The following is a 72,089-nucleotide window of genomic DNA, read 5'->3' as shown; positions in this document are numbered from 1 at the left end:
CCCAAACATGAAGCTGTTGTTTGCAGTCCATAGTTGTGTTGTTACTCCATGTGTTGCTAAGTGTGGCTCATACCTTTGATGATGGTTGAGTTAGAGTACCTGAAATCTTGGGAAACTTGTGTCATGCTTGGTGTTGTCATCTTCTTTGCTATCGTGGCATGATAAATTGTGTGATATTTAAAGTAAGCAATGCGAAGTGCTTGTGCATGTTAACATAACCTTGTGCTTGTCTTACTTACTGCATGAGATGCATTGTCTATTGCACTTCCATGTATTCATACACATGCATCTTGCATCTCATTTAGGTACGCTAGATGAACCACGTGAAGGATGTGATGTGGAGTCAAACCCAAAGATGGTGTTTGGTGGATCCATCCCGAAGATGGAAGGACTAAGCAAGTGCTAGGACCGGATATGTCACCAAGTCGGTGCAAGCTAACTGAACTGACTTGTGTCGGATCCCAGGCAAGCCCCGGAGCATTATAAGTCTCCCAGTAATTTAAAAATGTTTACTACGTATTTATGATTGATGCATTAGGTTATAAGAGTTGAATGAAACCACTTGATGCATGTACATTCCTTGTCCAGATATTACACCTTTAACCGGTATAGGTCCAGGATCGAATATATGCTTAGCCATGCTTAGACCGGTAGAAGTCGGGTGATGTTCTGTCACCTGCGAGATATAGGTGGATACCGGAGCACGGTTGGCTATATCTGCTATCGTGGAAAAGAACCATGGGTTGAAAAGTAAATCAAGGCCGGGCGGAGTCGATGGTAGGTTGACTCATGTGATTCCGTCTATGCCGATTAAGGACCATACCGTTGTTGGCGCTTCTGACAAGATTGAACGCATGCCTATCACTTAGCTAGCCGGATAACTCGTTCCGACCGTGAAGCCGAGTAGCTCAACTCAGGCCGGGACCCGTTTTGTTGTGCGCTCCTTCCGGGGGGGCGATTAGACTGAGACCAAGGGCAGGCTAGGCCTGAACGTCCTAGCATTTGGTGTCCCAGATTGTGCGGCGCAGTACGGACCCACGAAATGTGTACCTGAGTTGTACCAAAGGTGACCTAAGGCTACCGTGGCTGGTAGACCTGGGTTTGTGTTAGGAATAAATTCCCAGCTGGTTGAAATCGATTCGAATCGCCGTCTCTCCCGGATAGTGAGAAACTTGGCTAGTCCCAACATCGTAGTAATTGTATTATGGAAGATGATGGTTCGGATAAATATGGAATTACTACACCTGCTATGGTTACTATTGTATGCTCTAAAAAGATATACCACATGTTTGGCACAGGATAGTTGCTAATCTAGAGATGGATAGTTCTAATTAACTTGATGACAGAATCATAATTGTATAATTGAGTTAATCGCTGTTTATGCAAAATGTTGTCAAGCTACCTCCACTTATAAAGCCTTGCATACTCCTTGGAGTCAATTTTATTTCTGGTTATGACGGGTAAGTCTAGCTGAGTACATTCGAGTACTCAGGGTTTATCCCACCATGTTGCAGGTGAGGTTTCGGCCTGTTGAAGATGGTGGCTAACCGCCGGTGGGCTCGGTGACTCTATATTTATTCTCATCTATATGCTTTTAACTGAGGATGTCACTTATGCTAGCCATATATTTGGAACTCATATTAATGAAATCCTTCGAAAGCAATGTTGTTTTCACTAATCGATTTTGAAATCCAAACTTGTTTTATTATTTATGAACCTATTTGTAATATTCTTTCCGCTGCAACTCTGCGTATGTGATGTGTATTTGCTTAATCACGCGATCTTGGTTGTGATGTTGATTTACCGAGGTCCTGCGTGACACTCGGCGGACTACCGGGTTTATATAAGTGAGAGTATGCGCGTGTCAACGTGTTAAGCGGGGACAACCATACTTGATCTTGTATAAATTGGACGGTTCTGTCACAGATCACTTTTATAGATTTTGAAACACACATGGTCAAAAGTGGAGATAAACCGAATCTGTTCTGGGTTCCAGACAGCGCAGGAACATCAACTTGTGCCAGCTAGATCTCACAAACCTGAACAGCTATCGATGTGATTCTAGAGATATTTGAAAGATACAGAAGTCTATTTATCTCCACAAAAATTTCAGAATTTTTGACAGCCCAGATTTCGAGATACCAGATAAAGAACACAGGCTGCTCCAGAAATCAGCACAGCAAAGATAAGATAAAGCGACACATCTGCATTAAGATTTCATTCTAAACTTAAGGTTCCAATCTAAGGAAGTTGTGGACATGCCCACAAACTTCCAGCAATCAAACAAATACCAAATCAACCAAGTTCACAAATTAAAACATCTAATCATCCAAGTTCACAAGACCAAACAAGACTAAATAAGAAACACGAACTAACGACATGGTATTCTAGATCAAGGCACCTAACACCTATGGAGTGGTGTCAATAATGGTGAAGGACCGGCGCTTCTTCTTGTAGATGGATGGCTGCCCAAGTTGAGCTCGAAGTTCATCCACTTGCTTTTGGAGGCGTCTCTCAGCCCTCTGGGATGCACGCAGTTCTCCTTTGACTTCCTCATCCACTCCCTGCATAGCGTGGACATGCTACACCGTTGCTTCTAGAGTTGGGTCACTCTCTGGTGGAGCCAAAACCTACCAAACACCCTCATGATCATTGCGAGGAAGGAACCTGAAGCGATCCTCCCTCATGGCCTCAAAGCGACGACCATGGTAGTGGATGTAGGCGTTCTGTGTTGCATCCTCCATGCCATCCAAGGCATGGGCTCTCCTGGCAGGGGCACGGTGGACAGTCTCCACCTCATGTCCATTCTTGACATCGTTCCAAGCGGTGACCACCAGCTCTACCTTCCAGAAGGTAGCCTCCAATGGATGCTGGTACTCTGCACAGTGGTAGCTGATGGAGGCGTGCAGGTCGGGGTAGTAGTCGTCCAACACGTGAGTGAGGAGGGTGTGGTAGTAGGCCATCTCTGGGGCTGGCTTGAAGTAGTACTTGTACTTCTAGCCTATCTCCTCATCCACCACGGGGACAGCTGGGGATGGTGTAGGTGTAGAGGAAGTAGCCATCAACTCCTCAGGTGTAGCTACAACAGGATAGACCGGCGCGACAACTGGAGTAGGAGCAGGTGTAGGCGTCGGGGTAGCCATCTCCTTGTCGTCGGAGATGATCACAATCTCCTTCTCTGCCTGTGGAGCACGTGGGGTGAACAGGGCACGATAGCCAGCAATGCTGAGGCGAGCAGTCTTCGGGTTATGAGACATCTATAGATTTAAAGTGAGATAGAATTAGAATCAACAATTTTATATAATAGATTAAGGTATGAAAAGCATAAATGTTTTAATAAAATAACAAGAATAAGACAATAAGCAAGAAACTAGAGGAGCAAAGATGCTAAAACGACCGTTTTCTAACTAGGCTTACGTCCTACAGTCAACCTGGCTCTAATACCAATTTGTCACACCTAATTTTAAGGATAAAATTGAATGCAGAAAACTCGTGTGTGCCCAAGAATCAATCACACACACAAGCTAACAAATTACATAAAGTATCATCATGGTGTCTCATACATCAGATTCGTAATATAACTTAGTCTTATACATCACAGCGGAAAATAAAAGGTAACTCTCTTGTGGGGCTTCATCACAGGGAAGGTCAACTGGTTGACCACAAGCCTAAAAATCCTTAGGGAATTCCTCATATCTGTTGTCATCTGTTACCCATCCGGGATTTTTATCCAAATAAAGATAATAAACAAGTGTAAGTACATCCCGTACTTAACAAGTTAACATGGGGTTATGAAGCTCAAAAAGGTTGACTCTGGTTTACTGCGGTTAGCATTTTTACTAAGTCAAGCTTTTATTCTCAGGTATTATCAAATTATGCTTAAGCTCCCATTTAATCCCATAAGAACATATATCAGGGGCAAATGTACCATATATAATCATAGAACAACTTAAATGATCAACAACAAGTAATCAGTTATTCTATGAGTTTTCTGGGCCGCTCATGACCGTGAGCACGGCTGTTATAACAGTTTGTTACCCTCTGCAGAGGTGGTGCACATTCACTGCGAGTCGTGATTCCCATATGCCCGGGTTAATTACTCCCATGTCACTGCCAAGGTGAGCGGGTAGGGTACACTATGAAGCCATTTCATAGGTTTCTCTAACAAGTTAGGGCCGCTAGGTTTCCTTGGCAGGCAGATGTAGGAACCCCCCTTTCCTATGGCACATATCCATCGTGACTATACACATAGGAATAGAGGCATCCCTATACCCAACGTGGCAAGCCCCATTTGCGCCAAAAAGGTAACTCTAACTAGCTAGAAAAGATCCTATTACTGAGCTAAAGTCAGAGCCATATGACTCCCGGTTGCACTATCAGTCCCAGCTTTTGCCGACAGATAAGTCCTTATGGAGGGCCGGGAGCAACATGATCAAAAGTCATTTGCACCTTCGCCCAATGGAACAGTTGTTATAAATCATGTTATACTTTTAGTTCCATAGAATCATTCATCATCATGTAGATCATGTTCAGTTAGAGCACTAGCAATCTACCCATATGCAATTACCCCATAGGAGTCAAGGGAACAAGGCATCAAATGTCTAGAATGTCCTTAGGGTTATCAAAATTAGACACATGCACATGAGTAATTGATTAAAGTGTAATAGGACATCAAGGTAGGCCCATGCTATACTTGCCTTGGTTCACAAACTCTTGCTGGTCCTGCTGGTCGTCGAAGAATTCTTGGTCTCCAACGTTCTCCTCACCATCTGAACACGACCAACACGGCAACATACAACATTCCGAAAGCATTCATGCAAAGCAAACATTCCTATCATTAGATTAGTACACCAACAGTATAAAAACAAGATAAAATGTTTGTGAAAATGATCTACGTCTCGCTACGATCACATCAACGTGAAGTTCACAAAAAACGGAGCTAAAACACGAAAGTTATGATTTTAAACGGGATTTTCTATAGCAATATATTTAATTAAATCTAACCATGAAATTTAAAAGTTCCAAACTTGACTAATAGTGGTTCTAACATGTAGATTATGAAATTACGAAGCTAACGCGATTTGAACGGATCAATTCGGAGCTACAACGACAATTTTATAAGCAAAACAGTTCAAATGGCATTTCTGTAAATACTGAAAACGTATTTTAGTCTAAAGCAGTGAACTTTACGCTTTCAAAACGAGAATGCGTACTTGGGGAAATGCGCTTTGGACTGCGGGTTAGGACTTAGAAAAGCTCAGGGTCTCTTTAGCAAATTTACCCGCAAAGGGGTATCGGCCACTCAGAGCCGTCAATCAAGAAACGTGTCGGGTACCTTAGAACAGGGTACCCCGAGCGAACAATCAAAAGGGTCGCTAAAGTCCCATCAAAAAATGAAGCTAGAAGGTAAGCCATGGGCCCCTCACCCGCAACGACCGAGCCCACTAGGCCCTCCGCCTCACCTCGAGCCTCGCGAAGAAGGTCTCGGCACCCTAACGCGAATTCTGCCTCGCGCGAGGCTCGCCATGGAAGGCCTCGGCAAGGAATTCGATCTCTGTCTCGCGTGAGGCCCCATTCTAGGTGTCGCTCGAGCCCGGCTCGTCCGCAGCCCGTCGCCCCTCGCCTCGACCAACCCTCCAGACAGCGCGTCATGTCTCATTAATGCTTCAACCACTCCCACAATCTCAGCCGGACGATGGCTCAACGCCACAGAATGTCCGACGGGACCCGAGGTTGCATCAGCGTCATACCGGTCGGGACAGGACACGGCAGGGATTACCAGCCACTATATCCTAACGTTGTGTCCACGATCAGCGCCATACCGGCTAGGACAAGGTACGGTGGGGATTATCGGCCACTGTGTCCTAACGCTGTGCCCACGATCAGCCGCCCACTCGAGGCCTCGGCACTATACACCAAGGTCTCGGCTATCTTGGGGTTCGTGCCAGCCGAGACCCCTCCACTATGGTGTAGCCTCGACACCGACCAAGTCTCGGCCTCGCACATAGTCCATCCACAGTGGCTTGCACGTTCACCACTGCACCCACTCCAAGGCAGTCCTAGGGCTCCCATGACGCACAGGATCGGATGGGACGACCACACTGCCCCAGTGCTCCAAGGACGGACCACTCCGACGACCATGCCGCCACAGGAACAGGCTACAGAGTCCGGACATGCCGCCTCTGTTCACATGACACTGTATAGTTAGCTCATGTACCGTCCTTGTCCTCCCTTCATTCTATAAAAGGAGAGGACTTGGGTCATTTTAAGGGAGACGAAGGAGGGCACCTGGTAATACACACACACGCGCACATCCCAGCCGCCTGAGAGTAATGTCTCAGACGGCCCTCACGACACCCTGCCGAGACCTAGGACTAGCTCCCTCTCTCCCTTAGCTTGTAACCCCCTACTACGAGCACTTCGGTGCAAGGAATACAAGATCGATCTCTCAGACTGGATGTAGGGCATCGATTGCCTGAACCAGTATAAACCTTATGTCTCTTTGCATCACCATCCAGAATCGGGAGCTCGCAGTTCAAATTCACTAGTTGGTTGAGGACCCCCCGGTCCGAAACACCGACAGTTGGCGTGCCAGGTAGGGGCCTCTGCATGTCAGTTTTGTCATCCTAGCAAGTTCCGGATGGCAGACCCCATACGACCATTGCGTCTCGGCACGGTGGTTTGGTTCGGGAGCCTAGAGTTCATGTCTCTAGGGCATGAGTATGACATGGTACTCCTCACTCCTCGAGCCCCACCAACCGACGATGAAGTCATGCACCGGTAGCCCAGGCGCAGGCGGCGCCCAGGCGGCCGCTCTCACTACGCTCGCCAGGCACAATGCGAGCATGACCACCCCAATGCTACGCAAATCCAGGGCGACACGCCGCTCACCGCCGACATCCTACGACCAGCTATTGGCACAGGGTCCTTGGCTGGGGACCTATCTAGCCTGAGCTTGGACAAAGGAAAATCGCTGGTGGCATACGGCGATGCCCAGTCATCAAGCTCCGCCCCACCACTCCCTGAGGAGCCGATCCCGATGGAGCAGAGTCTGGCGATGGCACCATCCCCATACCCCTTCGGGTTGAGAAATGCCGCCGCCTTTTACGCCTATGCTTACACTGCCGCTCACGAGGATCCCTCAGAGCACCGCCAGTGCTTCGGCCTCGACCTAAGCACCCACACTAACTCCTCGGATGAGGACGAGGCATGGCCTAGAGTGAATTTCTCCAGACTCCACGACCCTGGGGCTTTGCGCCAGTTCTTGGCCGCAAGCGACTACTGCTTTGGCTACTCCGACTCCGACGACGAAGACACTTACGACCCCACTCATGAGTGTTTTCACATCGGGCTTGAGATGCCGAGGGCAGGCGAAGAGGATGAGGGGGCAGGTAGCCATTCCCCGCTTCGCCTAGGTACGGGCACCGCCACGCCCCCACGCAATGTCCTACCGGCCGCACGAAATGAGAACGTCGCTCTTGCATGACCTCAGCACCCAGACCTAGAACAGCTCCGTGAGCTCTAGGCCAAGGTCAAACAAGACCAACTCCTTCTGCAGCAGCTTCGAGACTCTCTCGAACAAGAACAATGAGGTCATGGCGAAGGTGGGGGAGCCCGACGGAGGGCCCGCGATGTGCATCACCGCATCCATGATGACGAAGGGAGTGAGCAACCCCCAGTCTTCAATCATGCTAGCCAAAACGTTGCGGCTGCGGCAATGCTGGTCCGCGCAATGCCCGAGCCTTCTACCACGGAGGGGCGGCCAGTCCACGTCGAGCTCTAGGATCTCCTAGAGACCGCCGTGGTTTAGTAGGCCAAGAGTTCTGCCTCCCAACGGCACGGGGGTGCCTCGAACCTGCCCACGGCACCGCCTCGGCAGGATAGGGAGGCCCTGGCTCGTCCCAAGCCCGACCGGGCGCCGATAGCCCATAGGGTCCCTGTGCTTCTGGACCACCTCGGCAATCGACGCGAGGTACAGGGAGACCATGAGGTGGTCAGCAGGCGACGATGCCACGACAACGAGGGGCCCGCTTGGGGATACCACCCACACCGAGGCGGTCGCTACGACAGCGGGGAGGACCGCAGTCCTTCCCCTGAACCACTAGGCCCTCGAGTCTTCAGCAGGGCCATCCGTGCTACTCTTTTTCCTGCCCGGTTTCGGCAACCAGCCAATCTCGCGAAGTACAGCGGCGAGACCAACCCTAAACTCTAGCTTGCTGATTACCACCTGGCCTGCCAGCTAGGTGGCACAGACGATGACCTGCTCATCATCCGCAACCTCCCCTTGCTCTTCTCAGACCCGACGCGAGCCTGGCTCGAGCACCTTCCTCCCTCACAAATCCACGACTGGCGTGACTTGGTTAGGATCTTCGTCGAGAACTTCTAGGACACATACGTGCGCCCTGGGAACTCCTGGGATCTTAAGAGCTACCGCCAGAAGCCGGACGAGTCTCTCTGAGACTTCATTCGGCGCTTCTCCAAGCAGTGCACCGAGTTGCCTAGTGTTGGTGACTCGAAGATCATCCAGGCTTTCCTCTCTAGCACTACCTACCGAGACCTAGTTCGAGAGTTAGGGTGGAATGTGCCGCGCTCTGCTGCCGTGCTCCTCGACATCACCACCAGCTTCGCCTTGGGTGAAGAGGCTGTTGGAGCCATTTTCCTCGACAGCGACACCAAGGGTAAGCGGAGGGATGAGGCCCCGAGGCCTCAGCCTCCCACCTCTCCAAGAGAAAGAAAAAGGGGCACCTAGAGAAGCAGGAGGTCCTGGAGGCTGATCTGGTTGCGACCACAGAACGCAAGAACCCCCAAGGCTTCAAAGGCCCTAGGCCCTTCGATGACATGCTCAAGAAACCCTGCCCTTACCACCAGGGCCTAGTCAAGCACGCTCTCGAGGATTGCACCATGCTGCGGCGTTACTACGCCAGGCCCAGGCTCCCTGATGATGACGCCAAGCAGAAGGGTGCCGACAACCATGATGAAGACAAAGACGATGGGTTCCCTGAGGTACGCAATGCCTTCATGATCTTCGGTGGATCCTCGGTGTGCCTTACGGCGTGGCAGCGCAAGAGAGAATGCCGAGAAGTCTTCTCGATCAAGGTGGCCACCCCCCAGTACCTTGACTAGTCTTAGGAGGCGATCACCTTCGATCGAGATGACCACCCTAACCATGTTCCGAATCCAGGGCAGTACCCACTGGTCGTCGACCCGATCATCAGCAACACCCGACTCTCCAAGGTGTTGATGGACGGAGGCAGCGGCCTCAACATCCTCTACATCAATACCCTAGAGCTCTTGGAGATCGACCGGTCGAGGCTCCAAGGTGGCGTTGCCCCCTTCCATGGCATCGTACCAGGGAAGCACACATGACCCATTGGGCGCATTGACCTTCACGTCTGCTTCGGCACTCCCTCCAACTACCACAAGGAAATCCTTACCTTCGAGGTAGTCGGGTTTGGGGGAGCCTACCATGCCATCCTAGGGCAGCCATGCTACGCCAAGTTCATGGCAGTACCCAACTATACCTACCTCAAGCTTAAGATGCCAGGCCCTAGTGGTGTCATCACGATTGAGTCCACGTACGAACATGCATACGACTACGACGTTGAGTGCATCGAGTACGCCGAGGCTCTTGCGAAGGCCGAGACCCTCATTGCCCACCTCGACCAACTCAGTGGTGAGGCGCCTGACTCCAAGCGTCATACAGGGGCATTCAAGCCCATGGAAGCCATCAAACTCGTCCTGGTCGACCCCACCTGCCCCGATGACCGGGCGCTGAGGATCAACGCCACCCTCGATATCAAATAGGAAGCCATGCTCGTCAACTTTCTCCATGCAAATGCCGACATATTTGCATGGAGTCCCTCAGACATGCCAGGCATACCAAGGGAGGTCGCCGAGCACGCCCTGGACATCCGGGCCGGATCTAGACCGGCGAGGCAACGCCTGCGCCGCTTCGACGAGGAAAAGCGTAGGGCCATTGGTGAGGAGATACAGAAACTCTTGGTGGCCGGGTTCATCAGGGAAGTGTCCTACCCAGAGTGGTTAGCTAACCCCGTGTTAGTCAAGAAGAAAAATGGGAAATGGAGGATGTGCATAGACTACACCGGTTTGAACAAAGCCTGTCCAAAAGTGCCCTTTCCATTACCCTGAATCGATCAAATCGTTGATTCCACTGCAGGGTGCGAGACCCTATCTTTCCTTGATGTGTATTCTGGTTACCATCAAATTAAGATGAAAGAGTTCGACTAGCTCGCGACTTCTTTCATTACACCATTCGGCATGTACTGCTATGTGACTATGCCTTTTGGCCTCAGAAACATAGGTGCCACGTACCAGCGGTGCATGACCCAGGTCTTTGGCGACAACATCGGGTAGACCATCGAGGCCTACGTAGACGACATCATGGTTAAAACTAGAAAGGCCAAGGATCTCATTGATGACTTGAGGATAACCTTCAAATGCCTTAGAGAAAAGGGCATCAAACTCAATGCCGAGAAGTGTGTGTTCGGGGTCCCCCGAGGCATGCTCTTGGGATTCATAGTCTCGGAACACGACATTGAAGCCAACCCAGAGAAAGTCTCGGCCATAACTAGCATGGGACCAATCAGAGACCTCAAGGGAGTACAGAGAGTCATGGGATGCCTTGCGGCCCTGAGCCCCTTCATCTCACGCCTCGGCGAAAAAGGTTTGCCTCTGTACCGACTCTTGAGAAAATCCGAGCATTTTTCATGGACCCTCGAGGCCGAAGAAGCCCTCAACAGACTCAAGACGCTGCTCACAAATCCTCCCATCCTGGTACCCCTGGCCAGGGACGAGGCCCTCTTACTCTATGTTGCCGCAACGACCCAAGTGGTCAGCGCTGCCATAGTGGTGGAGAGGCAGGAAGAGGGGCATGCTCTACCCACCCAACGTCCTGTTTACTTCATCAGAGAGGTGCTCTCCAAGACCATAGCACGCTACCCCCACATCCAGAAGCTGGTCTACGCCGTAGTCCTACCCCAGCGCAAACAGCGTCACTACTTCGAGTCACACCCAGTGACTGTGGTATCATCTTTCCCCCTAGGCGAGATAGTTCATAATCGGGAGGCCTCAGGTAGGATAGCCAAGTGGGCTATCGAGCTTATGGGGGAAACCTTGACCTTTGCGCCTCGAAAAGCGATCAAGTCTCAGGTCTTGGCTGATTTCGTGGCTAAATGGACAGATACCCAACTGCCACCTGCTCAAATTCAGACGAAGTGCTAGACTATGTACTTTGATGGATCCCTGATGAAGACCGGGGTAGGCGCGGGTCTAATCTTCATCTCGCCCCTCGGAGTACACATGCACCACATGGTGCGACTCCACTTCACCGCCTCCAACACCGTGGCCGAGTACGAGGCCCTCATCAATGGCTTACAAGTCGCCATCGAACTTGGGGCATAGCGCCTCGACATCAGAGGCGACTCACGGCTCATCATAGATCAAGTAATGAAGGAGTCAAATTGCCTCGACCCCAAAATGGAGGCTTACTACAAGTTGGTACGATGCCTGGAAGACAAGTTCGATGGTCTCAAACTGAATCACGTCACACGGAAGTACAACGAGGCCACCGACGAGCTGGCAAAGATGGCCTCGGCACGGGCCCCGGTCCCCCTGAACATTTTCGCTAGAGATCTCTACAAACCTTCCATTGGCTACACCTCGACAACAGAGGAGGGTCCACCCGTGGAACCCACAGCAAAGCTCGACACCCCCTCTGCTGCCGAGACCCCCTCGACCGAGCCCGAAGTCATGGAAGTCAACGCCGAGCCTCCGCAGACCGACCAGGACGTGGATTGGCGAATCCTGTTCCTTGATTGGATCGATCGGGGGAACTTCCTAGCGATAGGACCGAAGCCTGATGGCTCACGCGCCGAGCCAAGGCTTACGTCCTCCACAATGACAAATTGTATAGGCGAAGTCCCTCAGGTGTCCTCCAACGATGTATCAGTTCCGAGGCAGGCCAAGCCCTGCTTTGGGACTTACACGCAGGCGCTTGCGGGCACCATGCGGAGCCTCAGACGCTCGTATGGAACGCTTTCCGCCAAGGGTTCTACTAGCCGACGGCGGTCGCCAATGCTACCAAGCTAGTACGCTCCTGTGAAGGATGCCAGTACTATGCTCAGTAGACACATCTCTCGACCCTGGCCCTGCAAACCATTCCCATCACATGGTTGTTCGCTGTGTGGGGGCTCGACATGGTCGGGCCTCTACAAAAGGCCCCCGGGGGCTACACCCACCTACTGGTATCAATCAATAAGTTCTCCAAATAGATCGAGGCTCGTCTGATCAATCGAATCAAATCTGAGCAGGCGGTGCTGTTCTTCACCGACATTATCCACAAGTTTGGGGTCCCCAACACCATCATCAACGACAATGGGACATAGCTCACCAGCAAAAAATTCCTGATGTTTTGCGATGACCACCACATCCGTGTGGCCTGGTCGGCCGTAGGACACCCAAGGACCAACGGCCAAGTAGAGCGTGCCAATGGCATGATCCTACAAGGCCTCAAGCCAAGGATTCACAACTGGTTGAAAAAGTTTGGCAAGAAATGGCTCACCGAACTCCCGTCGGTCATCTAGAGCCTAAGGAACACTCCAAGCCGAGCCACGGGGTTCACGCCTTTCTTCCTGGTCTATGGGGCCGAGGCCATCCTCCCCACCGACTTGGGAATATGGTTCCCCGAGGCTACAAGCCTACAACGAACGAAGTAACTGCAACCACCCAGAGGACGCCCTTGATCAATTGGAGGAAGCCCGAGATGTCGCGCTACTACACTCGGCCAAATACCAGCAGAGCCTATGGTGCTATCAGGCCCGACGCATCCGAGGCCGAGACTTGAAGGTAGGTCGACCTGGTGTTGAGGCTAGCAACAGAGCAACAAGGGTCGCCACAAGCTAACCCCGCCATGGGAAGGACCGTACATCATCGCCCAGTACTAAAGCCTGGGTCCTACAAGCTGGCCAACGAGAAGGGCGAAGTCTTCACCAATGCTTGGAACATAGAACAGCTACGTCGCTTTTATCCCTAAATTTCCAAGCATGTATATATCGTTTCTCGAAATACAATTAAAAGCATTCTTTAGTTGGTCTAATTTTTTGAGAAACCCCCCGAGCCCATCGTAGGTCTCAGCAGTACAATAAACACGATAAGGGAGACTCGGCTCTGCCTCAGCAGAACCAAGCCTCCCTTAGGGGCTAGATGGGGGACTCCCCCTAGGTCCCACACACCGTTCTTCAGTTGTTTTCACAAAAATTCCTACGCCAAGACTCTAGCAGGCTCTGACGAATTAGTTGTAAAAACTCCTCGGACCAAGGTCTGTTTCCTAAGCAAGAGGTCGGTAGAGTCGTGAGACGGGCCTACGCCTCCGGGCTATGGCACTCCCTCACTACCTCTCGCTCAAGGGATGGCTTAGGCCCCAATGGGGTGCTTTGCAAACGAAATCCGATCAGGGGGCAACAGAGGGCAGAGGCTCAGAAACATAAGAAAAACAACTAAGAAACACAAATACTTCAGAAATAAAGGCCTCGACGGCCACAAGCATTACGATGCAAAAATAACCCCTACTCTACTTTTACATAGCCTCCAGGGCACAGATCAAGGCTCAGGGTCTTCAGCACCGGCAGATGGTAAGGGAGGAACCACCTCCTCTTCGAAGAGCATCGCCAGCGCCGTGCCAGGGCCTTCCGCCGCCTCCATTAGCTTCGTGACCACCACGTCCATGTCCTCATCATCATCAGGCAGGATATACCCATCGCTGATGGCCGGGAGGTTAACACCAACGTAGTGAGAAGAGATGACGGCCAGCGCATGCTTGACACTAGTGTGTAGCGCTCCTCGGAGCCGCTCGCGCACCTGGTTGCTCAGCGCGGTCAGACGGCTCCCCAGGGAGCTGCCTGACTGAACCCCCTCGACCTCTAAGGCCTCGCAGGCGGAAAGGGCAGCCCATTTCAGCGCCTCGTGCTCCCCGATCTTGGCCTCGAGCACTGTCTGCACCGCACTGGAAGCCTTGGCGGCCCGAGTGATCTCCGCCTCCGACTCTGCACCGAGGAAAATGGAATGAGGCCGAGCGAGGGAAAAAACAACCTAAGTTAGGGACGGAAGCCCACGGAACTCACCCTTGGCCTTCTGCTCCCAACGTCAGGTCTCGACCTAACAAGCCTTGGTCTTCTCCTTCCAGCACAGGGCCTCGGCCCGGGAAGCCTTGGCCTGCTCCTTCAAGTGCTGGGCCTCGACCCGAGAAGCCTCGGCTGCCCTGGAAGCCTCACTCCCTAGCTCTGCATCACGCAAGGGAGTTAGGGAGTGAACATAAGAAAAAAAACAAAATGAGGGGACTAAAACTCACCCTCGACCGTCCCCCTCCAAATTACAAGCCTCGATCCACGAGGCCTCAGCTGCAGCAAGGGCCTCGTCCAAGGCACCTTTCATCAGCTGGTGGGCCCTCTGTTCCACCCCCAGCTGCCCCGCGTGAGCCGCGGCCGAGGCCATAGCTTCAACGGCTCGGCCCCTGAAGGCATCCCGGTCGCTGACCGCGTGGGTGAGCTCCTCCTCCAACTCCTTAACCCATGCCGCCAGAGGGGCGAGTTGCGTCTAGGCCATGGCTGCCTCGACCTTCGTGTTGGCACAACAAAGGCGGAGGTCCTCTACCTCCGCGCTCCACGCCGATAGGAGCCCGTTGGCGCTAGCAAGAAGGTCCTTCTGCCACTAAAGCTGGTCCCAGACGCCCCTCTCCCACCAGAGAAAGACTGACTTCCCAAACGACCAGGTCTCGAGCTCCTAGGGAAGCAGAACGAGGGTCATTGGTTGCAACAAAACCAGAAAAGGACAACGTCGCGCGAGAAAGGAAAACACGAACCTAGGCAACTCCGGGCAGTTTCATTGGCCACCATGGATAGGGCTGTCCATAGTGACCGCTCCGCCAGCTGGTGGTATTGCTCGAAGGTGCCCCAGCACCTGCCTTCGGCTGCGTCCTCGAGGGCGAACAGAGGCTCCCCTTCAGGGTCGTCCTGGCTCCGCCGCAGTACTCACGGGTGATCCCACCCACGAGGCTTGGGTCACGCACGCACGAGGGCCGAGCTTCCCCCCGTCCAAAAACGGTGCCGGCTGTTCCACAGCACCAGCATCCTCGGCGTCGACCACCTCCCGCACCCGAGAAGTATCGTCGGAGGAGATCGGATAGACCTCTGCCTCCCGAGCGCTCTCCCACAACAACGGCGGGCCCTAAACCAAGGGCACCACCGAGGCCTCTGCCGCCTGCGTCTCCGCCTCCCGTACAGATGGCATCGCCGCCATCACGACGGCCTTGGTCATCTCGGGGGCTCCGGCCTCTACAATTATGGCCTCGACGGTCTCGGGGGCTTCGGCCTCTGCCATCGTGGCCTCGGCCGACGCAGAGACACCGACCGCGGCCACTGCGGTCTCGGTGGTCGTGGGCGCTGTGGCCTCCATCGCCTCAACCTCGAAGACCTCGGCGGCCTCAGCAACCAAGGGCACGCCGGCCCCATCCGACTCGTGAGCCTCGCCCCCACGAGGCAGAAGCGCTCCCTCCCTCGTCTGTGTAGGGGCCGCCTTGGTAGCCCCTCCTTGGGCGGCTAGCCCCCTTGGGTCGACCCTCGTCGATGTCGCACCGTGTTGGATAGTGGCTTGCGCCTCCACCACCCAGTGGGCGGAGGAGCCGGGGCTCGCCTTTAGCGCCTTAAGGGGCGCCAAGGGGAGCTCGTCCGCAGGCCGCTTCCGACTAAGGAAAAATAACCTACAGGGTCAGCGCGAGACCAAAAAGGCGAACGGAATGCACTATGACCCGGCCAAAAATACACTAACCTTGAACAAGGCGGCAACCATTTTGCCACGACAAACCTCGTCTGCAACAGCGGAGGCGGCGGCAGAGGCGTCGCCTCCGTATCCATCAGCACCGGTCAGTCCTCAATGGACCCCGGCGCCCCTTCGGTCCTCTATGGGGGCGGTGGCATCATCTCCACCGCCACTCACTCCACCACGGCCACCGAGCCCACTGGGCTGATGGCTCGTTTGCCCAACGCCCGAGCCTCGGGCGTGTCGGCCTCGGCCCCGGAGCGGGCAACCGCCGGCCCCGGGTCCGCTTCTCCTCCTCCTCCCGAGAGTGCTGGGCTGCTGGCCAGCGCCCCGGCACCACCTCCACTATGTCAGGAAGGTGGTCCAGGGGACCTTGCCCCACCTCGCCCCCGTCATCCCTGTCCGAGGCCTCCAACGACAGCGACGTCGATGGGGATTCCTCCATCGGGAGACCCTCCTTCCTTTGTTGATGGCGGCGCTTATCTAGCTCCTCACGTGCGAGGAGTTGCTTTGTGCGTTTCGCCACCTTGGCGTCCTTCCGTGTCTTCTACGCGTCGACGTGCGCCCGATTGATCGCCCGCCGCCTCACGTCCTCGGGAATGGGTGGTGGAGAGGAGCGCACATCCCTCATCCCCTGAAGGAACAACAAACGCGCATAAGGGAACAAGGGGCAAGGGGAGACTGAGGAGGTTTAGGGGCTACAGCGGCACATGACTTACCAATGAAAGGAACCCCCGCAATGGTCGCATCGCGAAGGGGGTCAAGTTGCCACCCTTCAGCTTCACCTCTACCGTCTCCCCCACCCGACGAAGGATTTCCTCGTCGGAAAGGGCGGAGGAGGACATCTAGATGCCCTCCATGGGTTCACCCGGCTTCATCTCAAACAGCCGCCACCACCAAGCCATCAGTAGCAGCACCCTCCGGCGGTGGAAGGCAGCCACGACCACAGCCACAGTGAGGCCATGGCCCCACAGCCTCGCCAGCCCCTCCAGGAGCGGCTCCAGCTTGGGCAGGTCGTCCTTTAGGATGCCCCACTTCCATCTCTCCGGGCAGCTCCCCACAATCCGCCCAGTGTAAGGGGGAAGTCCTCCATCATCATTACGAAGGTAGAACCAGCTCGTGTACCACCGTTGGTTGGAGGACGCGAGCTGGGCCGGGATGTAGAGGTGCTAGCGGTCCTAGCGCACTTAGAGAGTGCAGCCGCCGGCCCTTGTCGCCTTCCTCTTACCCGACGTACCCGTTGGCTTGGTAGTGTGCCCCGCCCAGAACAGGTGGAGCCACAACTCCCAATGGGGAGCAATCCCCAAATACCCCTCGCAAACGGCAACAAAGATAGCCGCCTGAGCGATGGAGTTGGGATTGAAGTTGTGGACCTCCACGCCGTAGTAGTGCGGGAGCGCCCGCATGAACCGGTCCGCCGGGACACCGAGGCCACGCTCGTGGAAGGAGACAAAGCTCACGATGTAGCCATCGCGAGGCCTCGGCTCTGGCTCGCCGTACGGAGCAATCCACTCTGGCCTGGTGGGGTCTGTCACCGAGCGAAGGAGCCCACCGTCGACAAGCAACTGAAGCATCTCCTCGGTGATGTCCGATGGGTCCCAGGGGTCCGCCTCGACAACGATGATGTCGCCGGCCATGGGTGCGATGGAGGAATCGGGTGCGGCGGTGAGTTTTTTCTCTCTCCCATGCTCTCGCTTTTTTCTCGCTTTCTCCCTAGGCTCGCTCTTCTCTCCTCTTCTTCCCAGCACCCGCTGCTCTAGCGATGGCTCGACGAAGGCGGTGCTAATGCAGGCAAGGTAAGACAAGGAGGGGCGAGACTCCTCGGGTATTTATGTAGGGAGGAGGCAAAACGAACGGGCGATGAAATCGGGGAGGTTTTCCCCCCGATCTGGCGTGGTTAACCACGAGCCAATTTTGTCGGCCCATGCGCCCACGTCTCCCGCATTAAATGCGAGGACAGTTACATCCCATCCACCACCTCACGCTCGGCCACTACGGCAGCAGGCGTCATTTCGACTCCCCATGAAACCGCCTCAAAAGGCGCGCCACCCATGCCGAGCCAATAGGGAAGATATTCCCTACGGCCTATTCCTTTCGTATGAAGGAACTGGGCTCTGAACCTATTACGATCCAGGGGTTCAAAGGCTAGGCCCCAAAGGGTTTCGATAGCCGCCCTAGGATAACAGAGTCAGGGATGACCGCGGGCGAGCCTATACGGGGCAGTGGCCCAAGCAATCGAAATGCTTGGATGCCCAAAGTCGTGTCCGAGACCAGGGGAAAGTCTCCAAATGGGATCCCACCATAGGGAGGCACCGAGCCACCGAGGCCCAGCAAACGGCCTCGGCACCCACTAAAGAAATCCTCTAGTACTCTTGGAGTGTGTCTCTGGACCGCTAGCCGTCCCCTAGCGAATGGGGTTTGGGCCTCCACTCGGACTACCCGATAACAGCTCACCGGAAGTGCCACCGCTTGTGCCCACCGAGGGTAGCGAGGCACATTCCACCCCTCCTTCTGAGCAAAAAGGAAGCGTGAGGGTCACATAAAAAGTCAGGGGAACCCCCGACGGCCTTCTCGTTCTATGCAGAGGCTAGGGGCTCTTCCTGCAACCTTGCCGAGACCTAGCGACCCCAGCTCGCACTCAAATTGGCTCGACAAAACAAACCCTCCTTCCGAGCGAAAAGGAAGCATGAGGGTCGTACAAAAAGACAGGGGAGCTCCTAATGGCCCTCTCACCCTGTGTAGAGGCTAGGGGGCTCTTCTTGCAAATACGCCGAGACCCCACAACTCGGGCTCGCGCCCAAAAGGGGCCTTGGCAAACAAACCCTCACGCGCGAGGGGCATATAAAAAGTTAGGGGAACTCCCGACGGCCCTCTCGCCCTGCGTAGAGGCTAGGGGCTCTTCCTGCAACCTTGCCGAGACCAGAATGGGCTCGGCAAACAAACCCTCTGTCCGAACAAAAAGGATGTGTGAGGGTCGGATGAAAAAGTCAGGAGACCCCCAACCGCCCTCTTGCTCTAGGCGGAGGCTCGGGGGCTCCTCTTGCACCTGAAGACCAAGACAAACGGTCCAAGCCCACGCTAGAGGTTTCATTACAAAACACGATAAAGGGCACCGAGCCCATTACGGTCCAGGGGCTCGAAGGCTAGGCCTCCAAGAGGTTTCAACAGCCATCCCAGGGCAACAGAGTCAGGGACGACTTTGGGGCGAGCCTACAAATGGCCTAGGCCCGAGCGAACAGTCGCTCAGGGCATCCTAAGCCGTGTCCGAGACCGGCAAGGAAGTATCCGAATGGGATCCCACTGTAGGGAGGCACCGAGCCACCGAGGCCCAGCGAACGGCCTCGGCACCCACTAAAGAAACCCTCTGGTACTCTTGGAGTGCGTCTCTAGACCGCTAGCCGTCCCCTAGCAAATGGGGCTCGGGCCTCCACTCGGACTACCCGATAACAGCTCACCGGAAGTGTCCACGCTCGTGCCCATCGAGGGTAGCCTGGCACATTCCACCCCTCCTTCTGAGCGAAAGGAAGCGTGAGGGTCGTACCCAAAGTCAGGGGGGCCCCTGATGAACCTCTCGCTCCGTGCGGAGGCTAGAGGGCTTTTTCCTGCAGCCTCGTCGACACCCCCACAACCCGAACTTGCGCTTAGGGGCTCGGCAAATGCAATAAGAACTACTCGTTCAAACACGAAAATAAAAAAGCCCCTGGAGGAGTAACTCCACTCCTCCAGGGCCTCGGGGGCTACACCCGGCGGGTGCGCTCGCGCGCACCCACCGGAACCTCAAGATACAAAACCCAATTCCTACGGGAGTAGGAACGAACTAAGCCTAGGCAAACCCTCAGGGAGAGTGCATGCACTCCCCCGGAGGCTCGGGGGCTATTGTCGGGTACCTTAGAACGGGGTACCCTGAGTGAACAATCAAAAGGGTCGCTAAAGTCTCATCAAAAAATAAAGCTAGAAGGTAAGCCGTGGGCCCCTCACCCGCAACGACCGAGCCCACCAGGCCCTCCGCCTCGCCTCGAGCCTCGCGTAGAAGGTCTTGGCACCCTGACGCGAATTCCGCCTCGCGCGAGGCTCACCATGGAAAGCCTCGGCAAGGAATTCGATCTCCGTCTCGCGCGAGGCCCCATTCTCCGTGTTGCTCGAGCCCGGCTCGTCCGCAGCCCGTCGCCCCTCGCCTCGACCGACCCTCCAGACAGTGCATCATGTCTCATTAATGCTTCAACCACTCCCGCAATCTCAGCCGGATGATGGCTCAACACCACAGAATGGCCGATAGGACCCGAGGTCGCATCAGCGCCATATCGGCCGGGACAGGGCACGACGGGGATTACCGGCCACTGTGTCCTAATGCTGTGTCCATGATCAGCACCATACCGGCTGGGATAAGGTACAGCGGGGATTACCGGCCACTGTGTCCTAACACTGTGCCCACGATTAGCCGCCCACTCGAGGCCTCGGCACTGTACACCAAGGTCTCGGCTATCTTGGGGTTCGTGCCTACCGAGACCCCTCCACTGCGGTGCAGCCTCGGCACCGACCAAGTCTTGGCCTCGCGCACAGTCCGTCCACAGTGGCTTGCACGTTCACCACTGCACCCACTCCAAGGCAGTCCCAGGGCTCCCACGACACACAGGATCAGATGGGACGACCACGCCGCCCTAGTGCTCCAAGGATGGACCACTCCGACGACCACGCCGCCATAGGAACAGGCTACAGAGTCCAGACACGCCGCCTTTGTTCACACGACACCGTATAGTTAGCTCATGTACCATCCTTGTCCTCCCTTTAGGCTATAAAAGGAGAGGACTTAGGTCGTTTTAAGGGAGACGAAGGAGGGCACCTGGTAATACACACACACGCGCACATCCCAACCGCCTAAGAGCAACGTCTCAGACAGCCCTCACGACACCCTGCCGAGACCTGGGACTAGCTCCCTCTCTCCCTTAGCTTGTAACCCCCTACTACGAGCACTTTGGTGCAAGGAATACAAGATCGATCTCTCAGACTGGACGTAGGGCATCGATTGCCTGAACCAATATAAACCTTGTGTCTCTTTGCATCACCATCCGGAATCGGGAGCACGCAGTTCAAATTCACTGGTTGGTTGAGGACCCCCCGGTCCGAAACACCGACAAAATGGACGGCTTGGATTAGATGTGGGGGGAGAGAGAAAGGGGTGCCGGCGGGGAACAGTACAGCCACGACGGCTCTCCATGGCCGGCGGCGTGGAGCACTCCGGCGAGCATGGTATGGGGGCTAGGGGCCACGGTTCAAAGAACCGAAGGCACTGGGGTTAGCGGGGGGAGTAGGGAGTCTCGGCCAGGCCAAAGAAGTGACCGGAGGGGAAGGCCGAGGCGGTGGTCGCCATGGCCGGTGGCCAAGAGCTAACGGCGCATGCGGTTAGAGCCCTAGGGGCCACGAAACTCGAATTAAATGGCAAGGGGAGGTAGAGGGGAGCATGGCGAGGCTCACAGCGGGGGAACTCGGGGTCAGAGATGGCTCGGGGAAGACGGCGACGCGGACGGCGGACGACGATCTTTGGTGTTCTCCGTGCGCCGGTTGCGGGCTCCGAGGCGCGAGCAAAAGCGAGAAAATGGAGCGGGGAGAGGCAGCAGGGGGGCGGCTCGGGTGCGGGCTCCGTTTTAAAGAGGCCAGGCGTGGGGAGGGGCTCTCCCACGACGCGAGAAGATCGGGCGCGGGCGGCGGTTGCTCCAGGCGCACGCGCGGGCGGTTGCAGGACGCGCGGAAGAAGGTGGGGGGAGGAGCTGACAAGCGGGGCCAGGCGGTCAGCAACTGAGCGCGGGGAAGGGAGGCGCGGCGGCGGTTGCGCCCAAGCTGGGCCGACGCGCTTGCTGGGCCGCGCGAGGTTGGCTGGCGCGGTGAGCAAAGGGGAAGGCCGGGCTGGGCTGGGCTGGCGCGGTGGGGAGAAATGGCCTACGGGCCGAACACAGAGAAGGGGAAAGAGAAAGAATTTTCCTTATTCTTTTTCCAAACAAATTTTCCAAAAGCATTTTAAATAAAAATTTCAATTCTCTTTGAAATTTTTGATCAATACCAAACATTCACAAAATAATATGCAACAGCATGTATGCATCACTTGTAGCTAATCTTATATTTGATTTTAGTTTTATAAAATTATTATTTTCCTATGTTTGAATGCTCACATAAATTGCTTAAATAAATCAATTTGACTATTTTTTTTAGAAAATGCAAAATTAGGGTGTTACAGAGAGAGTCTGCGACGAAGTATACGTCTTCGTATACGTCTACAGTTGGGCCCAGACTGTGTCCATACGTATTCTGTGGCATATTTATGGGAAGCGAAGAATTGTAATGACATGCTTCAAAATAGACGAATAGTAATGGTGTTTCTCCAAACATAAAAAATTATAATGCTACGAATCCAAATAACCCTAGATAAAAGGTCATGTCTAGATCCCATTAGTTTTTAAGAATCTGGTTTTCGAAAACTAGGTGGGATCCAAACAGGCTAGCTTTTGTCTAGTTTCTTGTGTCAATTTTTGCCAGATTTTTAAAAACTAAGAAGCTGTTGATGCCTAGCTTTTGCCAGTTTTTTTTGTTTTAACCCTGTGAGTAATAAATGAAGCAAAATTCTTAAAAACTGGAGGATCTCCAAGTAAAATATGTTTGTGGTCAAACGGATTCATCTCGTCGAGCCTCACACAACCACGGTTTCTGGTCTTTCATACGACTTATGGTTCAAAAAAATCCATTTTTCCTCAGAATTTTAGTTTGCCTAGTTAATTTTTTCTTAAAAAAGTCAGGGTACTACAAGAGCACCGGACACTCTCTATGTGTGCTACAACAGGGTCCACAAGGCACTAAGTCATCTAGGAGGTAGAAACATCCTAGAGCAAAAAAGCCCTTAAGCTTGCTAACCAGCCCCTAGTGCCATAAGATAGTATCTCTCTCAAACAAATGCACTAGATCATTCCAATCTCACTCTGATTCGCAATCAACTAAGCACAAGTGAGTGGGGCTTCTCTTTGGCCCTAATAGATGGGAGCACAACCCTTGGGCACCAGCAAGCAGCCACCAACCGGCCATCTAAAAGGTTATAGTTTGGTTTTGGTAATTGATCGAGTGATAACTTAGATGGTCTAACACGTGTTTGATGTGAGATACATGAGTGCTTAGTCCACAGATACACTAGTGTAAGCAACTTAAGCCATGGTGAAGTGGCTTGGACATGTTGAAAGTGCTCAACTAGTGATGATGAAGGTCATATGGTCACACGACATCAGGGCATCATGTCATGTCTCATGTGGCCAGGTGGAGAAGATCAAGAGGCATGACTTGGCTATGAATGACTGGATTCCTGGTGTGAAGGGCAAGTCAGAGGCTCGGGTGTGATGGACCTCGAAGGCAAGTCAGAGGCTCGAGCGTGATGGACCATCGAGGTAGTGAAGCTAGAGCAAGGACTTGACGCCGATGGATGATCATAGTTCATCATTTAATGAAGATGGAGGTTGTATGTTTGTGTAGCATCACCAACATGGAGATGAAATATAATGCACAAGGCAAATGTATATTTGTAGGATATTTCATTCTACCAATCTAAAGTTGAGTAGAGAAGTGATTGACTGGATTTAGAATAGATGATCGTACTATCAAAAGGGACAAACTTGTTTGCATACCGGTCATCTAGGTATAGTTATGGATTGTTAGAATCATTCTTAGAAAATCTCATATTGAAAGGAAAAAATTCTATAACCGGATAAGAAAATTGCCAAAACATGATGCCAAATCAAAAGGAATGGCAGCTCTAGCATACGGTTAGAGGAGATTGAAAAAATAGAATTATTGGTTAAAAAGGATGGCAGCTCTAGCCGATTGAGAAAAAACGCCAACTGTTGGCTCTTTCTGGAAACCTAACACTGCTAAAGTTTAACAATATCTGATAGTAATAATTCACTATCAATATCTAACTGAGAATTCACTATTCACTGCCAGTTCAAACACAACCAATAACGGTAGCAAATTATTATTGCTGGTTTGGATGCAACCAGCAGTGTTAACAACCGGTAGTAGTGATAAGGGCCTGTTTGATTTTCTCCTCTAAACTTAACTTTAGAGCTATAAAAACTTTGGAACATTTTGGCTCAATTTTGAAGTCTAATACTCTAATGTGAGGTGGACTAAAGTTTAGAGCTAACTTTAGATATTTATTCGGAGCTTTAGCTATAAACTTTAGAGGTCTAAAACTTTTGGAGGAGAAAATCCAAACTGGCCCACAGTCACTACTTTTGTAGTAGTGATTCTCATTGGCGGCGTGACATGCTCGTATTCGTTGATAGACTTGTGTAGAGTTTAATGCTATTCGCACTCACCGCGTAGTATGACCATAATGACACGTCTGTTGTCTGTAGATAACCACGAGTACGTGGATTTTTTTTTTATTTTTTTTAGGAGATGACGAACTATCCCATTACGATAGAATTCGGCAAAAACCAGTAATGTTAGTTACATTGTTGGGTCATGAGCCCAGAGTTACAGTAGATTTGCTAGGGTTCGGACTTTCGATCCAAGACACTAGCATCGGACGGTGCCCGCGCGCAAGAGGAGCCCGCATAGCGAGCGACCGAGCACCCAGCAGCGGGCCCACGCTGTCCTAGCGTCGCCCGTGCTGCCAACCACTTCCCACGCGCATTACATATGCAACACCCGATCTACTTTTAAAACATACAGATGCAACACTTGCTACATACAAAAGAAGCCAAATGAAACACTTGAAACATGCGTCTGAAACACTTACAAAAACACATGTAAAACACTTGAAAACAATTACAAACATAAGCAATATCTAGATAAAACACTTGCAACATATGTGTGAAACATAGTAACTTGCAGATAACACATACTTACAACGTACTTCTGAAAAAACAGATGAAACATTGAGAACAAACGCTTGCAACATATGCGTACAAACTATTGCAACATCCCAATCTACTATTGCAACATCCATCTGAAACACTTGCAACATACATCTAAAACATTTGAAACACTTAAAACATACCCTTGCAACATGCGCTTTCAGCGTAACATCGCCTTGTTGCTTGGGAGAATGGAGGCTTGTCGACGCGGACCTCGATGCCACGGAGAGTGGCGCGGGGGAGGGGGATGCTAGTGGGCTGACGGATGCAGTGCCCAGGAAAGCAGCCCTAGTGCTAGTGAAAGATGAGCGGCGAGAGGGTGGTGCGGTGGGATGGCGAGCGCTCGGTGAACTACGATAGAGAGGGTGAAAGGCGGGCGGTGGCGCTATGGTGCAATGCAGAGAGGGGGCGGCGGTGACCGGGCCGATGAAGAGCACAGTGTCAGCGCGGCCATGGTTGAGCACAACGAGATGACACCAGAAACTTGCAGTGAGTGGAAATGACGTTTCTGGAGACTGCTGAAGACGACAGCCGAATGAATAGAGTTGAGGACATGCCGGGAACTCACGGTTAGTGGAAATGACGTTTCTAGAGACTGCTGAAGACAATAGCCAAACGAATAGAGTTGTGGCAAGCGTGGACATTCTAGTTGGGCCGTCTGAGTCGCGACCTAGTTGGGCCGTCCGAGCCATTACGATGGGAACTCGTGGTGAGTGGAAATGACGCTCCTAGAAGCTGCTGAAGACGGTAACCAAACGAATAGAGTTGAGGCAAGCGTGGACATTCTAGTTGGGCCGTCCGAGCCGTCGCGACCTAGTTGGGCCGTCCGCCCGTTGCACATGTTTTTGAAGGAAAAGAATAAAAAGAAAAGAAAAAACCGTAAAAAAATAAAATAAAATAAAATAAAATTAAAATTTAAAAATAAAAAATAAAAAGTGAACAGGGTTGAGTAGTGGGCGGATCGGCGGAGGAGGCAGGGATTCCTGCCTGGTTAAAGAGAGCCTATTCGAAATTCGCTGCCTGATGGTACGTCTACTGACAACAGTAAACAGTGCTATTGTACGTACTCACCACGTGTCTACAAGCAACAACAGTATAGTAAGCATCGCTATTCGTTTAGGATAATAACGCTATTCGAAATCGCTCGCTGCATGATGTCTGTAGACGACGATACGTCTGCAGTCTTCTACACGATGCCAACGTACACGTACTGGACTACACTTGTCTTTGTCTACTTTGCTCGCCTCGCAGCCTTGGAATAGAAACGCCCAGGGCCCAGCCGGCTCATCAGGCCTCTGCACTCTGCAGCCTGCAGGCAGGTTGGTAGCTAGCGCCGTCGTGGCATGCCAGTGCCCTCGTCGCCCATCTTGCCGACGTCGTTGAACGCCTGCCCTGCCCCGTCATCTGGTCCGCCGCCTTCACCCGCAGCATCACGTCGTCCTCCTCGTCAGGCTCACGATTGTCGTCGTCCCCGATCCCCGGCGCCGGCGATGCCGCAGCTGCCTTCCGATCCCCGCCACCGGCCGCCTCAGCCCGTTTCCTCTCCACCACGTCCGTTGGCATCACCATCTTCTCCGCGAACGTGCCCGCCATCGCGCCCTTCGCCATCCCGTAGATGTTCTCCGTCGCCGCCCGACCCCTGCACGCGCGCAGTCCAAAAACCCAGAAGAAGCGAGTCACGCGCGACTCAAGCATGCATGCAGTAGAAGAAACGGATGAGCTGTAGCGAGTACTTCTCCTCCTCGGATGGCTCGTGCACGCGCCGCGCCTCCTCCTGGGCCTTCTCGGCCGCGCGCCGCCGCACGTCCTGCCCCTGCTGCCACGCCGACTCGTCCATCTCGCCCTTCCTCGCCACGGCGTCGCCCGCGAGCGCCAGCCACGCACCCTCCTTCTTCTCCACCGCGTACTCCTTGGCGCGCTCTACCGCCGCCGCCGCCGCCATGTCCGCTGCGGTGGCGTCGTCGTCGTCGCGGTCGCCGCCGCCGCTGTCAGAGGTGGTGCCGCGGACGGCGCCCATGACGGTCCGCGCGCTCTCCTGCACGCTGCTCAGGATGCCGCCGCCGCCGCCGCCGCCGCGGGGGCTGACGGGCGTGGTGGCCTCGTGGACCTGCTGGTCCCGCCTTGATGCGGCGAGCTCGTCGGCCGCCTTTTGCGCCGCGGACCTTGCGTGCTCCTCGCGGCTCTTCTGCATGGACGCCATGGCACACACCGGACTCTCGTTGATGATCTAGCTATCGACCGGGGGGTTGCGCAAGCTTCTGGTTGCTTGGGTGAGATGCGGGAGCACGGCAGTGGGAGGCGGACAATAAAACGATGGCCATCATAGGGTGACGCGGCAGGGGCTGAAGCCCGAGGGCGTCGCGCTACGCGGCGCGTGTGGGGGTGAGCTGACACGTACGTACCCACGCATGCAGGAACGGTGCTCAACTCCATCCATTCCACCGTGTACCTATTGCCAGGGAATCCGACATGTATCTTGAACTGAAGTAGTGGAAAAATATAAGACCTCTTCAAAATGACCTATTTTGGATTTCGAAGCACAAAAAGAAAAAAAATGCACCTACAAAAAGTAACCTTGAACAATAGCCACGACACCCCAGATTCTCAAAAAAAAAAAACATTCACGACGCCGCAACGATAATCCAAATACGACGCCGCCGCAACGATAATCCAAATACGACGCCGCGACGATAATACAAATGCGACACCTATAGGAGAGAATGGCGCTGATGGTGACACCGTCGCACGTCTAATGAACCAGGTTTTCACCCTTGGATGACAGAGTTAGAAGGAGAACACGACATCGCCTATAGGGAAGCGGCGCTCAACGGTGTCCGCCGTGGCCAAGGTTTTCACCCACGAACCCACTAGCACGGATGCCGGGTCAAGAACCAGCTAGCACTGCCATCACTGTTGTCCCGCCGCCACCTAGAAGGCCCTTCAGAGGGGGATCGACGCGTCGGTTGCACGAAGCAGTTGCACACCTGCGTCGGCCACCACCCCCTCCAACCAGGCCACACGGAGTTGGACCTGACTCCGCCACTCGTGTAACACTGCCGCGCATTGAGGCTGTCAATAACCACCGTCGACGGCTCTGGCACCCGCCGCTATCGTTGCCGATCTTGCCGCCAGCAGCCACGAGGTACGTGCCCCCACCACCGCGGGCGCCGCCCCCCCTGCCCTGGGAGTGCCGGATCCAGCCGCCAGGCTTGGAACCCCGCACCCCATGCTGACGCTACTGCCTCCGTCTTGACCACTACCACGGGCGCCATACTTAGTTGGCCCGCCAGACTGCTAGTGGCCACCGCAGGCAGGCGGCCCCGGCTGCCGTCCTAGCAGTAGCTGGGCAGGTTTGGCCGTCCGCCGCTTCGGCCTATGCCGACCTCGGCCACGCCCAAGCCGCCAGACCGGCCACCATGGGAAGGCCAGCCTCGTAGTCTGGCGCCACAGCAGCCCTGGCCAGCTGTCGCCGCAGCAACCAAGCCCGTGAGGTGAGTGAAAGCATCTAGGCCCCTAGTTGGATTTCGGTGATTAATGTCAATACAAAGATTACTATGACTAACGTGTGTTTTGCAGAGACAAGTAAGTTAGGTCATGGTAATTAGATCGATTGGGCAATCGAGGTTGTCATGCCCCTACGATGGAAATCGTTTCGGTTTTCAAAGGATGGACGACAAGGTTAAGGATGACTAGTTCTAAGTCTCGATTGGAGTTGGAGAGACACTTAGAGTAGTTTAGGACTTTGTTTTTCCTTTGCCGTACTATGAAGGGGGGTATGAACGGGTAGCTTGACCTAGTTGAGTCTAGTGAGTTAGGTGTGGTGCACACTTGTTAAAAACTAGCTCTAGGTAGCTCCTATGAATGCCTAAGATCCTTTGGAGCAAACTTCATTCACATATGTTCGGAAGTTGGAAGTGAATGGAGGGTCAAATACTGACCGGACGCTGGCTCCGGTGCGACCGGACGCTGGCCGCAGGGTCCGGTCAGTTCATTTGACCGAGAAGATCAAGTCTGGTGTGACCGGACGCTGGGAGGTCATGTGACCGGACGCTGAGGGCCAGCGACCGGTCAACTCTAGTAACGGTCCAGACTTGGAAAAGTGTGACCGGACGCGTCCGGTCAATGTGACCGGACCCTGAGTATCCAGCGTCTGGTCGTTTACAGTAAGCATCCAAGAGCGACCGGACGCGTCTGGTCGGTACTGACCGGACCCTGACAGCGTCCGGTCATCACTTGAATGCTGGTTCGCGGGTTGAACTGACCGGAGCGTCCGGTCATCACGACCGGAGCATCCGGTCATCCCGCAGAAGCTCATAACGGTTAGTTTTTTAGGCTGGCTTATAAATAGAAGCTCCACTCGTGAGTGGAGCATCCTTTGCTCATTCCAACAGCTAAGAAACACGTTTGTGAGTGCCAAGAAGAGCAAGATCCTAGTGAGGTGTTTGTGATTTGAGAATCCAAGAGAGTAGCCTCACTAGCAAATCAAGAGTAGCAAAGTGTGCATCCATCTTCTCATTAGGCTTCGCGTGGTCAAGTGAGAGTTCGTGCTTGTTACTCTTGGTGATCGCCATCACCTAGACGGTTTGGTGGTGATCGGGAGTTTGGTGTTCACCCGGCGGAGCTTGTGGGTGGCCCAACTCAAGTTGTGAGCGGCTTTGGGTGATTCGCCACGACGGAGTGTCGAAGAATCAACCCGTAGAGAGCACTTGATCCTTGCGCGGATCAAGGGGGAGCTACACCCTTGCGCGGGTGCTCCAACGAGGACTAGTGGGGAGTGGCGACTCTCCGATACCTCGGCAAAAACATCGCCGCGTTCCTTTCTCTCTCTACTTACTTTGAGCACTTACTTTGAGTATTTACTTTGAGCAATTCAATACTTGTTTTACATCCATAGAATTGCTTGCTAGAGTAAGTTTGGAACATAGGTTGAGAGGTTGTCGTGCATTAGTTTGATATAAACACTTTTCTAGGCACAAGGGGTTAATTGGGCTATCCGTAGGATTTGATTATTGCAAGAGAATTTAGAATTAGCCCAATTCACCCCCCCCTCTTGGGCATCTTGATCCTTTCAATTGGTATCAGAGCCTCGTGCTCACGTTTTTAAGCTTAATCGCTTAGAGCAAGATGTCTCACGGGGATGGACCTCCTCCTATCTTTGAGGGAGATGATTTTCCATATTGGAAAATCCGCATGGAGGCATACTTAGAAGCTCTAGATGTTGGAATTCTTAGAGCCGCCTCTCAAGGGTTCCCCGCACCTAGGAATGCTGCACAACTTCAAGGCGATGAAGTGAATTATGAGAAATGGAATGCAAAGGCTCGCAACACCATTTTTAGAGGCCTTTGCAAAGAGGTGTTCAATCGTGTAAGGAACCACAAAGACGCCCATGCTCTATGGTTGGACGTTTGTGCGCTCCATGAGGGAACCAAGAGTGAGCGTGAGGAACGCTATCATCTTGTGATTAAAAAGCTAAATTCTTTTGAGATGTTTCCCAAAGAAAGTGCTAATGAGATGTATTCTCGATTAAATGTTCTTGTAGAGGAAGTCAATGGGCTTGGACTTACTCAAATGTCACCATCCGATGTTGTGAGAAAAATCTTGAGTGTCCTCCCCATTGATAAATATGGGCACATTGTGACCGTGCTACATCAAGGTGATCTTTCCACCGCTACACCGACACAAATCTTGGGAAAGATCAATGCGCATGAGATGTACATGCACATCACACCACAAGATGGCTCATCCTCTACAAAGAAGAAAGAGAAGGACCTAGCATTCAAAGCTAGCCAAGACAAGGGCAAAGCAAGACTTGAGTATGAGAGCTCAAGTGATGAAGATGATGAAGAAAGCCTTGCCCTCATGGTGAAGAAGACCACCAAGATGCTAAAAAGGCTAAACAAGAGTGGCATCAAGTTTGATGGCAAGAAGAAGAAGTTCTTCACTAGCTCAAGAAGAAAGCCAATCTCCGAGATGGATTGCTACAATTGTGGCAAACTTGGCCATCTAGCTCATCAATGCACAAAGCCCAAGAAAGACAAGTTCAAGAACAAGGGCAAGAAAGATGATTCAAGTGATGAAGATGAAAAGAAGAAGAACAAGCCATACAAGAAGAGAGATGGCAAAAAGAGGGACTTCTACAAGAAGAAAAAGAGTGGCAAGGCCTACATTGTCGGTGATTGGCTCACGGACATTGATTCATCAAGTGGATCACCCGATGATGAGAGTGACGATGAAAAGGTGGCCGCCATTGCTATTGATCTTGCATCTTCACCGCCACCATCACCATCATCCTCTACACACCTATGCCTTATGGCCAAAGGTGAACGCAAGGTAACTAAGAGTGATGATAGTAGTGATGATGAACATGCTAGTGATGATGATAGTGATAGCGATGATGATGACTCACCTACATATGATGATCTTGTCAAAATACTAAGAAAATATACTAAGATCATTAGAAAGAGTAGAGCTACAAATGAAAAACTTGATGCTAAAAATGATTCACTCTTAGCTAAGTGTGATACATTAGAAAAGGCTAATGATGAGCTCAAAGAAACAAATGATTCTATATCATCCAAACTCAAGGAGCTCAAATCTTCTAAGAAAGAGCTTAAAGATAAAAATGATAAACTTGAGTGGGTGCACAATGAGCTTGTCACTAGTCACCATAAGCTAAAAGATGAATATACAACTCTAAAGATCAATTATGATACCCTTATTATTGCACAAGAATTCTTACCAAATGAGCCACATGATGCTACTAACCATGTTGTTAAGATTGATATAGCTACCTCATGTGATGATTTAATTGATGAAAGCATTGAGCATGGATCTAGTAGCAAGGGCAAGCAAGTGGTTGAGTGCAATGACTATGATGAGTTTGTCAAGCTCAAGAGTGACAATGAGAAGCTCATGAAAGATCTTGAAGAGATGAAAAGTCACAACACCATTGTGCTAGAAACTCTTGATCATGACAAAGAGGTGATCCTTGAGAATGAGAAGCTAAAAGAAGAAATCAAGAAACTCAAGGAGGAGAAGAACAATGATATTCTCAAGGAAGAGAATAAGAAGCTCAAGATGGAGAAAGAGCATCTCAAGGTGGGATTGAGCAAGTTTGCTAGAGGCAAGCATCTCCAAAGTGAGCTACTCATGAATACCGTCATGAAGATGGATAGAAGTGGCATTGGATATATGGCAAGTGTAGAGAAGAAGAAGGCCCAATCTCAACACCAACAATCAAAGCCAAAGCCAAAGCCAAAGAGATGTTTTGAGTGTGGACTAGAAGGCCACTTTGCTCATGAGTGTCAAACTCCACCACCACAACCCTTGCCCAAGCATGCTAGACCCTTTACTTTCAATGCTCACTACATGCTTAGAAAAGATTCGAGTGGAAAGATGAAAGTCATGTTCTTAGGTCCCCTCAACAAGAGTAGGCCTAAGAAAGTTTGGGTGGCAAAGTCACTTGTTGAGAAGGTGAAGGGCCCTCAACAAGCTTGGATCCCTAAAGCGTGAATCTCTTGTGTGTAGGTGAACTACAAGACCGGTGGAAGTCATTGGGTTATTGATAGTGGTTGCACTCAACATATGACCGGTGATCCTCGTATGTTCACCTCACTAGATGAAGAGGTAGATGGACAAGAGAAAATAACATTTGGAGATAATTCAAAGGGCAAGGTTAAAGGATTGGGCAAAGTGGCAATATCAAATGATCATTCCATCTCCAATGTGCTCTATGTTGCTTCATTGAGCTTCAACTTGCTATCCATTGGGCAATTGTGTGATCTTGGCTTTCAATGCTTATTCACCGAGAAGGAGGTGGTTGTATCCAAGGTAGATGACAATCAAGTGATATTCAATGGATTTAGATACAATAACTTATATCTTGTTGACTTCACCTCCGAAGATGCAAACTTGAAGACTTGCTCATGTTGGGATGAGCTCACTCAAGAAGCTTATGAAGAATGATTTGGTGAGAGGGTTGAAGGATGTGAAGTTTGAAAAGGACAAGCTTTGTAGTGCATGTAAAGCCGGCAAGCAAGTTGCAAACTCTCATCCAACCAAAGCTTTCATATCAACCACAAGAGTGCTAGAACTCCTACACATGGATTTATTTGGACCAACAACATACAAGAGTTTGGGAGGAAATCTCTATTGTCTTGTAATTGTGGATGACTATTCAAGATATACATGGGTGTTCTTCCTTCATGACAAATCCGAAGTTGCATCTTGTTTCAAGAAGTTTGCCAAGAGAGCTCAAAATGAATTTAAAGTGAAGCTCAAGAAGATAAGAAGTGACAATGGCAAAGAGTTTGACAACACAAATATAGAAGCTTATTGTGATGAAGTTGGAATCAAACATGAAGTCTCCGCAACCTATACTCCTCAACAAAATGGTGTAGTTGAGAGGAAGAACCGGACTTTGATCACTCTTGCAAGGACAATGCTAGATGAGTACAACACCCCCGAAGCTCTATGGGCGGAAGCAATCAACACCGCATGTTATGCATCCAACCGCCTATTTCTTCAAAAGTTCCTTGTCAAGACTCCATATGAGTTGCTTAATGGGAAGAAGCCGGACGTCTCCTTCTTTAGGGTGTTTGGTTGCAAGTGCTACATCTACAAGAAGCGGCAACACCTAGGGAAGTTTCAAAGGCGTTGTGATATAGGTTTTCTTGTTGGTTACTCATTGAAGTCCAAAGCATATAGAGTATTTAATCATGCCACCGGCTTGGTTGAAGAAACATATGATGTGGAATTTGATGAATCTAACGGCTCCCAAGGAGCACATGAGAATCTTGATGATGTAGGTGATGAACCATTGAGGGAGGCTATGAAGAATATTCCGGTGGGAGACATCAAGCCAAAAGATGATGAAGATGATGTACAAGTCATTAATCAACCCTCTTCATCAAATGTACCACAAGATGGTGAAAAAGTTGGGAGAGTAGAAAATGAAGATACTCATATCTCCCATGAGCAAATGGTGGTACAAGAACAAGATGTTGATGCCCCACAACCTCCTCCTCAAGTGGTCAATAGAAGAAATACACCTCTCTTACAAGATCATCCACAAGATCTCATCATAGGGAGTCCAACAAAGGGGGTGATGACTCGATCTCAAAAGCTTACTTCATTTATTGCTCATCACTCTTTTGTTTCTTGCTATGAGCCTACAAAGGTAGAAGATGCTCTTAAAGATCCGGATTGGATCAATGCCATGCATGAAGAGTTGAACAACTTCACTCGCAATGAAGTTTGGAATCTTGAAGTGCGACCAAAAGATGCAAGAGTCATTGGAACAAAGTGGGTGTTCCGCAACAAGCAAGATGATCAAGGTGTTGTTGTGAGGAACAAGGCAAGACTAGTGGCAAAGGGGTTCTCTCAAGTTGAAGGTTTAGATTTTGGAGAAACCTTTGCACCGGTTGCAAGATTAGAAGCCATCCGTATCCTTCTTGCATATGCATCACATCATGAAATGAAACTATATCAAATGGATGTGAAAAGTGCATTCTTAAATGGCTTTATTAATGAACTAGTCTATGTTGATCAACCTCCCGGGTTTAAAGACCCTAGATATCCTAATCATGTTTATAGGTTGTCTAAGGCACTATATGGGCTTAACCAAGCCCCAAGAGCTTGGTATGAGCACCTTCGGGACTTCCTTATTGAGAAAGGCTTCACCATTGGGAAGGTCGACACCACACTATTCACCAAGAAGCTTGATGGGCATATCTTCATTTGTCAAGTATATGTTGATGATATCATCTTTGGATCATCAAATGAAGACTCATGCAAAGAATTTGGTGAATTGATGTCTAAGGAGTTCGAGATGTCAATGATTGGTGAGCTTACATTCTTTCTCGGTTTTCAAGTCAAGCAAATGAAAGAAGGCATATTCATCTCTCAAGAGAAATACACAAAAGATCTTCTCAAGAGATTCAAGATGGATGAATGTAAGCCAATCAAGACCCCAATGCCTACCAATGGACATCTCGACCTAGATGAGGGAGGTAACTCGGTTGATCAAACTCTCTACCGTTCTATGATTGGTAGCTTGTTATATTTAAACCGCATCTAGGCCCGACATCATGTTTAGTGTATGTATGTGTGCTAGATTTCAAGCTAGTCCTAAGGAAACACATTTAATTGCCATAAAAAGGATCCTTAGGTATCTTAAGCACACACCAAGCATTGGCCTTTGGTATCCCAAAGGAGCTTTATTTGAATTAATTGGCTATTCCGATTCAGACTACGCCGGATGCAAAGTTGATAGAAAGAGCACATCCGGAGGGTGCCATTTGCTTGGTAGATCACTTGTGTCTTGGTCCTCCAAGAAACAAAATAGTGTGGCTTTGTCCACCGCCGAAGCGGAATACATTGCCGCGGGTGCTTGTTGTGCACAAATATTATACATGAAACAAACTTTACTAGACTATGGAGTAGTTCTAGAGAAAGTACCTCTTTTGTGCGACAATGAAAGTGCGGTAAAACTTGCAAATAATCCGGTTCAACACTCTCGCACCAAGCATATAGATATCCGCCATCACTTTCTAAGAGATCATGTAGCTAAAAATGATATATCACTAGAAGGTGTAAGATCCGAAGATCAATTAGCGGATATCTTTACTAAACCGTTAGATGAAGCTACTTTTTGTAGATTGCGGAACGAGCTCAATGTACTTGATTTTAGTAACTTCACTAAAAATTGAGCTTGTGTTGTCCCTTGCATTCATTGTAATATACAACATGTTTAATTTGTGGCAATGCATATAGGGCTTGTCTAACATGGTTAAGATAACCGCCGAAAAGCGTGTGAAGAAGCTTAACCTTGGATCAAACTTGACAAGCAACTAGATTTACTTACAAGTATTACATATGCATGAATGTTGTTTTGTCGTTTTGTTCCATTTGCCCTCTTGTTGCCTATTTTCTTAAAAAGAATTATAGCCTAAGGCAAAATACTTTGAAAAATATGAGGGTTTGAGAGAGGTCACTCACATCAGTCCCAATTGGTGTTTATTTGGATCTTATTCAAGTTGGGACTTGATTGGGAACAGGCAGTGCGAAGGAAGGATGAAGGATTGCTGGAAAAAGGTGCACCGGACGCTGCACCGGACGCTGCTGTTCAGCGTCCGGTCAGTTCACAGGAGGTGAACTGCTGTTGAAGGAGTGACCGGACGCTGCGTCTGTGCGTCCGGTCAGGAAAGGGCTCAGCGTCCGGTCGATCGGAGGATGACAAAGTTAAACTGACCGGACCCTGCCTGCGTCCGGTCATGGACCACCGGACGCGTCCGGTCGTGATTTCAGAGGATTCGGACCTCTCTAGAATCGACCGGACGCTGGGTGGTAGCGTCCGGTCGCTACCACCGGAGCGTCCGGTCAGTGGATCTCGCGCGTCAAGGACTCTTTTCCCCTTTCCTTTTCTGTCGCGTTTTGGGGGTTATTTATCCGAACCTTCGTTCTTCTTCCTTGACCTAACCCGAGCCACCGTGAGCCCGCAGCTCAAGCCGCCGCCGTGCCCTTGCCCGTGTAGCCGCGCCACCGCAGCCGCCAGCCCAAGCGCCGGGTCGCCGCCGACCGTCGCGCCACCTCGCCCGGCCCCCGCGCAGCCTCGCGCCGCGCGTCTCCGTGCCCCTGCCCCGCGCCACCGCCGGCCAGTCGCAGCCACACGTCGCCGTCTCGCAAGCCACCGCCTGCTCAGCTCCTCGCCGGCCTTCTCGCACCCAAGCTCGTTGTTCCATCGGTGCCAAGGCTGAAAATCCTCGCCAAGTGATCTTGCCCTATCTTCCCATTGTTTGGTAAGGCAAATCTTGTGGTTCAATCTTGATCTCCAACTGTGACCTAGATCAAATTCTAATTACATTGATTCCCCATTGCATTCAGGGCGTTTGACCTAACCCTAACCGGTTCCGAGATCCCCCACGTGACGTCTTATCTATTCTCGGTTCGCTGATCGTCAGGGTAGAAAGCCATTCGATTCAATTTCGCATCTACATTGCTTTCTCTGCTAGGTTTTCGCATCTATTAGACATATGGTATTTATTTGTATATCCATCTATTCTATCGTGCAGCGAGTCGGTTCCGTTGTGGTTCAATTGGCAGTTGGCAGTAAACTCGGAGCCAAGCTCGCGAGTAAGGATCGAGGCCAAGCCTCGAAAGCAGCAGTTTGACAGTCGATCTTCATCAGCGACAGTTCACCATCTTGTCAGTTCAGATGGCTCGCACCAAGAATGTTGGTGGTGGCCCAGGTGAAGATGATCGGAGGCCCCCGCCTCGTCAGCCAGCCGGATCCAAGGGCAAATCAACCAAGCAAGTAACATCCAAGAAGCGGAAGTACCCCGACGCAGAGACAGCCAGAGCAGCAGCTGTTGCAGAGGCCGTAGAGCGTGCCGAGAGAGGTGGCACCCGCAGCGGAGTTGTCATTGCAGATCAGCCAGTTTCACCCGCAGTCAGAGCTGCGATTGAGGAGGTTGAGCGTCGTCATGGTAGTCCAGCAGGGACTGCCACGTTTGTAGGACGACGGGTTGCCATTGAGGAGGGTCCGTCAGCACAGCAGCAGCCTCCACCAGCAGAGCCTCAGCTAGCCCAGGAGACTCAGGAGAGTCAGGAGACCGAGCCAAGCACCTCAGCTACGTCGCTCGAGTCGTACCAGTGCTGCAGTTCCACCGAGGCCAGCTACACGGCGCAGGGGTTCACGCCCTCCACCCAGACCACAGGGTCCGCCTCCAGTGGTTCACCTCGACTTGAGGGCCGCTACAGCCAGGCAGGTTCAGCAGCTACGGTTTGTTGAGTTTGAGGTTTGGTTCCCTCCGAGGAGGGATGAGAGAGCAGCTGAGGGGTTCTACATGCCACTGCAGGAGGATTTCTACAATGCATATCTAAACAGTGGGGCAGTGTTCAGATCACAGAGGGTCTGTCCGATAGAGTCCATTGTGGCAGCAGCCAGAGAGGGCATTCGGCAATACTTGTCATATTTGCCAGGACTGTCAGATCTGATTGGACGGACAGGGATATATGTACCTTCTTGGGTTCGTCAGTTTTATGCCTCGCTCTACATCGATCCTCATCACAGATTCATTCACTTTGTCTTCAATGGCAAAGACTATAGAGTGACGAGTAGCAGGGCCAGAGAGATACTGAGACTACAGGAGCAGCCTGTAAGGATGCATGAGGTTTGCTATGGACATCAGGAGCCTCCCAGGCGTCCTCATGGAGGGTTGGTGCCCCCTACAGACTTAGTGCGCCATTGCTTCAAGGAGCCGTTTGGTGAAGGGTCGAGCAGGAACCCCAGTGACTTGACTCCTACAGCGAGGATACTAGAGGCCATCATCAGGAGGACACTGCTTCCCAGGTTGGGATACAGGAGGGCCTGACTCGCTTACAGCTCTGGCTTCTCAATGCCATCATGCAGATGACAGTGTTTGACATCTGGGACCTCCTTCTTTCAGAGATGGAGGATACTATTGCTGAGGGATTCAAGGGTCGCAGGCAGCTTCCCTATGCTCACTGGATCACGTTCCTCATCCGCAGAGTTGTGATTGATAAGCCCCCTGGCATGATGGATGAGTATACAGGTGCCACTACAGAGTTCCCAGCTTACAACCTGTCACAGAGGATCAGACACGCCACTCCTCAGGCACCCAGTCAGCCTAGCCGTCGCCCCGATGTGCCAGAGTCTGCAGCTCAGCAGGACGAGATCATCAGAGGGATTGCAGCCACTGAGGAGGCGGAGCTAGAAGCACAGCAGGAGGTGAGTGAGTACAGTGACAGCTCCGACGACGACTACCAGCCTATACCTCAGATGCCTCCACGCAGACACGATGCAGAGGCAGGTAGCTCCAGTTCTGCTCCACCAGCTCCACAGACAGACCCCGCTCTCATTGCTATTCTTGAGCGGATGCAGCAGGATCAGACACGACAGGCACAGGAGACAGCTACAAACTTCGCTCAGTTTAGGCATCGTCAGGACGATGTTTCAGCGGCAGCAGCAGCTCCTTCAGCACCAGCAGTTACTTATGCAGCAGCAGCTCATGGGATTCATGCAGCATGTAGTGACAGCCATTGGGATTCCACTGCCACAGACTTCGCCCCAGCTTGCACAGCCTCCTACCACTTCGACGACTCCAGCAGTACAGCCCATCGGGCTTCAGAGTCAGGGACAGCCTCCAGCTCAGTTTACTTCACCTCCTATACAGGTGTCCCAGTGGTTAGCTTCACCTGGTGTAGCCCCGCAGTTCACTCCTTATCACACGGGTTTCTCACCAGAGCAGACTTCCTCGCTTTTCGTGCCTGAGTCGTCAGTCTCCAGGAGTCTTGGAGCATCATTCAGCGAGTTGACCGGCATGCCTACTCCGCCTCACATGCATACTGCCGGTCCGTCTACAGCAGCTCCAGCTATCATGACTACTCAGAGGCTCCCCTCGTCTGTCGCCTCGTCAGATCCTACGACAGACATACTTGCAGCTTCACAGGCAGCACCAGCCCCAGCTCAGACCCAGACCGCTTCAGCGACACTTCCTGCTTCAGAGGGTCAGTCAGTTCAGAGCTCAGGGTCAGATGATGATGGCGCCCAGTTCCACCTTGCTCCACGTACTTCAGCGCCCGACTCGTCCGCTGCAGCCCCGCCGACCGACCCTTAGGTTTTGGTGTTTGACGCCAAAGGGGGAGAGGGTTTGAGTATGTAGACTTAGGGGGAGCGAGTTTTAGGGGGAGCTAGTTATCTAGAGCGAGTTTTAGGGGGAGCTAGTTATCTAGTATTAGCTTATTATATACATTTGGAGTTTTATTTGTGTGATACACTATTACTTATGCATTCGTGTGTTTTCTTTCATGCATACTATTATATATTCATGTGATAGTGCTATCTACATGATTGTGATATTTGACATGTGTGATTTCTACTTTGCTTTATCTATATGTCATATCACTTGTGGAATGCTCATTTGCTTTTGCTTCCGTGTTTTTTACTTCGAAGCAAATGAGCTTTGTTATTTGTACTCATGCTTAATTCATATCCTTTGAGTACATTGTGTTGGCTTGGGTCATATAAGCTTGACTAACTCTTTTGTTCTTATTGACAAAAGCTTATATGAACCAAGCCCGTCAAAAACCTCACTCCATAACATACTCGAGGTGGTATTGTCATCAATCACCAAAAAGGGGGAGATTGAAAGCATCTAGGCCCCTAGTTGGATTTCGGTGATTAATGTCAATACAAAGATTACTATGACTAACGTGTGTTTTGCAGAGACAAGTAAGTTAGGTCATGGTAATTAGATCGATTGGGCAATCGAGGTTGTCATGCCCCTACGATGGAAATCGTTTCGGTTTTCAAAGGATGGACGACAAGGTTAAGGATGACTAGTTCTAAGTCTCGATTGGAGTTGGAGAGACACTTAGAGTAGTTTAGGACTTTGTTTTTCCTTTGGCCGTACTATGAAGGGGGGTATGAACGGGTAGCTTGACCTAGTTGAGTCTAGTGAGTTAGGTGTGGTGCACACTTGTTAAAAACTAGCTCTAGGTAGCTCCTATGAATGCCTAAGATCCTTTGGAGCAAACTTCATTCACATATGTTCGGAAGTTGGAAGTGAATGGAGGGTCAAATACTGACCGGACGCTGGCTCCGGTGCGACCGGACGCTGGCTGCAGGGTCCGGTCAGTTCATTTGACCGAGAAGATCAAGTCTGGTGTGACCGGACGCTGGGAGGTCATGTGACCGGACGCTGAGGGCCAGCGTCCGGTCAACTCCAGTAAGGGTCCAGACTTGGAAAAGTGTGACCGGACGCGTCCGGTCAATGTGACCGGACCCTGAGTATCCAGCGTCCGGTCGTTTACAGTAAGCATCCAAGAGCGACCGGACACGTCCGGTCGGTACTGACCGGACCCTGACAGCGTCCGGTCATCACTTGAATGCTGGTTCGCGGGTTGAACTGACCGGAGCGTCCGGTCATCACGACCGGAGCGTCCGGTCATCCCGCAGAAGCTCATAATGGTTAGTTTTTCAGGCTGGCTTATAAATAGAAGCTCCACTCATGAGTGGAGCATCCTTTGCTCATTCCAACAGCTGAGAAACACGTTTGTGAGTGCCAAGAAGAGCAAGATCCTAGTGAGGTGTTTGTGATTTGAGAATCCAAGAGAGTAGCCTCACTAGCAAATCAAGAGTAGCAAAGTGTGCATCCATCTTCTCATTAGGCTTCGCGTGGTCAAGTGAGAGTTCGTGCTTGTTACTCTTGGTGATCGCCATCACCTAGACGGCTTGGTGGTGATCGGGAGTTTGGTGTTCACCCGGCGGAGCTTGTGGGTGGCCCAACTCAAGTTGTGAGCGGCTTTGGGTGATTCGCCGCGACGGAGTGTCGAAGAATCAACCCATAGAGAGCACTTGATCCTTGCGCGGATCAAGGGGGAGCTACACCCTTGCGCGGGTGCTCCAACGAGGACTAGTGGGGAGTGGCGACTCTCCGATACCTCGGCAAAACATCGCCGCGTTCCTTTCTCTCTCTACTTACTTTGAGCACTTACTTTGAGTATTTACTTTGAGCAATTCAATACTTGTTTTACATCCATAGAATTGCTTGCTAGAGTAAGTTTGGAACATAGGTTGAGAGGTTGTCGTGCATTAGTTTGATATAAACACTTTTCTAGGCACAAGGGGTTAATTGGGCTATCCGTAGGATTTGATTATTGCAAGAGAATTTAGAATTAGCTCAATTCACCCCCCCCCTCTTGGGCATCTTGATCCTTTCAGTGAGGGAGCAGGCGGAGGAGAAAAGAGGGAGCTATGTCGTAGCCACCTATCGCCTGCACGAGCACCGCCCACCGCCGCCACAACCGCCGCCGATCATCATGCCGCCTGGCCTAGGCAAGCCAGATCTAGCTGCCAGGGGCCCGGATTCGGTCGCCCGGGCACCGAATCCGACCACCTAGGCACTGGATCGGCGGCCCTGGCCGACGCCGCTGTCACCGTCAAGACCTGGAGGGACGCACGGGGGAGAAGAGAAGTGAGCCCCGCGTCCATCCCCTACGCTAGCTCTGGCACTAGCAGGCGCCGCCAAAGCTGCGGCAGGCCCTCCCCGCCAAGCTCCACATAGCTCACACGGGGGAGGGACCGCCGGCCCACTGCCACGCACGCCGCGGCACTCAAGGGAGGGAGAGCCCCACTACTTCCATCTCGGTCGGCCAAGCGGCCATGTCGGCGGCTAGCTCCAGAGGTAGCACGACTGGAGAGGGGGAGGGAGAAGGGGGCGGTGCTAGGGTTTTAGGAGGGCCTCCGTGTTACCCGCGTGGGAACGACACAGGGGCGAGGTTATGTGTTTTTGCTTAATTACCAATCTAATGATATTTGTTATGTATCATGAAAATGAGTAGTTTTATATATACTTAGCCAAACTTAAGGATATTTAATGAATCACTCGACAAACAAGATACGTACTTATTTTGAGATCGACGGAGACGAGCGGAGTATGTATACATGTTCATATGAACGACAATGATATTTAAGGATTTTTCACCCTTTGAGACCAGAGAGTATGTATACAGGTTCACATTAATGTTTAGGATGGACGCCGCTAAAAGTGTACATTAGAAGATCATATTGATGAAATTAGGAACGGGCATCAAGCTATGCATAGATAAAGATGCACGTATATATGGGCATCAGATCCTGTAGAAACCCCGTCCGAGGAGCGTGACGGCTAGTGGCGCATGGTCGACTCCTGCATCGTCAACTAGATCTTCACCACTGACTCCAAGGTCGGCTTCGACATTGTTCGTCAGTCGTGCTTCACTGCCTTCTCACTGTGGCACGCCATCGAAGGCCTCTTCTTCGACAACGAGCTACAACGTGCGGTCTACCTCAAGGCTGAACTGCGTTCCACAAAGCAAGGCAACCTCTTGATCAACGATTACTGCACCAAGCTCAAGCATCTCAACGATCAGCTTTGTGACATCAGCCATCCCATCTCTGAGCTAGGCCAGGTGTTGAATCTCCTACACAGCCTCAACCCTCGTTACTGCTACGTCCAACAGGTTATCACCTCCAAGTTCCCAGCGCATACCTTCATGAGCGTGCGCTCCTTCCACATCTTGGAGGAACTCAGCGCCCAACACGACGCTAATGTCAAAGCCGGGCATGCTCTCGCTGCCACACATGGTGATCGGTCGATTGGTTCTTCCGGTACCACTCACGTGTCCTCCAACGACGGGTCTTCGGCTTCCAGTGCGCCCCGCGCCAACCGCTCCAACAACAACGGTGGCCGCACTGGAGGCCGAAGACCCATCGTTGGAGGACGCGTGAGTGGTGCCCGCTCAGTCGATCACCATGTGTGGGGGTGAGAGCTTACCCAGCTTCGACGTTGGTGCGTGCTGGGCGCTGAGTTCCTCCAAGATGAGGAAGGAGCGTGCGCTAATGAAGGTGTGCAGTGGGAAGTGGGAACTTGGAGGTGATGACCGGCTTGATGTCGCGGTAACGAGGGTTGAGGCCACAAAGGAGATTCAGCACCTGGCTTGGCTCGGAGACGGAGTGGCCGATGTCACGAAGCTGATCGGCGAGGCGCTTGAGCTTGGTGCAGTAGTCGTTGATCGAGAGGCCGTCTTGCTACGTGAAACGCAGTTCGGCCTCGAGGTAGACCGCGCACTGTACCTCGTTGTTGAGGAAGAGGCCCTCAATGGCGTGTCACACGGAGAAGGCGGTGAGGCGCGACTGACGAATAATGTCGAAGACGGCCTTGGAGATAGCGGTGGAGATCCCGTTGACGATGCAGGAGTCGACCATGCGCCACTCGCCGTCACACTCCTCGGATGGGGTCGGTGACCGAGCGTGACTCTCGAGGCTGAACTTACCAAGCGCGGAGTTGAAGCAGCGCCACTGGCCATAGTTGGCCTCGTCGATTTCCAGCGTGACAAGGACGTCAGAGGCTCGGAGCGGATGGAGACCGCCTGGAGGACGGCGGAAGAGGCTTCGTCGTCAGAGGAAGCACAGAGTGCGAGGGAGATAGCGCCATTAATTGATGCGGAAGCGGTGGCGAAGGGATTGGTGAGATGCTTGGACGATGATATTACGTAGAAAAAAAAGATTGATCAACGACATATTATAATGATCCCTGGTGTTGTACATATATAGATTCCAACTGTGGCCAGAGGCCACACCTAGACAGGCGAGTACGCGGGCGAGCGCGCTCTGCGGGAGCGTGGGCGCCGCGGCGTGCGCGAAGGGCGCTGGACCTGGCATGCGCTTGACTGAAGACCGGGAGAGCTCTAGCCGTTGGAGGCGTGCCGCTGACAGATCCAACAGAGCCACGTTGTTGCGCATGCCGTATGTGCAATTGCTGCCTGCCTAACGGCCTGTCGGCGACTGTGAGGCCGTTCTAGCGTGCGCACGTTCAAATTGAAATGATGTTCGAGCGATGCTTGCTTTGCTTATATATGCACACTTTGACTGTTGCAAATACAAAAACCAAAATAGTTTGTATTATTGTTGTATATATGAACTTCAGGGAAAAGAGATCCGTCGCGTCTCTTTATTTATTGTAGTTCTTTTATAACGTTTATTTGTAGTTGGATGCTACTTTTACATGAGAAGCACAACGCCTGAACGCCGGCCAGGTCAGCTCCGATCCAGCGGCCATCAGCTAGAACGGCGTCTCCGTGGAACGCCGGTGCCCTCCTCCCCCATCTTGCCGACGTCGTTGAACGCCTGCCCCGTCATCTGGTCCGCTGCCTTCACCCGCAGCATCACGTCCTCCTCCGACTCGGCTTCGTCCCCCGCCTTATTATCTGTGGTCCTGTCCGCCGCCACGTCCTTCTGTCTCGCCGGCCTTGCCCATGGCGGAGTCCGCCACGCCCCTGGCCTCCTCGCGGACTTGGTCCCGCCTCGACGCGTGGAGCTCGTCGGGCGTCTTCTGCGCCTCGGACTGCGCGCGCTCCTCGTGGCTCTTCTGCATGGACGCCATGGCTCTTCTAGCTGACAACAACCTGGCACACTATCTACTCGATCGAATGATGATGCCGCCGGTGCACTCTCTTGTTCTTGGTTTGCTTGTGCGAGTGGTCAGTGGATGAACACAGTGCAGCGCGAGTTGGGCCGAATTTTTTTATTTTCAGCCTTTTTTTAAATATTCCCGGTGGTTTGATTTTTGTTTACGATGGTTTGATTTTTTCATTTATGGACCTTGACCTCGTGTCGAACGTGATGGTGATCGGGTGCCGACGCGGATAAGGCCTCGACGCCATAGATCTTGGCACCGTAGATCTTGACACTGAACTGTTACCCTATAGATCTTAGCGTTTGAAATAAAGTATAATTGTTCCGAGGAACATGCAATAACGTCATTACAGTTCAACTGGTTAGGACGTACGCAACTTAGCTCAAAGGCCTAGGTTTAAACCCCAGTGTTGAATCTTTTTTTTTTTGCTATATTTTTATAAGCAATAAGAACAAGAAAAATTATTTCGAGAAACATGCAGTGATCCCATTGTGATCCAGTTGGTTTGGACGCGTGGGTCTTAGCCCACAGACCTTGGCTCTAACCCGAGCAGCAAATATTTTTTGTTAAATTTTTATTTTTATAAGTAATTACAACAAGAAATATTATTCGTTTATTATTAGCGTCATGGGTTTCACCGCACACTGTATATTATTGTTCTATTATTCCACCGTACACTATATATTTAATTTATTTTTTATTTGATTTTGAAACATTACGTACCTCAATCAAGTTGAATTGTATTTACATATATATGGCTTTTGTCATCATATATAAGTTGAAGGCTTCCGAGACGAGGAGTAAATAAATAAAAGAATTTATTTTTTATTAAGTAAGTGTAATTTTCTTTGCCTCCCTATTTTAGCGTTGAGCTCTTTAATTTGCATACCTCCCTATTTTACATGAAATAGAATTAACAAGAAGAATGGACTTAATGTATTAACTAAGAGCTCCATATTATCATCATTTGAACTGTTCAACTAAGTTTGGTGAGGAACGGAGGAGGATCTCCCCCTCATGAGAAAAACACTACTACCGAGGTATATAAACTAATAAATAAATAAATACATCCATAATTATGATAATATAAGGAGGATTTGGATTTAGATAATATATAAATAAATGCACCTTGAGACGTATCCTTCGTCCGAAACAAATTACAAATTAACAAATAATGTTCTCTCATATTAATAATAGCAAAGTTTGGTGCAATCGAGAACGTTAGTAATAACTAAGTAAGCAAAAAAATAATTAATAAATGCAGTAAACAAAATTTACCTGCTGAATTTGAACCTAGGTCTCATGTTAGAGCCAAACATCCTAACCAACTACTCCCTCTGTCCCACGACAATTGTCGTTCTAGCTCAGTATTTAAGTGACCAGGTTCATAAAGAAGTCCATGTATCTAGTCATATGGATGTCCAGGTTCAGACCTGCAATGATGCACCTGGTTCAGAGCTACGACGACAGAGACAACGGGACGGAGGGAGTAGACTACAACTGAGATACAACATGTTTCTCGAAATAATTTTTCTTGTTCTATTGCTTAAATAATTTTTCTTGTTCTATTCCTTATAAAAATGTAACAAAAAAAGATTCAACACTGGGGTTCGAACCTAGGCCTTTGAGCTAAGTCGCACGCGTCCTAACCAGCTGAACCGCAATGGCGTTGTTGCATGTTCCTCGGAACCATTATACTTTCATTTCAAACGACAAGATCTATAAGGTAACAGCTCGGCACCAAAATATACCGCACCGAGCTCGGCGCCAAGATCTATGACGCCGAGGCCTTGTCTACGTCGACGACAGGTCACCGCCACGTCCGACACCTCGTCAAGACCTCGACGTCATTGGCCATGGCGCCGAGACTAGTTTTCTCAGCGCCGAAAGACATGACGCCGAGGTCAGAGTCCATAAACGAAAATCAACCACCAGGAGTATATTTGTGAATATTTTTCAAAAAAAAAAGCTGAAAAATAAAAAAGTCGGCGATTTGGGAGATAAAAAGGGTGGCGAGAAATCTACAGAGAGGGTAGGGTGTCGAGGTGTCGCTTGCCGGTCGCGAGCGTCGCACTGCACGCCGCGTGTGAAAGCTGTAGGACACGTACAATCCTGACATGCTGCTCAGACGGCACGTTGGGTCCATAGCCCGAGAAGCCGAGCAAAAATTTGTGGATGGAAAAAAAAATAGACCCGTGTAGGGTAAGACAGCCCGTTGAATTATAAGTATTTTATAATTTACCATATAAAAGTATGTCATTGGTTAAACATGACATGTCATGCTCTATTATTATTCATTAAGTGACGAACAACTAATTAACATGTAAACAACCTAAGGTGATTATGGGCCTGTTTGATTCCTACCTCTAAACTTTACTCTAAACTTTAGAACTTTAAAACTTTAGAGCTGTTTAGCTCACTTTTGAGGTCTAAAGCTTTAACGTGAGGTGAGCTAAAGTTTAGAGCTAATTTTAGACAACTTGTTTAGAGCTTTAGCTCTAAAGTTTAAAGGTGAGGATTCAAATAAGCCCAGTTGCTCTCCCTACTCTGAAATTAGAAGCAAGAACAATCATGGTCATTCTCAAAATGATCATGCATTCGAAAGAATCTTTGCAGTTGTACGCACATGGGAAATCAGGATAAACCTCCAGACTCAAGCTTGACAAGATCGTCCATGAACGGTTTGGCTGAGCCGAGGTCCTAGCCCTTCTATCTACCCCACCCTCCCCCTCACCAAATCCACACGGTTATCCGGTTGGCCCATGTACTAGGCTTACCACGGCCAAATAGTTTGTACGAGTGATTACTCCAACTCACTACAATAGAGAAACGATCCTTAAGCATTGCACAAGCTATGCTACCTGAGATCTCACTGTCATGGTGGTCTTACTCCTCTTTAGTCATATTTCATAAGCAAGATTCATAACCAAGGTCATATTTATTGTTACCTTGTTCAAATTCAAAGGACCTATCAACTTCCCTCAAGTACAAGTTTTAGTTGGGTAATCAACCATGGTGTGTCCTGCCTATAACTCGCGAACATGAGTTCCCGCTCACACTCGACTTCTACCGGTTCTAAGTCAAACTAAGCATAGTCGGCATTTTCAAGCCCCATGGAGTTGTTAACTAAAGCTTTACTATCTAAGGTGAGAGCTGAGATATTATTAGTGAAGCAGGTCAAGTTCTTTAACATCCTTAACACGACATGCAACTAAGTACATATACATGAAACAAGGTAAGTATCCAAAATAAAGGTTCAATAAGTAGTGGTGCCTGCCTGTTATGACGACGGATGGCATTGGGCCATCACGACTAGCTATATACATGCCTTGCGAAACATTTGAGCCTACAAGAGAGGAAACAGAGATGAGAGAGATTCGGAAGGGTTGATGGTATTTGATGAACAAGATGATAAGACGGGGTTATTTAAACAAACCAAGGACAAGGCCAAGCGATAAAAATTTTGGGACACAACTGTGTTAGGGACTGAGGCAAAGAAGCTAAGAATAGGTGTGATCAAGGGTAGGATGCTCCACCAAACTCTATGTCAGGTGAAGACTAAGGCCCTATTTGTTTCACGGCTTTTATCTAGCTTCTATTAGCCAGAAGCTGAAACAAACAGCCCAGCTATATATTGAGCCGGCTTTTGAAAAACTAGAAAGTCGGCTTTTGAGGAAATGAACTATAAGCTAAAAAGCACATTATGAGGAGTTTTTCTGGTTTTTGGTGCGCCAAGAAGCTAAAAATTTATTACAAAAGCTAATAGCTACAAGCCAAAAGCCCAAAAGTTGCAGCTCAAACAAACAGGCTGCAGTTGAGTTGTGTTTTCACGAACAGTCTGTTATGAAGTGACAGACAGTCCATTGAGACATGTGACGAAAACATAGCCTGTGCATAGATACATGCTCCGTTGGGTCAGGGTATTGTGTAGTTAGGGTTGTTGACGGAGTGGTCCGATCGCTCAGATCTTATATAGTTTGTCGGCTCCTGACGGACAGTCCGTCGAACTAGACTGATTGTGGGCTAAGTCAAAAACAATCCATGGTGACGCTCCTTTGATCCGACGATCAGTCTGCCATGACGGCACGGACAGCCAATGAAGCGTCGACAGAAACTTTATATATTGGTGTGCGTATTTGGGTGATCATAAGTGCTTGTAGAAGTTGTTCTAAGGGTGTTGTGGAACTTCGTAGGGGTACTTGTGCAAGACTTAGGTGTAAGAAAAACTAGGGTTTGGCCAAGGGTCTATGCATACCGAGGTATGTGCTCTTACACTATGTTTGGATCTTAGAATAAGATTGAGAGATACAAGACAACGGGCTTATCCATTGGGGTCTTGATTTTGAGATCACCAAGCTCAAGCTCGTCTCCTTAACTTCCTCACACCATGAGAAAGACATCTTTGATATTGGATAGGATGACAGTAACTATTTGAGAGAGAAGCTTCTCCTTCATGCAAGAACATATGGCTTAGAGATTTGGGGGATGAACAGGATGAACACAAGAGATTGATTGAGGGGAACCAGAGCTTACACTAGAGGCTGGATCGAAGATCTTGGGCTTAATAATCTCCTTCTTCACACATGAGTCTGCTCCATTTCTCTCCATCCATTTTCTTGCCCTTGCTCTCATGCTTGTGAGAGAGAGGAGAGTGGTGACATGGGCAAGCTAGTGCTTGTGGCTTTATGGCTCTCCACGAGCTGACAGGGGACAAGGTGGTTGGAGAGCGGACAACACAACACTTGCATGTTGTAGATTCACTGGCATGACATGGCAAACAATCCGTTGGGTCCTTGTGAACTCTGTCAAGCTGACCAGTCAACATGATTGACCACTGACTCGCGGGCAATCTGTTCAGAGATCACGGATAATCCGCCGAGATACTTAAGCCCTGAACTTTGTCAAACTCTTTAGAGGGATCAAACGTAGTGGCACTCCACCTTCTATAACGGGTCACTAAGTCCTTGGTGGGATCTCTTATCCAATTTCTATGTTCAGTGCCCGTCATAGGCCTTGTCTTGCACTAGTTTAGGTAATTCAAAAAGATTGGGTATAAACACTAAGGTAAGCATTTAGGATAGTGGGTGGGTCGATAAACATGTGTCCACAGAGATAAACTAGAGAGCATAACTGACCAAGACTTTTGATAAGGAATCCTTGGGTTGCACCAGGTCCAAGACTCAAGGCAATAACGCAGGAGCTCAGTGTTGGCTTCACAATGAGTTTTTTGCAAGGTTTTATTTGGGGTGGTTCTGGGTCATGACAAATATAAGCATTTTTTGTTCTCTATCTATGTGCCATGTTTATTCATATTTCTAACGCTTATCCTGGTTAAGTTATTTTTCAGAATGATAAAATATGATAAATACAATCTGGAAACGCAACCTTATGAGCCTATATTGATTTGCCATGTTATTCTAACATTGGATCCATGATTAAGAGCGTTCGGAATCTACAAAATGGACGTAATTCAGCTAGTGAAACCTAATCAGCTGGATTTAAGTCTTCGATTTAATATGGATGGTCATATTTTTTTTAAAATTTGGTCTCTAAGATTTAACAACATTTTTCAGTGGTGATTTTATTAATCTCAAGATATGTCGATCAAACTTAGTCTAAATCTTCATAGAAGTAGGATATATGTACACGTATTTATATATACATGAGCGTCTATAAAAATGTTGGAATCTCACGTGGATAATGACAGATTTTTATATATAGTGTAAATAAAAATACTAACATACACACAGCTGGAAGAATAGAAAATAATACGGAACATAGATTAGTAGTATATGCCTACGAAGTGTGCATGGCTATTCCCGGACGGCCGGACCATGCACGTGCGCATGCCTACGAAGTTAGAGACTCAGAATGAATCCCCATCTTATTAGCCAGCGAGGCAATACTAGTATTATTAAGAACTGCAAAGGAGTTCTGGTCATTAGAACAAGTACCTTTATCCTCCAGAGTTGTAGCCATCTTGCTCTGAGCTTGGTCTCCCACCTTCACTTGTGATGTGCAATTATCCTTGAGTCTCTTGCTCTGTCTAACCTCCTTCCATTCGGGCCAGTCAGTCTGCTTATCCTTCAGCCCATCTTCAATCACAACAGACAGCAGACACATGCTTATCCCATGTATTCAGCTGCTCCTGAGAACATTCAATGTTACTCATCTTTGTAGTGCCCATTTCAGCAACCATAGCTTCTTTATCAACCACCATGCTAACAGCATTTACTTCCTCATTAATTTCCTTGTCCTTCTCTTTTACTACTTCCACTTCATCAATCTCAGATTTCTGACCATCCTCTTCCTGAACAAGATCCTAATCCCATGTGAGGTACTTCTTCTTGACTGGAGATATCTACTTCAGGAGCTCCCTGGCTGCCTTTAACAGGACTCATAGAAACAGTTCTATCAGATGTATGGTTTTCCTCTTTCTCCTCCATAATAGTGGAGAGGCCTTTACTGGGACCAGACTTTAACATATAGTCTTCAAGCTGAAATAATTCAGATCTGTTACATCCATGCAAAGCATTTTTAGCCTCAATTGCAGTCAAGGGATCATGCTTGAATTTTTGCATATTTGAGCCATACTCATTAATAACAGTATGGGATGAATCCTCCACAATGATACTGCTAAGCATTCTAACCTCCAGATTGTCAAATGTGCCAAATCTGAGTTGCTCAAACCCTGGGACAATAAGGTCACCAATCTTTAGGCCCTCATCTTCACTGTCCACATCATTGCTTGCCAACATTTGAGATTCCTGCTGAATAGAGCAGTCACCAGAGACTTGTTTCCCTTTGACATTGCTTGCATTCTTACTGGTACCAGCTTCAGAGCGCTGGCCCAGATCTTTTGCAGGCTCCATTCTCTGTTTCTTAGGTGATGGAAAGTCATCCTTGGGTTTATCCCTTTCATTCCTGATCCATTGATTTCCAGAAGGATTGGTGTGCCATCTTGGGTCACCTCTCTCTGAAAGAAGTAATCATAGAAATTAAAGTCCAGAACCCCATCCGTTGAGGCAGGAACCTTGGTGACATCCCTGCACCCAATTTTGACTCTAACATAGTCATTCTTGTTCAAGTTTTCCTTATCCACTTCCAAGGGCAGCCCCACTTTTGATGCTACCATACAAACATTGGAGTAAGACCTCTTCTCATAAGGGATGTTAGTAATCCTAAACCAGGCTACATCCAGTGGACCATTGGAACCAGTTGCAGGGTTCCACTTCTCAACTTTAACTACCACCTCAGGCATGGACCTCATCCTCAATTCAGTGAAGTGGGCTAAATCATCAATGGTCTGCACATTAGGGAACCTCATCTGATACTTTCCTTCCCCAATTCTCTTAGCATACCACCTCCAGGTGGAATTAGGACCAGCTTTCAATCTGAATTCATTTTTGATCTGCCTGGCATTTGCCTGCCCAACAGTAACAGTGATAAGAGCTGTAGTAGACATGTCTTTTATCCCCTCATTTGTATTAGCACTCTCAATAACATGGAATGCTTGCCCATAAGCAGATAACCACAAAAGGGTGAGATAAACTCCGATGGCATTTTGTTCATACAGACCCTAGCCACATTCCCCTCCATATGACACCTTGAGCAGACAATAGGGCTTGGGCACCCATTAGGAGTATGCCCAACCTTGCCGCATCTGTGACAGAAGTGCTGTCTCTCCTGCTGCTCTCTCGGAGCCTCCCTCTCACCATCCCCATCATTCTGAACTGCTTGGTCATCATTCAAGATGATTTGGGTATTGTTTTTCACAGACGTTTGAACCTTGGCCGATTCTGTCTTTTGGCTGGGATTAGATTCCTCCTTCTCAGATTGAGCCGGGTTAGCCTCCTGATGCATCTGGTTCCCAGGAACCCTATTGAAACCCCGACCCCCTCTGCCCTAGAACCTCCCCCCATCTCTACCGCCTCCCCGTGGCACCCAACCCCGATTGCCTCCTTGCCAGCCACCACGAACACCACCGCGATTTCTCCCATAGCCGTAATTTCCACCATACCCAGTATTGAATCTACCCTGGTTTTGCTGCCTTTGATCCATGCTTGGCTGCGGAGGAGCCAGATGAAGGACCTGCGACAATGACCTGGTATCACCACCCAGAGTAGACCAAGTGGATTTCACAGGAGCCACACCACCAAGGGGAGCAGACTCCGTGCGAGAATGAAACAAATCCCCAGAATTTTGAACAGAAATCACGGAGCAAACCCCTACTTCCACACTGCGAGCCCAGATGTGGACAAGCCTAGAACTCAGATCCGCGTCAGGGTGATCACATACCTCGTGCGGGAGCCGAACCCTCTTCTCCGCCTGACCTTCCGCCGTAGTTCTAGAGGAACTAGGGTTTCCACCCTCACTCGAAGAAGAAACAGAGGAGGGAGGAAGGGGAAGAGAATGAGAGCGGATGCCCCTCCGACTCACTCTGGCATAATTAACCCAAGACCGAAGAGCGAAGCGAAAAGACCGAGATTGAGACCGAAAAGATCGAGACCGAAAAGTTCGGTCATGAGTTCGGTCCTGACTCTCAACTAACCAAAGTAACCGATAGAAGTTCGGTCATATGTGTCGGTTAACCGAAGTGACCGAACTGACCGTAATTCTGTAGACTTCGTTTGTAATATGTGATTGTGATTTGTGAGAACTGAGAAAGTTGTGTGCTAGAACTTGTCATAATAATATGTGGTTTATTTTATATATTGTGTTGTTATTTTTTTGCCTTCAAATAGCAAGCATGCTGTTGAAAATTGCTATAGATTCTGCTATTGTTTGTGGCTGCTACTCAGGTCCGGTTAGTTCGGTCGTGACCGAGATCGAACCGAACTAACCGAGACCGAACTTCCTCGGTCTTCATTTTTTGCAAAGACCGATCGGTCCCAGGTTTCTGATGACCGAACTGACCGAATGACCGAGGAACCGAACCGATCGGTTCGGTCTAACCGAATGCCCAGGGTGACCTCCGACTGCAGGATATCGACCTTCACTTCTAAGAAATCTTAACGGAGGTGGGCATTACAGCCGCCTTCGATGAATAGTCACGGTTAATCAGGACATAACGAAGACGGGTGCCCTGCTCGCCTCGGTTTTAGGCAACCACCTCTGTTATTGTTTTAACCGAGACGGTCGCTATAACGTGATCGCCGCAGATACATGTTTAATGGTGGCGGGCTATTTTTACTTGCCCACCTTCATTAATGTTTTCCCATTTTAAAAAAATAGCCTAAGCAATTTGATTTAAATTTGAATTCTATTTTCACAAATCAAACACATATAAAAGCATAATCAAGACATATATAAACACATATTACGCATATCGAGCACAAACATATAACACATTCATTGGTGTCCTCCATTGTCAACCAACATCATTCAAAGTTATTACACATATGAGCGATTCCAAATGTTTACATGTGAAACTAAGATCACCCTGCTATCAACTTTTCACGGAAAAGAGGTCCGGCAAGATGTAATCCTTGATTTGTAACTTAGTGCTCCAGTTTATGATCCTTTCAAACTTCGGACCCCACGCTAACTCGCTTTCCTCGTCGAAGAACGTTCGCCCTGCATGCGCGCTCTCTGTGACAAACTTACATATGTCCGCTACTGTTTGTCTGAAGCGCTAGTCGACCTTCTCCTTTTTCCACCATCCTTGTGCTTTCTTGAGCTGTCGCCAGCTGCTACTGAATCTGTTGCACGTCCTCAGGTACTCGCAAACGTAGAATCCACATAGAACTGAGCCATAGGGTTGTTTGGCGCACTACACGATATATAATACAAATTATTAGAGCATATAGAGAGAGTAGGAGGAGGGCAGTATAGTATAGTAGTAGTAGTATTGGTATAGGAGTAGAGTAGAGTAGATTATATTAGATTAGAGTAGTAGGAGTAGTAGTAGTAGTATAGGAGTAGAGTAGAGTAGTAGGAGTAGTAGTAGTATTGGTATAGGAGTAGAGTAGAGTACAGTAGAGTACAGTAGTAGGAGTAGTAGCATAGATTTGACAAGTAGTAGTAGTAGTACTAGTAGTAGTAGAGAGCATGCTCGATATAATAGCACAAACGACCTTTTGATATACTTATCGGGAACTTGAGCCTGAGTTTTAGTTTTATGTCATTCTTGATCTTCTTCTTCTCAGATCTCTGATCATAGCAGTTGGGGCCTTACACATACTTCTTATAAGCGCTATACGAAAACCACTTGTGTCAACGACAATTTGAACATGTATGTTAACTATAAATGAATAAGTTCCGTCACTTTCTACCTCAATACACTTTCAAAGTGCTTGTACCCTGCTCTATTTGTTTCCCGCAAAGAGTCAAATATACATGCCTTTCCATCCTGAGGATAGATTATAAATGCAATCTAGTGGCCCATGATGCCCTGGCTGCACCATTCACACAATATAGATTTGAAATGTTCAAATATGAGAAGTCATGATCCCAGTAGCTATATATATGTTCCAAGTATCTTTTTTGACTTACCCGAACTATTGGGCGGCCATGATACACCCATTTCCCTAGACCTTCTTCATGGCTTCATAGATGTACTTTCCCGCCCGATACTTATATTTGATTTTTAGATCTTCCCGGAATTTCTTTCTCTCCTCTAGGTTCAAGTTCACCAGGTCTTCATGAGTGTCTGGTATGTCGTAACCCGCGGTGGTTCTCTCTGTAATAAGCATCAGAGAGAGGTAGATAATATCCTTGTCCAATTCCTTGCTTACATAGGCCTGCATCCTGTAAAGAAAAGTCATCATGGCATTATTAGTTTCTTCCTAAAGTACCTACAACGATGCAGTGGTGTCAAGTCATAATTAACTTACAAGGCAAATAAGGTGACTTGGGCGACGTCGAGGTCCTTTCATCGTAGTAGTCTATACATGTTGTGGAAATCTACGATGACTGCACCATCCGTGGGCATGTGGAAGTACTCCATCGAAACCTTGATGACAAATGTTTCTAGGCCCACTTTCACAGCTTCCATGTACCAGAGATAGAACCTCCTTACCTCCCACCGCTCTTCAAGGAGGTTGCCCAAGGTCAACATGAACTTCCCATGCTCGTAGTTGTCGAAGCAATCATCCGACAAGGGCCAAAACGACGACGGTGTTTTTGGCCTGCAACACTAGGCTTAAGATGTTAGGGAGTGAAAAGAGCATCTAGCATCTCCAAATGAATTATAGATTGACTATGCTTGCTAGTAGCATACCTTTCAAACATAGTTGAGTATGGGTGCTTGTCGGCTATTTGATAGGCCACCCAACTCATCTTAGTGGGGTTTCAGGGTATGGCATCCTCTTCATCTATAGACTTCCTTGGTGGGGGAGGACATTGGCTTGTGCCCTCATTCAAACCACTTGTAGGCGGTGGTGTCACATCACCTGATGCTGCCCCTGTGCCTCCCTATGGACTGCTATTGCTAGGAGGCGGACTTTCTCAAGGACTACTGCCTAGGCCACCAGCATTGTTGTTGTCACTGCCATTGTCGTCGTCGCTGTTGTCATCGTCGTCATCGTCACCCGGGTCACTCGTGGGATACGATTGTGAGCGAGCTAACATCGGCGTTGGCACGTCCAAGATAATGTCGCTCCTATTCCATAGCACTTCCATGCCGAGAATACCTCCTATGAACCTGAACCCCTCTAGAGTGGGAATGTCGATTTCATCCTCGTCAAAGTCAGAGTTGGTCCACGACACGTTCACCCTGGCATAGTCGGGCAAGATTGGCTTGCCGCCATACATGGCGTCGCTTTCGGGCGGTAGTGCCACTCCCATGGACACATCCTTCTTCCTCTATGCCCTATCGAAGGGCACCTAGAATGTGTAGGTCGTTGGTTCCACGATGTCATCGACTGGGTACCTAGGGAGTCCTCCGGTCGATGGCACCATCTGCCCTTGTACGACGTCTTTGAAAGGTCCTTGTTTGGTTTTGGTAATTGAGTGACAACTTAGGTGGACTAATTGTGTCTATGTGAGATACACAGGTGATTAGTCCACAGGTACATGTGTGTGAGCAACATATGCCATGGAGGTGAAAATGGCTTGGAGATGTTGCAAAGCTTACACATGTGATGATGAAGGAGCTTAAATGCACATGAGACATGACATTGAGTCATGTGATCAAGGTGGAGAAGATCAAGACAAGACTTGGCTTGATAGACCGGTTGCAAGCGTGAAGGGCAAGTCGAAGGCTTTGGAGTGATGGACCGCGTGGCGGTGAAGCTTGAGCAAGACTTGGCGCCGATGGACGATGGCAACGGTGAAGAGCAAGTAGAGTCAAGATCGATGAACCAATATGATCATGTGATGATATGAAGTGGATCATATCATTGTTGATCGTGTTGGTGCATGTGTTGCATCGACATTGGAGGAGATGGAATGGAATGCGCAAGGCAAAGGTATAACCTAGGGCATTTCATTTCACCGGTCATAGGTGTGTAGAGAAGTTTATGACTGGGTTTAGGATAGATGGCTGTACTATCAAGAGGGGCAAACTTGTTTGCATATCGGTCATCTAGTGCCACTCGAGTGATCTAACTTTGCATTGTCGCTAGGATCGAGTGGCGTGGCAAGTTGAGTGGCTAACATCCTTTGGGAAATGATTGTGAAAAGCTAACACACATACACATGGTGGTGTACACTTGGTGGTGTTGGCACATTTACAAAGGCGGTGATGTTTGCAGGGTTGAGATGGGTTTGGGTCCCTCTCTCCCTCCCGCCGAGCTTGCGAGGCGGGATTCGGCGCTTTTGGGAAAATGGAATGTCTATTTTCTATTGTGCCGAATGCAAATTCTTGTGGTTAGCACACTTGAGCAAGGGTGAAGAGAATGGAGAAGATGCTGGCGTCGGTCAACTGACCGGACGCTGGATCTGAATGCACCGGACGCTAGCAGGCTGCGTCCGGTCGCGCTGACATACGGTGACGCAGTAGCTGGAGAGTGACCGGACGCTGGCTGCGTCCGATTGTGTTCGACCGGACGCGTCTGGTCATGCTCGGGAGCTTACTGGAAACGACCGGACGCTGGGGGTTCAGCGTCCGGTCAGTAGAAGCTGGAGCGTCCGGTCAGGTCAAGTGACTGTTGGAACCGGGACACGTGGTCGTCTGTGGGCGACTGGACGCTGAGGTCCAGCGTCCAGTCAACACGACCGGAGCATCCGGTCGGCCCGACCGTTGCCCAGTGAAGGGGTAACGGCTAGTTTAGCCCCTGGGGCTATAAATAGAAGTGGCCCTCGGCCATGGCTGGTGTGGAGCACCTCAAGGGACTTAGTGTCCATGCTTGTGAGTGCTTGGGAGCCCTCCATCACACATATACTTGATAGTGATCATTCGATTGTGTGAGTGAGCGATTCTAGTGCGATTGCATCGTGAGGTTGCATCGAGTGGCACTAGGTGATCGAGTTGCAAGCCGGTGGTGCTTGTTACTCTTGGAGGTTGCCACCTCCTAGACGGCTTGGTGGTGGTCTCTGTCGAAGCGCGCAAGAAGCTTGTGCGGCGCTCCGGAGAAGTGCTTGTGAGGGGCATTGTGCTCGCCCCGCGGGATCCGCGAAGAGCAACTCTAGTAAAGCGTGTCATTGAGCTACCCTCACTCAAGGGGTAGGTTCTTGCGGCGCCCGACGTGCGGGCTTAGCGGGTGATGCTAATTAGCCGCCGAACCACCAAGTGAGCGGTCGACACAACGGGGACTAGCATGTTGGCAAACACGTGAACCTCGGGAGAAAAATCATCGTGTCAACCTTGTTCTTCCCGTTGGTTTGCATCCCCATTACACAAGCTTGCACTTACTTTTATACATATTAAGCTTGTGTAGTTGCTCTTGTAATTAGATAGCTTGTGTAGCTTGCTAATTACCTTCTTGCTTGTGTAGCATAGAAGTAGCTCTCTTGCGTGGCTAATTTGGTTTTAGCAACCTTGTTAGTCACATTGCTTAGTTTGTGTAACTAAGTATTTGCGCTCTCTAATTAGGCATTGGTTGCCTTGTTATTGAGCATTGCTAGTGAGCTTAGTTAGCTTTGTGCTTTTGCTTACTAGCATGTGTAGGAGCTCCTTTGTCGCTTAAAGTACTAGTGGCATAGGTTTGTGTAACCTTACTCCTAGAATTGTTTAGAAGAGCTCTAGCTAGCCCAGCACCTTTGTTGCATAATTGTTATCTTTGCAAGGTGCTAGTGAACACATATAGTGGGGTATAGTCTTGGCTAGACCGATAGTTTTAATTCCGCACTTGTATCAGTTAGCCGACGCGATTAAGTTTTTGAAAAGACTATTCACCCCCCCTCTAGTCGCCATCTCGACCCTTCAGTCTTGAATATGTGGCAGCACCACCCCAGCCTAGTGAAATAGCTACGACCTTAGCTCCACCATCTTGGGGTCGGTGCTTGTGAAAGCATCTTGTATTGACCCCATGATCATGTCCTTCATTGACTCATCTTTGCCTTTTTGGATGAGCCCTGCCTTGTGTGGTATGTGCTAGCATCGGATGGCCAGGAATCCACGATCTTCTAGCTCTTCTTTGAGGATATGCCACGAACATGGCCGCGGTGCTTGGGTTTCCCAGCGCCTCGGTTAGTACGCCCCTCTCTCGGCGAGGTTCGAATGACCCACTCTTCTAGGCCATAGCGACCTCCAAGATCCTCTTCTCTGCCTCCTCGGTCTATGGCTCATTGAACTTAGTCTTGCCCTCCTTAACTTTTTCGGCTTGTGGCCTTTGAGGAAGTCACGTGACCTCTCATCGTAGTCTGCATACGAATCTAGCAGCCCTGCCTTAGCTAAAGCCATTTCTTCTGCCTGCCACTACAGCCTCTTAGCGGCATACCCTGTCATGCCTAGGTGGTGGTGGTGCTGGTTCCTCTTAGCAAGCTTGGAGAACTTCTCGCTCTTGAGCTTTGCTTCTAGGGTTTGTTTTTGTCTAACAAACTGTTCCCAAACTTCAGGCAAGACGTAATTGTAACAGGTGAAGGGTGTCTCCCCTTTCTGCACATACTACTTGTTGAGCTTATACCTGAAGTTTCAAAGCACTTTTATTTCTTGCCAAGACCATGATGTGCCCCTTGCACTTCACTTCATCATAGCCCTCTGGATACGTGAACAGCCTCAGCATCTCTTTCCACACATGTTCCTTGAGGTCTTCTGGGACATCCTTCCAATATTCATACATGATAGGCACCTTCTCCCTGACTAAAATGGAGCACTGGTTGCTGAATTTGCCAAGGATCTCTATTGGATGCAAGGGCTCTCCCTGCGGCCCCACCTGGGCTATCACATGCACATCATCATGCTTCTTGTGCCTCCCATGTTAGCCCCTTCTCAGCTTTGGCTTGTCACCGGCCATTGTGGTTGAAGAGGTCACCGTGGAGGGAGCGAATGCTCCTGGGGGAGCCCTTTCTTCTTCCTTCTCCATGTTGAACTGCAAATTTCGAGGCACCAGCGGTAGCTGTCGAGGGCAAAAACTCGCATTAAGTATATAATTGCAGGAGCACATCAAATGCTATGTTAATTAATGTGTGCACTGATGCAAATACCTCGAGCCTTGGTGTTTCAATATCCTCATCCAGAGGAATCACTCATGGCTGCTTACGAGAACCTTGTGTTTTGACCAATGGGTCAAAGTCTGGATCGTTTGCTTCCTCTCCATGAGGTTTCTTCTGTGGCCTCGGTGTCAGCTCTTTGCTCTCATACTTAGTGGTCCCGTTTGAGCTTGAGCCTGAGCCTAAGCCTGATGACCCTTCGTCACTATCATCAGTGGTAGCCTCATGCCACTCATGCACAGCCTCTGATTCATCCGCCATTATAATCTATGAAGAATAGGGTTATATGGACAATTCACTTATAAATAGATAATGGAATGATTATATTCATCTCATAACTTAATACTAAATTCTTTTTTTCATTAACATTTGGAATTGGGATACATAAATAGAAGGATAGTACAAAATTATAGAAGAAAAGTACAAAAATCATTTACATAGTGGGCTCCGATTTGCTCCATTGTCATCACATCGCTTCTAAATTGGTTGCTTGTATATGGTATACAAGCCATCTTAGTTTAGCAGCTTACAAGTAGGGTGGCAATCAATCATCATAGCCACTACCTCAGCATAAAAGGGTTCACATCATTGCATATGCCATTGCCTCAGCACATTTTTTGAAATTTTAAAAGTTCATCATTGCAAATGCCACAGAGAAGCTCAAACAACATTACCAAAGCAGAGTAAATCTGGTGCAATCATGGTCCGGTTGGGAAATGAATTGCATTTGGAAACTAGTTAATTTCTTAGCCCAAACCGTGATCACACCAGATGCACATCATGCATAGAGTAAGATCATGCATAGAGTAAGAGTTAGTACTACAGAAAACTTAATGGAGGCAGGCAAAAACTGTTAACCAAGGTGGGCAGCCCCACAACAGCCAGCACAATAGAGTAGAGTAGTAGTAGTAGATAGATAGAGAAGTGCACAGGAGCAGCCATAGAAGACAGAAGATAGTAGAGTAGTAGTAGATAGAGTAGAGTAGTAGTAGATAGTAGAGTAGAGTAGAGTAGAGTAGAGGAGTAGTAGTAGATAGATAGAGAAGTGCACAACAGCAGCCATAGAAGATAAAAGAGAGTAGAGAGTAGAGTAGCAGTAGCAGATAGAGTAGAGTAGTAGTAGATAGTAGAGTAGAGTAGAGGAGTAGTAGAATAGGAGTAGTAGAGTAGTAGGAGAAGAGCAGGAGTACTAGTAGGAGTAGCAGGTAGTAGTAAGAGTAGTAGGAGAGCAGCCAGTAGTAGTAGGAAAGCAGCAGTTGAGTGATGCTTTCTGATTTCTCAGTAGACAATTGATCTGATAGGAGAGAAAGGAGACAGGGAGGCTTGCTAATGCCCAACCACAGTACTAAATGAGTCATGAATGCTTGAGCCTCAGACATGTATCAAAGTTCTTTGAGATTAAGGGGGCAAGTGCCAAATTCAGTTCATAGAGGCATTATAAGCAAAAATGTGACAGTGTTCAGACAATTTCATAAAGTTCAGTTAAGATGAGTGTTGACGGTCACTAACACCCATTTTGACTATCAACATTCCACCCAAAAGCATGGCAAAGTGAGGTAAATTATCATCACATGTATATAATTTTGTTTATAATTCACCTAGTTCCACTTGTGCTTGTAGAATTATTTGTATGTAGGAAATATGGCAAAAATAGGCCAAAATGATGACAAACATGGACCAAGGAAGCAAGTGGACATGGTAGGGCCACTTGGGCCCACAGAGCAGCACCGCCTGGCGCCACTTGGGTGTTGCCCGGCCTCACCAAGTGCCACCTTAGCACTTTGCCACGTCAGTGATCCGTGGGAGCTACTCCAGAAGCAATGCCAAGCGTTGATTCAAGTTGGTTTGCACCGATGGACGAGATGGAGTTGATGCGGATCCTTCGGCCCACCGTCATATATATGGAGGCTCTAACCGACCTTGGATCCACCTTACTGGCCAAGTTTTGGCATGTGCTAGCTTCACAACCGCCATTGGGAGCTAGCCATCACCGTTGGATGCAAAGATGGTGCATCCAAGGGCTGGTCGGCACCCTTATGTCGCTGCCCGGCGCCCCCTACCTCCACTGACCTCCCTGCTACCTACAAGTACCCCTCCCTTCACTATACACTATCAATAGTGGGTTTGTAGCTTGGTGGAGAAGTGCCCCATTCAATTCCAAGCTCTCCAAGCTTCTCTTAAGCTTTCTAGCTTAGCTTAGCTATAGAGTAGTAGTCTAGTAGTGGAGTAAAGCAAGAGCCGAGCTGCTCTCGGAGTCCAGAAGAGTCTTCTGGGTCTGGTATAGCTCCTTTATAATTCTTTCATTTTAACATTTACTTTATTCAGTATTTATTTAAGTACTTTATTCTAGTATTATTGCTTTGCTTTGCTTTACTTTAAGTACTTAGTCATTAGCGTTCATCATTAGTGAGCTTAGGTGCTTGTTGTTTGGCATTAGTAGCATAGGTTATCTTATAATTAGTAATTACTCGTTAGTACCGGTTCCACCATTTGGTTAGGGTACTTTGATCTCATTTCATCGGAGCTCAGATCAAAGTAGTAAGCCTATAGATTAAGCATGGTGCTTAGGCTATAGATTACCTGTGGATACGGCTAGGCCTCCAAATAGATTGTGGTAGGTGGCAAATGGTGTCAGCCTTGTCCATCCTCTATATTCCACCACGATAGATCTAGTTATTAAATCATAGGGCTCATGGCAGACCTTGTCTATTTAACTCTCCTAGTTGGTCGGTGGGCTATGCCCCGAAGACTATCACATTTCTCCTAGTCATTTGTTTACCTTAGTTACTACAAAGATAAAACGCTCGCTCTCCCACCTAGCTGTCTCTAGGTTAGCTTGTTAGTAGTAGTTAGTTTAGGTAGTTCACATTCACCCTTCACTATTGTTCACCTACCTAGGATTAACTTAGGCTTTACCTTAGCAATTCTTAGTCAAATATAAATTCTAGCCTTCTGTCTTCCTATGGGAAAACTATAAATTCGACACTCGGTATTCACCGAGCGAAGTACTACGCGATTGTTCTGTGCGCTTGAGGAATCCTCCAATAGTCATTAAGAAATATCAACAAGCATTTCTGGCACCGTTGCTGGGGAAGGCAACTGGCCTCGGATTTATATTGCTATATTTGCTAGCTAGGTTTTTAGTCATCCTAAGTAGTTTATCCTTTTTTTCTCATATCCTTTCACTACCCTACATGATCGAGGGTGTTGGCGGTCATTAACGATCAAATCCAACCGTCAACTGAGGTACAAAAAGAGGAGAAATTGACAATCTTAAATAAATATGCATTTACTATTAACCAAGTTCCACATGTATTTGGAGAACATTATTTTGCAGGTTACAAACACAAATACATGGAAAAATTCATCGAAGGCGCTTTTCGATGTAGATTTGCACAAAGGAATAACAAAGACGCGCATCAACTCGACTCAACTAGGGCAAAGCACCACCGAGGAGTGATCCATGTCCAGCCCACAACCCACCACGCGAAGGCAATGGCGTGGGGACATGGTGAGGGGGCGGCTGACCCCGAGGCTGTGGCATGCCTCCATGTAGAGGCATTGCAACTTAGTCCTCATGCCAAGAATAGCTCCAAGCACCGCCTTGCTTCCTGTATAAATAGAGGGGCAACCCCCCTCTACAACACACCACATTGAGCAACACCTCTCACACCTCACTCTCTAGTTGTAACTTTTACTTTTTAGTAGCTTTAGATCAAGGCAAAGCTACCTTGGAGAGCTTGGCTCTTTGGAAGAAGAGACCTTTGGCTATGAATAGAAATATAAGTTCTTCCAAAGCTATGCTCTCATATTATAATTATAGTCATACTTATGAACTAGAGTATAGTTGTTATGTTATAATTTTGATATATGAACTAGTCCATAGTTTGTGTGTTATGAGAGTAGCATACATGACTTTATGCTTAACTACTCATATAACTTATATAATCAGGATTAGAGCTAAGTCAAGGCGGCAGTTCATCGTGCTTTCTGCTGTGCCCAAGTCCTTTACCTGTCGATCCATAGGGTCGGAGACCCAGAGGGATTTGGGTAGTTTTTGTATACGCAAGCGTGGTGCTTGGGTATAGAGAGATAGGTGAATGTGCATCGTTCCTTTTCACGGTTGAGGGGTAGATGGCAGGTGGTGACAACCCTATCCATCCCTTGTAACCCCCCACGTTCGACTAGGGTGTAGGAGTCTAAATTGTCACATGAGGTTGCTGGCAGACCAGTACTCGGTGGCCTCCCGACCTGCTTCACACTTAGCCCTAAAACTAATTATGTAATTTTTATGATCATTAACTAATATTTGTATGACTATACTAGATCAATGCCTACTCGACTTAGGATTATTCTTTTACTCTTTCTCTTTATTTTATCCTTTGAGGAATGCCAAGTGTGTGTCCACTATCTTGAAATCACCATTTTTACCCATGCTATAAACATTAGTGTACTTGCAAGCATTATTATTCATGTTCATATCCATACTAGACTCTGAATCAAATGCCTTCCTTTGGGAAAATATAAATAACGATACTTTGAATACTTCCTGGTGAAATGCTACAATGATAGCTCCATGCGCTTGCGGATAAATATCTAAAATTGTTAGAGAACTATCAAGACTATTACTTAGTGACATTGCTGAACACTAGTGATGTTGCTAAGTAATACCAACAAGGCACTTCTGACACCGTTGCTGGGGATACAAACCTAGTAACAATGCTTGGATTTGCTAATCGGTATATCTGGCACCATTGCTAGGGATGGATTCTAACCCCATTCTTAGTGGTGACGCTAAGAAACGCCAACAAGCATTTTGGCGCCGTTGCCAGGGAAGGCATAATTGATTAAAGAATCTAGTAGGACATGTTCATGATAATATGATGTAAGGTAGCCATTATTTATGTAGGTTAACTATGCTTGTTTTCTCCTATTGTGGATCAAAACATGATAGTGTATGACTGGTTTCGATCTACCGAACAACTACACCGTAAATTCGGAGGCACTCCTAAGGAAGAAACGGTCCTATGCCGCTTCTTCTTCTGCTACTCCACCAACAGACAAACTAGTCACCCCTACACCATCCACTACTCTAATCATGGCCAAGACAATCCACGACTACTCCATCCCTGCTATTGCCAATGTGCCCATTGGGCTAGCTGTCAACACCGGCGATGGAAACTTTGAGCTCCACACTAACCTCGTCACGATGGTGCAGGCAAACCAGTTCTCTAGTTTGCCAAGTGAGGACGCGAACATGCATCTCCAACACTTCCTCGAGCTCTGCAACACTATTGTCATCAAGGACATTGAGCCTGCAAGCATCAGGCTTCGCTCGTTTCCCTTCTCCCTCTTGGGGAGGGCGAAATAGTGGTTCTATAAGGAATGGGAAGCTGTCAACTTGTGGGACAAATGTTCCATGGTGTTCCTCGCTAAATTCTTCCCCATGGGCAAAACCAATACCCCGAGGGGACAAATTTCCTACTTCCAGCAAAGCACCACATAATCCATTCCTAAGGCATGGGAAAGGCTGTAAGACTACATCCAAGCATGCCCGCACCACGGGATTGAAATATGGTTAGTTGATGAGCCCATGGCTCCTCAATTTATTAGAGCTAGAGATGATCCATATTATTTAACCATGAAATTTGGTGCATTATCCTTTGATGTGAAGGGAAATATATGAAGAAAAATATGCCCAACAAGTACGTGTTTATTGGTGCTAACATACGTGAGGAAGTCAAGAAGTATGCTGCTACTTTGATAGAGTGGCGATATGTTCAAACTACAGCACAAAAGGTCGACGTCACATGAACCATTATTGGGACTGAATTCGCTGCATGCAAGTTGCTTGTACGGAGGTTCATAATGCTAATGGTGTGATTTGCATCGTGGCCGCAATATTTTAGTATTTTCTTTATTTAGTTTCCTATAGCTACATTCTGTCATGTACGCGTGCACCATATGGTTGCTGTATGTTGAGATTGGGTCAAACATCATTGCCGTGAGTTTCATCTATTGAGATTACTGCTATAGTATTGGGCCGATTAAATTAATCTCAACTATTCGATCTGGTGAGAGACTTTGCAAGTGAATAAATATTGTTGTTTTCTTGTTCACGTGAGGGAACTTACTGCTACCACACGTGCTATTCCTTTTCATCCTAAAATCAGTATTGGTGGGATTTGAGCAAACAATTACCTGTCTAATTATTGTTGCTGATTAGCACCATGAAAGATTGGGCAAATTTTCAGGCATCGTAGGCATGTCCTTATCAGTTGGTATTAGCTTCTGGGTTGCTCACGGTGTATTTGGATATTTTATTTCAATGGCTGATTTGAAATTGCTCAAGAAAGTTCATCTTTTGCCAAAGTTATCTCTAGCAACACGTCTCAAGGAGTACTATGATTGGGAAGAACATATGGAAGATTTCTTCTAGGGTCATGGACTTGCATTGGCCCTAAAGATGTATTATGCAGAAGAGACAATGGCTATAGATATTTCACATTGGTGGGATTGCTGGGACAAAAAATTCCCTTGTTGGACGTGGAGCGATATGAAAGTTGTGCTTCGGCGCCGATTTCGTTCTTTTGAGTCAAAGAAGGTAGCTACTGCACGTGCACAAAATCCCCAAGGCACTACGACAACTGAACCTACAAAGGAGTTAATTGTGCAAGAGAGAGATGTAAGCGTGAGTGCTGAATTTTTTCCACACTAGAATAGCAAGTTATGGACTCTTCCTTTTATTCTCCTATAGAGCCATCAATTGATATATGTTGATGATGCAGCAAGTGGCTTATCTATGCTGGCTCAAGAAGTCAAGCAGGATGGTACTGCTAGTAATGTGAAGGGGCAACGCTCTAATATATTTTAGTTAGAATGCACAATCCATGATAAGTTATGCAAGCTAATTATTGATGGTGGTAGTTTCACAAATGCTATTAGTTCAGATCTTGTGCATGCTTTGTCTCTGTCAACGCGGAGGCTCCCAATGCCGTGTTATATCCAATGGATGAACCAAAGTGGTACACTCAAAATTACTCAAAAGGTGCGAGTTAAATTTTCTATTAAAAATTATGTGGATACAGTTGACTATGATGTTGTAAAGATGAGTGCTTGTCATTTATTATTAGGTTGGCCATGGCAGTTTGATCTTGATGCTACTCATACCGGTCATTCCAATAATTATTCATTTGGGCACAAGGGAGTTTGTCATATTCTCAAACCAATGCTTGAGAGTGCTATTAAGGCTGAGGTATTTGCTACTTCAAAAGTGAAGAAAAAGGTTGCTGAAGTTACCCCAAAGCCGAGGCCGGCTTTGCTCCAAGAGGGAGAGAATGATGTGACTGTAAGTGCTGGAATTAATGCACCTGAGAATTTATGCAAGGATCCTAAAATTGTGGCCGGTAATCCTAAAATCCCTAGTAAGGGAGAAGAAGATATTGTGATGATTAATTCTCTAGATAATGCTTCTGAAAGTTTTTGCAATGGGTCTGAAATAGCAAAGACCGTTGCTAATAAATCGTCTTTGCAGTCTGGCTTTCTATCTACTTTTGAGAAGTTTGAAGGTGGGAAGAATGATGAAGATATAATCACTGCTGAAATGAGGAAGACACTTAAGAATAATCCAAAGCCGAGGACGGCTTTGTTTCAAGGTGGAGAGGATGATGAGCCCATGGCTCCTCAATTTATTAGAGCTGGAGATGATCCATATTATTTAACCATGAAATTTGGTGCATTATCCTTTGATGTGAAGGGAAGATATATGAAGAAAAATATGCCCAGCAAGTACATGTTTATTGGTGCTAACATACGTGAGGAAGTCAAGAAGTATGCTGCTACTTTGATGGAGTGGTGATATGTTCAAACTACAGCACAAAAGGTCGACGTCACATGAACCATTATTGGGACTAAATTCACTGCATGCAAGTTGCTAGTACGAAGGTTCATAATGCTAATGGTGTGATTTGCATCGTGGCCGCAATATTTTAGTATTTTCTTTATTTAGTTTCCTATAGCTACGTTCTGTCATGTACACGTGCACCATATGGTTGAGTCGAACTAGATGGTGTGCATTGAGTCTAAGTTGACGTTGAGGCCTTCGTGCCTATATTAGGAATCATCCTCTGTAACAAGAGGGGGGATGGGATTTTATTTGTGGAGTTATTCCTCGTCGAGCCGCCGCTCGTGAAACCCTAGAGGTTTACCATTCCGGATCCTTGCGAGGATTTGTGTTGGTGTGTGGCCGAGGATTGATCCTTGGACTCATGCTGGAATTGATTTAATTCCCCATCTTCTGATCATGGTTCATCGTGGCCGTGGGTGGAAGGATTATCTTAGGGTTTGGTTTGCATCTTATTGTAAGCCGAATCCAACCATCATTCTATTATTGTTGGTACTGTTTGAGTTTGGTTGATTAAACAGAACTATTTCATAAGAATCAGATTATCTTGTCTTTCGTACAATTGCTGTGAGATTATCCGTGCAACTTACTGTCCTGTTGCTGTATGTTGAGATTGGGTCAAATATCATTGCCGTGAGTTTCATCTATTGAGATTACTGCTATAGTATTGGGCCGATTAAATTAATCTCAACTATTCAATCTGCTGAGAGACTTTGCAAGTGAATAAATATTGTTGTTTTCTTGTTCACGTGAGGGAACTTGCTGCTACCACACGTGCTATTCCTTTTCATCCTAAAATCAGTATTGGTGGGATTTGAGCAAACAATTACCTGTCTAATTATTGTTGCTGATTAGCACCGTGAAAGATTGGGCAAATTTTCGGGCATCATAGGCGTGTCCTTATCATTAGTGCTGCAATATTTTTATGATGGATTAACCCTTATGTCTAGGGGGCACATAGACGTGGCTGCTGGAGGCGCTTTTCTTTCCTTGACCATTGATGGAGCCACAGCTCTCATCAATAAAATGGTGTCAAATCAAAGCTAGAACGAGGAAAGAACACAAAAAGACATGCATATCGTGAAGGAGACGGATATGCTTACCACAAAAATGGACTTGTTGATGAAAAGACTTGACGAGCGTGCCCACGAAAAGGAAGCAATGCACAGCACCGTCAAGGCCATGGACTTGCATATGACATGCGAGGTCTGTGGTGAAAGTGGACATTCGGGGAACGACTGCCCCAAGACCCGCAAAGATGCCACGTACATCAACAATGGGTTTCGCCAACAAGGTAATAACGGGTGGAACAACCAGATGCGCCCGCATGGAGGTAATTCGAACTATAACTCAAATTACAATTCAAATCAACCATCCTTGAAAGACTTGGTTTGAGGCCAAGCTAAAATTAATGAAAATCTTACCAAAAAGCTTATGTTCAATGATAAAATGCAAGAAAATTAATTCTAAAATTGAAAGTTTATCCTCCTCCATGAAAAATCAATCAAGTTTTAACAAAATGATAGAAATGCAAATTGCTCAAATAGCTACAGCTATTCCTATCAATCATCCGGGGAAAATCCCGAGGAAACCCAAGAATTCCCTCGAAAATATTCATGCAGCTACAGATCGATAAAGGAGAAGAAGTCCTGTCCGACAGACTATAAATGTCGAGCCCTAGCTGAAGGTAAATCGGTAGTTATCTTAAAATTTTAAATTTTGAAATAAATTTATACTTCAAAATTCAAAATTTAAAATTTTGCCTCATAATCAACTCTTTAGAAAAAAAATATATATAATAAATGTTTTGAATCTCTAGTTCACCTTTCAATGCCTTCACTTCCGTTGAATGAATTATAGTTGTTCTTCCTTGTTCTACACATAGTATGTTTTGGTTTGGGGTTAATTTTTGTGCAATCATACTTTTATAGGCTTTTTAAATTAAGCATGGTGCTTAGGTTATTCAGCCTACCTTGATTAGATATTTAATTTAATCCTTGAACCAAAACTTCTAAGTATAGACATTGGTTGAATAAATAACATAAATATTGGCAAACCATATATATATATATAATAAAACAAAGAATCCACCTAAAAGTTTACCTTTCATCGCTGTTAAATAAATCTTAGTTATCTTCCAATGTTCTGTAAGAAGTATATTTTGGTTTAGGGGTATGGTTATTGGTCGATCATGCTTCCATAGACTCTTTAAATTAAGCGTGTGGCTTAAGTTAATTAGTCTACCTTGATCAAACAGAACATAGTGTCTAGTATGATTATTGCACCAAAATTACTAAGTGTAAACATTAGTTGATATACTAAACGAATAACTTACCTCGAAATCACCACCTGGCTTCGAGCTAGCTTGGGGGAGGACCCCCACAGAGGTAAATAGAATCTTTTATTTTTCACGTTTTAATTTTTGTATTAATTATTTTTTTGCATTTATTTAATTATTAGCATTTAAAAAAATAAAAAATGTAAAATCCCCAAAAATGAAATATGATAAAAACAACAAAAATATTTATTCCACTCTCATATGTGATTTAAGAATGTTTAGTTTCTCCTTTGTTGAAATAATGAATAGTTGCTCTGTCTATAATTCATCTATGCCTAGGCTGTAACTTAGTATTTTCTATGATTTAAGTTTGTTGGCTAAAATATCTCATCTTAAAACTTAAAACTTGTGAGTTGCAAAAGCATGATCCTTTTCTAAGTTGTTGCAAGTTATGATATGGTAAATAGAATATGATATGAATTTATTCTAAGAGAAACTTGACATCCGGAGTTTTTATTTTAAAAATGTTAAAATCAAAAGTTCCTCAATGGTTATGAATTCCTACCACGACCATATAACATGTTTAAATTCAAAACCTTAGTCACATGCTACTTGCATTCACATTGAGCTTTGTCAAATTATTGTGACCCTTGTAGAGATTCTTGTCATGCACCCATGATCAAGATTCACGTATATCAACAAATAAAATGCTAACTGAGAGTTACACAAAAACGTGCTTTCGGTCCACCTAAAATAAAAACTCCATTCATATTGTCGTGAGTCTTTCTCTCCAAAGTTTTCATATGCCAAAAAAGAAGTATGGGGCTATGCTTAAAAAAAGATAGAGACACATGAAGCTCTCAAAATAGCAAAAGAAAAGGAAAAAATAGAACACATGAAGGTTCCAAAGTATTGAAAAAAAGAGATAGCCCATATTTCTAAGGCAATTAGCAAAAGAAAGAAAGTCATGATCAAAGGAGTACAAAAAACATTAGGGTTAGGAAAATATTCCATACACTTGCACATCTTGATCAAAGTATATGACTTGCATCTCCTTGGATCCAGTTTTTGACTTTGCAATATATGTGATGTAAGTATGCCTCTCATTCATACCTATCTAAAACTCCACTCAAAGCCTTTCAGAGATAGGATGAAAAGAAGGCAAAAATCAAATGCCTTGGTGAGGATCATACACATTGAGCGATCGAGTGAATCAATTGAGAAACTTACATTTTATTTGCAAAACTCACAAAACCTCTGGATAGAAGGTCGATCAAAGAATGAATGATTGGTAATTTTGTTAAAACCATTCTATCTTGCAAGCACCTAAGACTTGAAAAAGCAATAAGCCCCATAGGGATTAAGTTAAAAGGGTGGATAGAATGCCAAACTTATTTAAATTAAGGAAGAATACTTTGTTATAGGTATGGCACTTGTGAATTATATTCGGCATAGTAGCAACTCCTGATGAACAACCAATAACTTAGCTATTTGGTCAGGACGAGTAACGATTAAGCTTGGGGGATCTTGTTGGCAGTCATTAACGATCAAATCCGGCCACCAACTAAGGTACAAAAAGAGGAGAAATTGACAATCTTAAACACATATGCATTTACTATTTACCAAGTTCTACTTGTATTTGGACAATATTATTTTGCAGGTCACAAACA

General features: G+C 48.3%; 1 protein-coding gene and 1 pseudogene across 1 annotated transcript; both read right to left on the bottom strand.

Moving 5' to 3' along the window:
* Window positions 1-15,240: 15,240 nt before the first annotated feature.
* On the bottom strand, window positions 15,241-16,276 carry LOC136460490 (uncharacterized). Its single transcript, XM_066460161.1, has 2 exons — window positions 16,101-16,276; window positions 15,241-15,772 (listed from the first exon to the last, which is right to left on the bottom strand). The coding sequence occupies exons 1-2, from the start codon at window positions 16,274-16,276 to the stop codon at window positions 15,241-15,243; spliced, it is 708 nt and encodes a 235-aa protein (XP_066316258.1).
* A 9,546-nt stretch (window positions 16,277-25,822) lies between these two features.
* LOC136455936 (late embryogenesis abundant protein ECP63-like) lies at window positions 25,823-53,137 on the bottom strand (annotated as a pseudogene).
* Between the last annotated feature and the right edge of the window lie 18,952 nt (window positions 53,138-72,089).

Source organism: Miscanthus floridulus, chromosome 6, assembly GCF_019320115.1.
Source record: "Miscanthus floridulus cultivar M001 chromosome 6, ASM1932011v1, whole genome shotgun sequence".
NCBI classification, from domain to species: domain Eukaryota; kingdom Viridiplantae; phylum Streptophyta; class Magnoliopsida; order Poales; family Poaceae; genus Miscanthus; species Miscanthus floridulus.
Note: the sequence above shows the minus strand (reverse complement) of the source record. Positions and strands in the feature narration are given on the sequence as shown.

Excerpts from the sequence above, each read along its gene's own strand:
- LOC136460490 (XM_066460161.1), bottom strand. The coding sequence starts at position 16,276 with ATGGAGGAATCCCCATCGACGTCGCTGTCGTTGGAGGCCTCGGACAGG. Across the intron at positions 15,773-16,100 it reads AAGCGGACCCGGGGCCGGCG|GTTATTTTTCCTTAGTCGGA; the intron begins GTTGCCCGCTCC and ends CTGACCCTGTAG.